At 36.7% G+C, this 72089-nt stretch overlaps 1 protein-coding gene across 1 annotated transcript; it reads left to right on the top strand.

The window, feature by feature from the left end:
• The first annotated feature begins 40252 nt into the window (after positions 1-40252).
• Positions 40253-62020, top strand: LOC132551538 (uncharacterized). Its single transcript, XM_060215690.1, has 2 exons — positions 40253-40646; positions 59262-62020. Exon 2 carries the CDS (start codon positions 59268-59270, stop codon positions 59859-59861), a length of 594 nt encoding a protein of 197 aa, XP_060071673.1. The 5' UTR covers positions 40253-40646; positions 59262-59267; the 3' UTR covers positions 59862-62020.
• The last annotated feature ends 10069 nt before the right edge of the window (positions 62021-72089 follow it).

Genomic DNA, 72089 nt, shown 5'->3' with positions numbered 1-72089 from the left:
AACTATCTTCATCATTAACATGGAAACAAAAGAATTGTAACACAATTTGGAATTATAAGTATATGTTTGTTAGGGTAACAGGGATATGGTACCACATTTGCTGTTATGAAGTTTAACAGGTTAGCTGACCCGTGTCTCTAACACACCATTTCACAAGCTTACCTGTTGTGGTGAAATTAGCCACCAGGAAATGGGTTCCCTATAACTACTGGGTTAAAATCAAGAGTGCACTTCAAATTTTACAATGCCAAATTTTGGGTTAAATTGTTGTAAAATGAAATGGAAAAAGTCAGTAACAGCCAAAGGTTTACAGGAGTAAGATGAGTGTCTTATGTTTGAATTTTGTCATAAAGCTAACAAAGCATGTAGATAAGGCAGAAAAAATTAACCAATCAACACTACAATGTCAGAAAAATAGTAAATTAAGCTTTATTTGTATCAATGCTGACAGCTTTCAAACTTTAACTAAAACATAAATTTAGATGTTTTCAACAGAAAGATATATGTTGAAGTATTTCTCACCCTCAAACAAAGTTATGTTCACCAGTTTATTTTAAGACATACATCAAGTATTTATGAAAAGATATATATTTACATTATGATGCAATATATGTTAACATCAAGTAACTATAATAAGATACATGTTAACATCAAGTATCTATAATAAGATACATGTTAACATCAAGTAACTATAATAAGGTATATGTTAACTTCAAGTATCTATAATAAGATACATGTTAACTTCAAGTAACTATAATAAGATACATGTTAACATCAAGTAACTATAATAAGGTATATGTTAACTTCAAGTATCTATAATAAGATACATGTTAACTTCAAGTAACTATAATAAGATACATGTTAACATCAAGTATCTATAATAAGATACATGTTAACTTCAAGTAACTATAATAAGGTATATGTTAACATCAAGTATCTATAATAAGATACATGTTAACTTCAAGTATCTATAATAAGATACATGTTAACTTCAAGTATCTATAATAAGATACATGTTAACATCCAGTATCTATAATAAGATATATGTTAACATCAAGTAACTATAATAAGATACATGTTAACTTCAAGTAACTATAATAAGATACATGTTAACATCCAGTATCTATAATAAGATATATGTTAACTTCAAGTATCTATAATAAGATACATGTTAACTTCAAGTAACTATAATAAGATACATGTTAACATCAAGTATCTATAATAAGGTATATGTTAACATCAAGTATCTATAATAAGATACATGTTAACTTCAAGTATCTATAATAAGATACATGTTAACTTCAAGTATCTATAATAAGATACATGTTAACATCAAGTAACTATAATAAGATACATGTTAACATCAAGTAACTATAATAAGATACCAGTTAACTTCAAGTAACTATAATAAGATACATGTTAACATCAAGTAACTATAATAAGATACATGTTAACTTCAAGTATCTATAATAAGATACATGTTAACATCAAGTAACTATAATAAGATACATGTTAACATCAAGTAACTATAATAAGATACATGTTAACTTCAAGTAACTATAATAAGATACATGTTAACTTCAAGTATCTATAATAAGATACATGTTAACTTCAAGTAACTATAATAAGATACATGTTAACATCAAGTAACCATAATAAGATACATGTTAACATCAAGTAACTATAATAAGATATATGTTTAATAGTCTTGCTCATCCTATGTTAGATTTTCTCACCTGGAAGAGAAATCTCAAAGTCCTTGGGAATGTTCTGTAGGTTGGGTTCTAGCATACTGACCCTACCAGTAGCAGTATGGACCTGACACTCGCAGAAGATCCGACTCATGTCGAGATGGGACATGTATACCTTCTCCTTCTGTAGGGGAAACACTACCTTAGTCAGAGCACTGCTGATCTTTCTCCAGTCCAGTACTACACCTGGAAGTGGATGAAGCTTCCTTAACTTCTCTAAAACCTCCTTTGATGTACTAAAGTGTAGTTTCTGACGACTTCGTCGAGTGGCAGGCGTTTTCCGTGGGACTTGACCTACATTACTTGGGTCACCATTTAGTGGGAGTTGTAGTTCAATGAATAAAACCTGTAATAATTGCAACATTGTAAGAAACTTAGGCTCACAAGAACACCCAACACAGTTCAATATACTAGACTCACAAGAACACCCAACACAGTTCAATATACTAGACTCACAAGAACACCCAACACAGTTCAATATACTAGACTCACAAGAACACCCAACACAGTTCAATATACTAGACTCACAAGAACACCCAACACAGTTCAATATACTAGACTCACAAGAACACCCAACACAGTTCAATATACTAGACTCACAAGAACACCCAACACAGTTCAATATACTAGACTCACAAGAACACCCAACACAGTTCAATATACTAGACTCACAAGAACACCCAACACAGTTCAATATACTAGACTCACAAGAACACCCAACACAGTTCAATATACTAGACTCACAAGAACACCCAACACAGTTCAATATACTAGACTCACAAGAACATCCAACACAGTTCAATATACAAGGCTCACAAGAACATACAGGCTCACAAGAACACCCAACACAGTTCAATATACTAGACTCACAAGAACACCCAACACAGTTCAATATACTTGGCTCACCAGAACATCCCACACAGTTCAATATACTAGGCTCACCAGAACATCCCACACAGTTCAATATACTAGGCTCACCAGAACATCCCACACAGTTCAATATACTAGGCTCACCAGAACACCCAACACAGTTCAATATACTAGGCTCACCAGAACATCCCACACAGTTCAATATACTAGGCTCACCAGAACATCCCACACAGTTCAATATACCAGGCTCACCAGAACATCCCACACAGTTCAATATACTAGGCTCACCAGAACATCCCACACAGTTCAATATACTAGGCTCACCAGAACATCCCACACAGTTCAATATACTAGGCTCACCAGAACATCTCACACAGTTCAATATACTAGGTTCATCAGAACATCCCACACAGTTCAATATACTAGGCTCACCAGAACATCCCACACAGTTCAATATACTAGGCTCACCAGAACATCCCACACAGTTCAATATACTAAGCTCACCAGAACATCCCACACAGTTCAATATACTAGGCTCACCAGAACATCCGACACAGTTCAATATACTAGGCTCTCCAGAACATCCAACACAGTTCAATATATACATAACTGTCCTGTTAGTGTAATAACACCCATCACATAACTCCCTTGTTATCAGTGTAATAACACCCATCACATAACTACCCTGTTATCAGTGTGATAACACCCATTACATAACTACCCTGTTGTGAGTGTAATAACATCCATCACATAACTACCCTGTTATCAGTGTAATAACACCCATCACATAACTATCCTGTTATCAGTGTAATTAACCCATTACATAACTACCCTGTCGTCAGTGTAATAACATCCATCACATAACTACCCTGTTATCAGTGTAATAACACCCATCACATAACTACCCTGTGGTCAGTGTAATTACACCCAACACATAACTACCCTGTTATAGGTTTAATTACACCCATCACATAACTACCCTGTGGTCAGTGTAATTACACCCATCACATAACTACCCTGTTATAGGTTTAATAACACCCATCACATAACTACCCTGTTGTCAGTGTAATTAACCCATTACATAACTACCCTGTTGTCAGTTTAATAACATCCATCACAGTGTTTCCATAGTTCCCATTGTGACATCATAGCTTCATCACATCGTATGAAATATAGCATCACCAAAGAAAAACATAAAGAGCCAGATTACCACCAGCTTAGATTTTGTATTGGGTGAATGAAATACTGTATTGCCTCTATGTACATGTTGAAAAAGTATCTAAGTTATGTGATAAACAGAATCTTCTATTCCATATGAACTTTATAAAGCTTTTGACCTAGACAGAAGCTCAGTAAAATGATCAATTTCATAGATCTTGAATTCCTGCAGGGTCCACTATATACAGAATATGATATTATGTAGTGTCCTCTATATACAGATTATGTTATTATGTACTGCCCTCTATATACAGACTATGTTATTATGTACTGCCCTCTATATACAGACTATGTTATTATGTACTGCCCTCTATATACAGACTATGTTATTATGTACTGCCCTCTATATACAGACTATGTTATTATGTACTGCACTCTATATACAGACTATGTTATTATGTAGTGCCCTCTATATACAGACTATGTTATTATGTACTGCCCTCTATATACAGACTATGTTATTATGTACTGCACTCTATATACAGACTATGTTATTATGTAGTGTCCTCTATATACAGACTGTTATTATGTACTGCCCTCTGTATACAGACTATGTTATTATGTACTGTCCTCTATATACAGACTATGTTATTATGTACTGTCCTCTATATACAGATAATGTTATTATGTACTGTCCTTTATATACAGACTATGTTATTATGTACTGCCCTCTATATACAAATATTGTTATTATATAGTGTCCTCTATGTACAGACTGTTATTATGTACCTCTATATACAGACTATGTTATTATGTACTGTCCTCCATATACAGACTATGTTATTATATAGTGTCCTCTATATACAGACTATGTTATTATGTAGTGTCCTCTATATACAGACTATGTTATTATGTAGTGCCCTCTATATACAAATATTGTTATTATATATTGTCCTCTATATAGAGACTGTTATTATATACTGTCCTCTATATACAGACTATGTTATTATGTAGTGTCCTATATATACAAATATTGTTATTATGTATGGCCCTCTATATACAGATTATGTTATTATGTAGTGTCCTATATATACAAATATTGTTATTATATAGTGTCCTCTATGTACAGACTGTTATTATGTACTGTCCTCTATATACAAACTATGCTATTATGTAGGGCCCTCTATATACAGACTATGTTATTATATAGGGCCTTCTATATACAGAATATGTTATTATGTAGGGCCCTCTATATACAGAATATGTTATTATGTACTGTCCTCTATATACAGACTATGTTATTATGTAGTGTCCTCTATATACAGACTATGTTATTATGTAGTGTCCTCTAGATACAGAATATGTTATTATGTAGTGTCCTCTATATACAGACTGTTATTATGTACTGTCTTCTATATACAGACTATGTTATTATGTAGGGCCCTCTATATAAAGACTATGTTATTATGTAGGGCCCTCTATATACAGAATATGTTATTATATAGGGCCTTCTATATACAGACTATGTTATTATGTAGGGCCCTCTATATACAGACTATGTTATTATGTAGGGCCCTCTATATACAGAATATGTTATTATGTACTGAAGAATTAAAGAATAATTTCAGCCTTGAATGTCACATCAATACTTGTCTTTGACCGCTGTGGCCCATGAAGGATCGACACAGTTACTGTTTGTATTTATTGTCCAGATGTTATGGTCACTTGGGCCATGTTCACCAATGGAGACATACTGAGTGACTACCATGTTACCTGAGCGATGTCCTCTGGACTGGTCAGTGAGAAGGGATGACCAGCTAACTGGTACGCCTGCTCCTCTAGTGATGTCAGTTTAGCGGTCATGATGTTCTGCTGGCTCTCACATTCTTTTTCACTGAAACCTGAAGTTAAAGTTATCAAATATTGTGTGTACAGAACTCTCACATTCTTTTTCACTGAAACCAGAAGTTAAAGCTATCAAATATTGTATGTACAGAACTCTCATTCCATTTCACTGAAACCTGAAGTTAAAGTTATCAAATATTGTGTGTACAGAACTCTCACATTCTTTTTCACAGAAACCTGAAGTTAAAGTTACCAAATATTGTATGTACAGAACTCTCATTCCATTTCACTGAAACCTGAAGTTAAAGCTATCAAATATTGTGTGCACAGAACTCTCTCATTCCATTTCAAAGAAACCTGAAGGCAAAGTTATCAAATATTGTGTGTACAAAACATTTTATATATTTCTAAAGTCAAAAGTCATTGTGTTTGAAGTATTCTACCAAATCTATATAACATATCACATTGGAAAACCAACGTGCCAATGGGAAACAACTAACCCAACATGCATCATCTCCTGCCACCAGTGCGTGACAAACCCATGCCCTAGAAGAAAGAGTTCTGAATGTTACTTCTGATGACAGCCAGCCTGTCAGTACATTATAATCATGACTATCCAGACACGGCCAGGTCTCCTTAAGAATTGTATTTGATAATAAAATGTTTTGTTAACCTACCAAAGCCATTGAGCTGCATTCGAGCCAGAGTGACAATGGAAGGCATCTCCACCCTCTCAAATGGCTGGTGGAGTCTTTCTTTAATTAGGCAGGCACGAAAGTAGTCCATTAGATGCAGGGTGAGGACTGCCTCTGTTGTAGCACGGTAACGGCCTGACCCGGGGTTCTGTGGGGTCATACCCAGACTACCAAAACCAACACCTCCGCCTATACCTGGAAGGAGGCAGAACTCATTCAATTCTATACACTGCATGTAAGTTCATCTTGATTTCATCATGGAAGACAAATTAAAGAGGAGAGAGACTCTGTACATTAGAGACACTTTCATGTAGAATGTGAGGAATTCAAGTGGATTTCTCTGATAACAGATCATCACACTGAACCACAAAAAGACTTGTAAAACAAATTGACAATATAAACTTCAGTTCAACGCTGAATTATGATAAGGGGGTGATTTTCTTGGTTTTTCAAAATGATCCCTAGGTGCTCGACACTTTGCTTCATGGATAAATATGGCTAAATAAATAAAAAAAAAAAACCTCTGAAACTAATGACTTTATAGTAACAGATAAGTTGTGAAGAGAATCTTGAGTACATGTTCTTAGGTGTTGACAACAAATGATATTACACAATAAAGTTGTATATTGTACACTGACCATCTAGGAGAACTGCCTCAGTGGGTAGTTGTATATTGTACACTGACCATCTAGGAGAACTACCTCAGTGGGTAGTTGTATATTGTACACTGACCATCTAGGAGAACTACCTCAGTGGGTAGTTGTATATTGTACACTGACCATCTAGGAGAACTACCTCAGTGGGTAGTTGTATATTGTACACTGACCATCTAGGAGAACTACCTCAGTGGGTAGATAGTTGTATATTGTACACTGACCATCTAGGAGAACTACCTCAGTGGGTAGTTGTATATTGTACACTGACCATCTAGGAGAACTACCTCAGTGGGTAGTTGTATATTGTACACTGACCATCTAGTAGTTGTATATTGTACACTGACCATCTAGGAGAGCTACCTCAGTGGGTAGATAGTTGTATATTGTACACTGACCATCTAGGAGAACTACCTCAGTGGGTAGTTGTATATTGTACACTGACCATCTAGGAGAACTACCTCAGTGGGTAGATAGTTGTATATTGTACACTGACCATCTAGGAGAGCTACCTCAGTGGGTAGATAGTTGTATATTGTACACTGACCATCTAGGAGAACTACCTCAGTGGGTAGATACCGGTAGTTGTATATTGTACACTGACCATCTAGGAGAACTACCTCTGTGGGTAGTTGTATATTGTACACTGACCATCTAGGAGAACTACCTCTGTGGGTAGATTTACATTGTACACTGACCATCTAGGAGAACTACCTCTGTGGGTAGTTGTATATTGTACACTGACCATCTAGGAGAACTACCTCAGTGGGTAGTTGTATATTGTACACTGACCATCTAGGAGAACTACCTCAGTGGGTAGTTGTATATTGTACACTGACCATCTAGGAGAACTACCTCAGTGGGTAGTTGTATATTGTACACTGACCATCTAGGAGAACTACCTCAGTGGGTAGATTTACATTGTACACTGACCATCTAGGAGAACTACCTCTGTGGGTAGTTGTATATTGTACACTGACCATCTAGGAGAACTACCTCAGTGGGTAGATAGTTGGTGACCATTCGGTGTAAATTCTTTTCTTTTGCTCCTGGGTCCATCAACCAGCTAGCAACTCTAGGGTCCTGAAATCGGCCCCGTGGGGCAATTCCACAGCTCCTTACTAGGACACAGTAGGATGATTTTACATCAAACATTGCCATATTGACCAGCTCTCGTCCACAGGTACCCTGTTCAAGAACTGACTGTAGCGCACGTCGTCTTGTCTCTATTGAGATACTGTTATCTAGAGGGGGTGGGGTGAGGCTATCATCAAGGTCACCTGAAAGGTCAACAGGAATGATCAACAGTGTGACAGAACAGATTTGATCAGTTTTTTTAATTCACAATTTTTTATCCTTGCATTAGTTTATATCTCACAATATGAATTATAGTGAGAGGAATGACATAGATATATAGACCTCACAGCCTCTGTGTTGACATCAAAGTTTCAGTTACATCACATGACTTAAAAACATAAAATTGTGAAAAATCCTGTCCTATCTTATCAACCAGAGATCACCAAAGTCCTCTGAAATTTTCCTCGGATGAATTAAAATTCAAGAAGAAAAAAAGTTATGAAGCCGAAAAATAGTCATGAGTCTCTCGGCCATGGTATAGTGTGATTTTATAAAAACAGAGTAAAAACAATTATTACATATGGATGACATTTTTGACCGAATTGTTGGTGCTCACATTCTGAGTGTTCCTTTGTTAGAGCGACATAGTAAGCATCCCTGTTCTCCCAACAGATAGCCACACCCACCATCACAAGCTCCTCCCCCTCTATCTCCATTCCATCCACTCTACCACTTGTCTCCCGTGAACCACCTGCAAATAGAATGACAGAAAGCTACAATGATCAGAAGTAAACTAAATCAACTTAATGTCAAAAAAATGTAAGCATAACCAACTGATTATTTAATCTTCTATGAGACAAGCATTTTCATTGGCCAAATTTTTTATGTAATCATAGTTTAGTTTAGTTTAGTTTATTACCAGTGCAGGATCGTTACGATCCTCTATACCGGTCTCAGTGATACAATGATAATGTTTATAATTATTGTCATTTGAGACGTCAGATCCAGGAACTACAGAATTTCTGCTTTATAATTATATACCAGGTCTTGATTTGCCCAGAGTTCATCTAATCTATTTTTGAAAGAGTTAACTGTTGGTGCCGATACAATATACTCCGGAAGATTGTTCCATATTTTGACCACACGCAAAGAAAAAGAATGTTTCCTGATGTCAAGTTTACAGCGCTGCATGTAAAGTTTTTTGGAGTGACCCCTAGTTCGCTGAATTTGAACTTTGTCGATCCACAATTTAAGGAAATCCGCAGCGTTACTATCACAAAAATTGTTCATAATCATCTTGTGACATAAAAAAAATGACACCAATTCATGTTTTCTCGTTACATTGGCCAACACTCTGGTGTAAGAAATTATCATAGAAAAGTCCATTAAAAATGTCAAAAACATTTTGATCTATGATTAAATCATGATAGAATAACTGTAACAATATCATAATAATAAAGTTATAATCCTTTTTATGTTATTAATCTATAAAACAAAAAGTAGAGTGTAATCTTGGCATAAACAACTTTGTGGCTTATGTAGAGTGTACTCTGTGTTTTGTGTTATGACTTCAAACTTATTTACGATAATCCTTAACACTAGAAATATATTTTGAGAAATATAGTTTTTCTTAAAAATTAAAAAAAACTTATCTTGCATCAAAATTTCATTTTTTTGAAAATCAATTTTTCCTTTCAATGATCAAGAATCATTATCGACAAATCAGTTATCTCCTCATATAGCAAACTTGTAGTATCAATTTAAATGATATTTTAAGTTAGGGGAGACAACAATACCACAGTGGACAATCAAGTGATGCGAATCCTACTTATGCAAAAGGCCAGCATAGACACTGAACTTCCACCATAACTTGACACAATGTAGAGTTTAGAAAGTGAACACCACTATCAATTTCTGTTCTAATTAGATACAATTAGACATCCTGATAAATGTGTCGACTGTTGATGTCACGTTCTGCTTACTATCACATTCCCCCCACTCTGACAAACAGAACATGATATTAAGGGGGTTTCTCTGTATTGATTTTTTCGTTATAGATTAACAACAGTTATTATCCAATTGAATTCCGAAATATTTTCAGGTATCTTTCATGAAAACCAAATTAAAACATCAGAATTATGGAGTGAATTAAATGATGAAGAGGCCTCAAAATTTAAAAATATCTTTGTCATGAAACTTACGAGCTAGAAAGTTGCCACCAATGCCTCCACCAACAACAGGCAGTGGTGGCCTCTTCTCACAGGCCACTGATATAGAGTAATAGGTCTTTGTAGACCACTCCTTGATGAACGTGTCAAACAGGCGCTGGTCAGAACATACATCCACAATGGTAAATCTGTCCTGGGTACTGGGTATACCACTTTCATTAGGGTCAATCACAGGCAGTCGTTCTTCATACTGCACGTTTTGGGGATCAATCACAGGCAATTGTTCCTCATACTGCACATTTTGGGGGTCAGACAGATTCTGGTCGTTATCTCTAACTAAATGATTATTAACAACACACATATTAAACAAACCGCTTTGATACTCCAGGGGTCACAATCACTTTTGCTCTCTACATCCCTGGAACGTCAAGGTAAAACTGAAGGACCCATGTGCGACACTTTGTGGACAATACGAAAAGACTAGTTTGATCCTTTGATGTATATAAAATGTATCTTTAGGTGACATAAATGACATATTGTAATGGCTTTAAATTTGGGTGTTTCTCCTTTGTAATCTTCAAAAGGAGCACATAAGCCTGTGATTGGTCGTTTTTTTCCCCCAGAACCAATCAAATTACTTCTGTCTTCAGTTTTCCTATGACATGTTCCCGTTGTGCAGAGAGCGACAGTGATGGTAATCCCTAGAGAATCAAGGATAAACACAACCCTATAATGGCACATAACCTTAGAATATATTTCGATGTACATATTAACGTCATGACTCTAATGATGCCAACTTTGATCAGTAAACACAACTTTGCTGACAATATGGTGTCTGATGACACAAAAATTCCAAGTATCGTAAATGGCATTGTTCTTGATCTCAAATTATATATTACCTTGTGTATTATACATGTGATGTGTACTCATGTACTGTACATATAGCAAACCTTCAATAACAAACTTTTATGATAGAAAACATGCATGTGAACTGATTATTAACAAATTACTTGTTTAAATAACAAAAATTGATGTCAGTAAGGTCGCTTTTTGAGTTTTAGGAGTTGCAATACCTTATATTACCAGGGTAATTAAATTCTGATTGTCCTCCTCATTTGTATTAAAGCATATATATGGTTGAAATCTGTTCAGGTGTAATCTCATATTTGCTATAACTGCATGATCTTGCCCATGGTCCCTAGAGGTGGCATTACATTCATCTATAGAAATTATAAACATCCTCTTCCAATAAACATGACTGAGGCCAAATTTAGTTGAAATCTGTTCAGCCATATAGGAGAAGGATTTTTCAGCATCTGATTGCACATGTTGACAAACAAAACAGAGAGACTACATACCATCATGATGCTTTTGGTAACATGACTAAAAAGTAGAACAAAAGAATGTCCTTTACAATATATTTCCTGACACCTGTTACACTGTAAAACCAACCTTTTAAACTGTTTGACTTCGTTGTTATGACACAGAGGTCAAGTTTCTGGTTGGCTTTCCCTCTTGGTCTGGTGATACCCTTTATTTTCACAGGAGTTGGTTTCCTCAGAGACATATGGGGAGACATACAGCTGGTTGCTGGGGGTGTTGGAGGTAAACAATCACTGCCCGTACTCACATTTTGTAATGAGTCTTCCTCACACCCAGTCAGTGCTGTTGTCCCTGGTTTCTTTGGTCGACCATCTTCGTGATTCTCCATACTCAAATGTTTCTGACGAGACACAGTCGTCATTCGTTTCTTGGCCTGACTATCTTCCCCATTCTCCATACTCCGACATTTCTGACGAGACACAGTCGTCACTCGTTTCTTGGCCTGACTATCTTCAACATTCTCTGTACTCCGACGTTTCTGACAAGACACAGTTGTATCTTGTTTCTTGGACCAACCATCTTCACCATTCTCCATACTCAGACGTTTCTGTTGAGACCTAGTTATTCTCCCACTATTAACATTATCTGTTATTTGACACATCCTGTTGTTCAGGACACTCGCACTCTCCGAGTGCTCTGCAAAAGTTGTAGATTTTCTGTTGTTTAAACTAAAAGACAGCGAGGCTGGTCCACACATACTGTTGAGGAATTCAAGGGTCCCTGGACTCAAATGTTTTTTGTTGTTGGCTGCTGACTGTGATTTTTTCTGGCGCCGTGTCGGAGCATTTGACACTTTCTTTTCACTTCTTAGTTCATCACTTATATCTCTGTCTGAATTACTCGAGTGTAAACTGACACCTTTTATAGAACACTGAGTTTTCAGAACAGACGTTGGTTTTGACATTGTATCAAATCTTGTGTTATTTTTACTGATATTAGTCAGCTCAGTTGTCTTTTTGTACTCATCAGACATGTCCGTCTCTGTATTTTCCTCTGTGTTAATGATATCTAAAGCTCTCTCTACCATAGAAATTGTAAGAGATTCATCCATTTCATTTTCCTGTTCACAAACCTTTACTTTTGAACTAGTTTGGCAGTTTACATGCTTGATGTCCCCCTTGTTGACCCCTGATTCTCTAGTGTCTTGGCTGGTATCCTTTACCCCTAATTTCAAAGATTTAGCTTCAAACTTGCCTAAGTTTGACTCCACAAGACTGGGTTGATAGTTGCTAACCTTTGACCCTCCATGTTTGGGGTCACAATTCTGATTGCTTTGCTCAACTTCTGAAGCCAGAGCTGCAGTACAGCTAAATGAATCACTCATTTCTAAAGCCAACACAAAGTCTTGTGTCAGCTGACTGTGTACTGGCTCAACTTTCCTCTGAACAGGTGCCGTAACTGGTGCTATATTTGCGGGAACAATGTGTAGATCACCGTAGGAACAATCAGCCATATCATTTCCTGTCAATTCAAATGTTCCCTCCTCAGAATAACCATATTGCCTGTCATCAAAGTTACTAGCAGCAATTAACTCCAGCGATACATCATGTACAGAGCTATCACCCTGAATACAATCATCAACAGTGGGGGCTTGTAAACAATCCATCAAATGGCCTTGTTTAGAAACCTTTTCTCTCCTGTTGTGTTCTTTAGTCCCACCAGTAGACCCACCAGTAGTCCCACCAGTAGTCCTACCAGTAGTCCCACCAGTAGTCCCACCAATAGTCCCACCTGCATTTCCACCAATAGTCCCACCAATAGTCCCACCAGTAGTCACACCAATAGTCCCACCAGCAGTCCCACCAGTAGTCCCACCAATAGTCCCACCAGTAGTCCCACCAATAGTCCCACCAATAGTCCCACCAGTAGTCCCACCAATAGTCCCACCAGTAGTCCCACCAATAGTCCCAACTGTAGTCCCACCTGTATTTCCACCAATAGTCCCACCAGTAGTCCCACCAGTAGTCCCAACTGTAGTCCCACCAATAGTCCCACCAGTGATCCCACAAATAGTTCCACCAGTAGTCCCACCAATAGTCCCACCAGTAGTCCCTCCAGTAGTCCCACCAGAAGCCTCACCAGTAGTCCCACCAATAGTTCCACCAGTAGTCCCACCAGTAGTCCCACCAATAGTCCCACCAGTAGTCCCACCAGTAGCCCCACCAGTAGTCCCACCAATAGTTCCACCAGTAGTCCCACCAGTAGTCCCACCAATAGTCCCAACTGTAGTCCCACCATTAGTCCCATCTGTAGTCCCACCAGTAGTCCCACCAGTAGCCCCACCAGTAGTCCCACCAATAGTCCCACCAGTAGTCCCACCAATAATCCTACCAGTAGTCCCACCAATAGTCCCACCAGTAGTCCCAACTGTAGTCCCACCAGTAGTCCCATCTGTTGTCCCACCAGTAGTCTCTATAGTCCTTTTCATGTTACTGTTGCCATGGAACTTCTCGTTCCTATCTGTCCTCCTAGCAGGTTCTATTCTTTCCATCATGTCACTGTCTGCTAAATCCTCGGAATAAAGTGGAGGAGAGGTCAAAGTGCTTCCTTTGTCAACAACTCTAGTTACTGGGGGTACTTTTTCATTTCTATGCTTTTCAAAAGCATGTCCTATCATAAGATTTGTCTGTGAGTCAAGTTCAAAACTATCAGCAAAGTCATTTTGTGTTCCAATCTCAATTCCATGATTGTGTGATTTCACGTCGAATGTTGTGTGTTCTTTACTGGCAGAGAACCGTGTTTCTTTTGGTTTGTTACCCGAAAAGATCAGTCCTTTCTCTTCTATTGATGGGACAGCACTCCTCTGTACCTGGAGCGGAACTGTAGCTGTCTGTACAGCTTCATCACTACTCTGTACCTGGAGTGGCACTCCAACTCTCTGTACAGCTCCATCACTACCCTGTACCTGGAGCGGAACTGTAGCTGTCTGTACAGCTTCATCACTACTCTGTACCAGGGGTGGCACTCCAACTCTCTGTACAGCTTCATCACTACTCTGTACCAGGGGTGGCACTCCAACTCTCTGTACAGCTTCATCACTACTCTGTACCAGGGGTGGCACTCCAACTCTCTGTACACTTTCATCACTACCCTTTGTTACTACATCACATGACTGTACTTTATTCATTATTTCACCATCTTTTCCTGTGAGGCCTAACAAACCAAAAGAATCATCAAATGTGAAACTCATATCTTCAATGATCTGGTCAAACTTAATGGGGCTGTTGAACAGTTTATCTGAACTGACATCTTGCTGTGTCTTATCACTGACATTCTGCTGTGTCTTATCACTGACATTCTGCTGTGTCTTATCACTGACATTCTGCTGTGTCTTATCACTGACATTCTGCTGTGTCTTATCACAAGTGTTCAAATCTTGTTTCCCACAATCCACCTCCTGGTGTGTCTTGCTGCACACACCCAGATGGGTATCAGCTTCTACTACAACCACAGTGTCTGGTGCTATCTTATTTACATACTTCTGCAAAATTCTATTTCTACATGGTGTCTTTGCTGAATACTGAATGTGAGTATTTTCCCCTATTGGAGGGGTAACTATGTTTTCAATTATGTTCTCTTGTCTGGAGTTGCCGAGCTTTGATTTGGTATCAATTACAGGTGTATGCAAATCTTTATCAGCATCTCTCATAGATCTCTCTATCACAGACTGACTAGAACTGTTAGAAATATGACTGACCTGATTACTTGTCAAGGAAAAACTGACATTTAGCACCACTGTTTTTATGGCACTGTCCTTCAAATGGTTTTGGATGGTAATAGGTTTTGACCTTGACCTTACCACAGCTTTACCAGGAGGACTGACTATGACCTCGTTTGGCTCCACCACTGACTTGTTCTGTAATGGAGACTTTGTCCCTGCAATGTCAAAGTTCACATCTGTTCGGTTGATGGACTGCCTAGATGTTGTCTTATGTCTGGATATCTTTCTGAATTGTCCAGGACCAATCAGAACAGAAGTATCACTATGATTTGATACATTCATAGTTCTTTGTGAATTTCTTGAATCATCATGGACTTGAACCCTTTCATCAGATGTTTTATCCATGTTTGTAGAATCTTCCTCTCTCTCATCTAGCCCTTTCGTCTCCACCCCCTGCTTGTCCCTCCACTGTATGCCGAGTCCCCCGAGTTCCTCCTGGATGAGACTCTTGGCCTCCTCTATGATGGCGAGTGCTGCCTCCTCCTCAGTGATGCCCTTCCTCCCAGTCAGCCAAATACAGCGAGATTTGCGCCGTTGTTCTGCCTCCCAGTCTGTCTCATTTTCCTGCTTCTTGTTGCTATGATTACAAGATTAATAATGAATTTTCACAAAAAATGATTCCATCAGAAAATTCCAATGATCATACAACGACTGCAAATTCTTCAGCTTGGTGAAAAAAATTAATATTCCGTACAATAAGGAAAACTTTCATGGAAACTTTTACTGTAATTGTCTAAGTCAAGCTTAATGAACAGACTGAATATGAAAACGCATTAATGACAAAATTGTGATATTTTACCTCTGAAATGGTGAAGAACTTTTCAGGACATTTTCGACGTCAGAAGGCAAAGCACAAGCTAAGGCAGCTACAGTGTGGAAGCCTGCGTTGAACAGGACGCGTGCTCTATGTCCATTTAGCAGTGTCAGTCGGACAAGATCACACAGTTCTCTCTGAACACCAAAGGTCAGACGATTTTGAAACTGTGAGAGTATGAGCTCAAGATTGTGCCATCCAAGTCTGGCACAGAATACTGTCACCATCCCTGTCAGATATCAAAACAAATTCTTTTGGAGAATAAATAAATGTTTTAACTATTGTCAGCTTTTTGGACAATATTGATAGAATCACCTTCAACATGCATCAGTACAAACACAGTGAGATGTACATACAGATAAGTAGGTTAATGACATTTTAGAAAGGACACCCCCCCCCCCCCCCCCCCCCACCCACCACCCTGTTGACCTCCCCGTTCCACCAAGCTTAATAGGCCACCCATATTTGCATGAAGGGCCATATGATAGGTTTCCCACTGTTTTTCTACACATTTTGTATATTGTCAACATTCACTCAATTGTTGATGAAAATATCAGGCAGTGCTGTAATATTCTGTAACGATGAAATGTCTATAAGATATTAAATGCCAGTGTACAGACAAATATAAGGAACTTTTTAAGTTGACCTTTGTGTAAAGTTTAACCAAATCTACAGAAAAATGAGATTGAGAGCAATGAAATGGTTTTGGGACCCCCAGATATATGACGAAGGACTAGGGTGGAGGACAGTTACATAAAGTTATGATGATTGCTGGCCAAACATCAACCTAGCCAACACATTTGGTGTAAGGGGAAGGAGAAACAAAGGGTTTATGATCAGTATGTTGATTACCAGCAAACGTAGCCGCACTCTGTTGAAGAGATTGTAGCTGTCCTTTGTTGCAGTTGTAATGACGAGCCACTTCATTAAGCGGCACTTCATGAACAAGGTCGTGGAGTATTAGAGCAGTATAGAAGCGCCGGTGGATGGCCACTGCTTGTGCTTGTGCTGCAGTCTTGGTAGGGAGACGTCCTTGCACTGCTCTGGCTAGGAAGCCCTCCTTGACTCCGACCAGTTCAGCGACTCGCTTCATGTCCGGCGGGAGCTTCTCCCACATGCAGTAAAACTGGTACCAGTCCATCTTATCTCCAAGATCCAGTGTGTAGATTGGTGTCACCTGACAAAGTTACCAGAGCTTTTCTTAGTCGTAATTTGATTGAAAACATGCTTTGTAATGCGTGTCTCAGCTTATCAGAACTTCTTACATAAATCTTACAATCCATATTCCATATCTTTGTCACAATTATTTCTGATACTAACCATGTAATGTCCAACACATGTCACTAAAGCTTCAATGAAATCTTCAGAAACATGAAGTCAAGCTACAAAAGTACAGTATACCTATAGTCAACTTTCACTTCGTTTCCATCTGATTTGACATTTTCAAGGATTACAAATGAAAAGATGTATTCTGATTGGTCAATACCGATTCCTATATCATTAGTGTAGTGATGTTTGAACAAAATAATGCACTTGATTTTCATTGCTATTCTTCTCCTGGTCAGCTAACAATTTTAATATAAAGTATCCAAACTGAATTAAGTCTTGTAAAATTGTCGTCATTACAACATCATATTACCGTGAACCTACCAGGTATATTATATGGAGCTCATTCTCTAACACAAAGCACTGTCTGGCCTTCCTCAGTTCAGCAAATACTGACAGTCCTTCATCTGGAGACATGGATGAGGCTAGGACTGCTGATCCAAGCTGGCTCGGACAGAATCTCGCCTCCTTCAAACCATCTGTCGCAAATAAAAGTTCCCACCTATATTCTGATATCACTTAACAAGACAGTAGGTAGGTCACACATTACTTCATCAAACAGTATGACAGTCACAAAGTAGGTCACACAGTAGGTTAGTCACACAATCAGTCTGTCCCATAGTTGGTCTGCCACACAGTGGGTCTGTCACACAGTGAGTCTGTCACACAGTAGGTCAGTCACACTGTGAATCAGTCACACAGTGAGTCTGTCACACAGTGTGTCTATCACACAGTAGGTCAATCACACAGTGGATCTGTCACACAGTGAGTCAGTCACACAGTGGGTCTGTCACACAGTAGGTCTGTCACACAGCAGGTCAGTCACACATTGGGTCTGTCACACAGTAGGTCAGTCACACAGTGGGTCTGTCACACTGTAGGTCTGTCACACAGTGAGTCTGTCACACAGTGAGTCTGTCACACTGTAGGTCTGTCACACAGTAGGTCAGTCACACAGTGAGTCTGTCACACAGTGAGTCTGTCACACAGTATATGTAGGTCTGACACATCTTGATTGTCTAAATACCTACCTGTTTCAGAAGACTTTTGCAGTGAGACAAATTCATTCTCTTGCAGGAAAGTGATACAGTCTTGTATGATAATGGAGGTTTGCTGGTCGTCTTGGGGAAGGGACGCAGCCAGCATGGTACAGGAGATATATGTCACCACATCCTTGGGGCATGTGGCTACTCCACTCACTACAATCTGTTTAACAGCAACATCAACACAATGTATATATTTTCCTCATTAAAACTTAACTCACAACTTAAAACCCAATCACCTCCCTTGGACAATAACATTAAACACTATTTTGAGAACATGTGGCAAATTCATTTACTTTAGCGTCTTACTGGTGTTTTTCTTTGTGTGTCAAACACAATGTCAAAAAATATATCATATTTGGGTTTACTTAGAATTTGTTCCATTGTTAAACACATTCCAGACCTGAAAAGCTGAATACAAAGTTTCATAAAAAGAAATTCATGTTAACTCTAGTTACCGTATTGCGAAGGGCCATAACTCTGCTAATAAGAACAAAATAAATCCCATTGGCAAACTTGTGAGAAATTTTATTAATAAAAGGCTACAGAATCAATGTCACAATCTGTGCATATTTACTCAAGATATTGCATTCATAAAAAAAAAAGTAAAACACGATGATGGACAAAAAATGATCACTATACTCACCTTGACTTATGGTCAGGTGACCTAAAAACAGTATTTACATCAGAATTTTTCCATCACCATTATTTAAGTGAATATCAAAATTACTCCCTGTGTAGCTATCTCTGGCTATAGATTCCATTAAATATCAAATGAAAAGAAAAAGAGATAAAAATAAAAAGGTGGGGTGTCATGGATGTTTGAGACAAATCCATCTGATTGTTAAATAAGCACAGGAATTAAACAGTAAGTACACATAATGTATTTTCTATAAATGCTGTGTTTGTACTTAAATAATGTCATTTCTTCTTCAGTGTTTGTATCACTAACATCAAATAACACAACATTGTGATTCACAACCATGTGTGTAAGGTTAATGAAGAGAAAGTATGGCCACATATTTATTCTAAATATATAAACATTATATGCTTAAGTATTTTGTAAATTAAAGTCTTCATGTCTCGTTAGCAAGAAGTGTAAGTTCAAACATCTATATCAATCAAATTGCTGTCAGGCTGTTTAGGATTTGTCCACTGTTTTAACAGAGACAGATCCGGTTGCAATCTTCTTCCTTCGATTCTCGCTGCTATAATTGTTGATTTGACGTTTCTGTCGCTAACTAACTGGCCATTTCATTTTTAAAATTTTTTTTTAGATAAATCAAATTTTTGTGATCTTTTTGGTACAGTCTCTTCGAAGGAATCAGTAAATCGCCACTATTGTTTTGAGTTTGTAACATACCAACAATTGAACACTCATGTAAGCCCATATTTAAACTGACTGACAGGATTTATTTCTGTATATCGGGACAAACTGAGACTATCAAACTTTTGTAATACAAAGATCTTTAGGTTACTTTTGGATTCCAGACGCTATATTAGCATAAAGTTATAGAAAGAAAAGTAACCATGAATATCAACATTCCATTAAGTTTTTATTTTACAATTACATAAAATAATTTCAATGGTGTAATGTCCTTTTAAAACTCAATTTGAGTAAAAACTTGAAAATCTAAAACTTCAACAGATTATGTCATTTTTATAAAAATCTGTTGGGCCATTTCTCAACTCCTCCACTCACCTCTAAAATGGCTCTTTTGAGGCTAGTGCTAAGCTGACCCTGGTTTTTTAACAGACAGCTATTAACAGGTGGTAAAGTGGAGCTGACCAGTGACGCAGCTTTCCCTCTCTCATTTCCTTTACACATCAGGATACTTTCTCCTAGAAAACAAAAAAAAATCTGCCCTTGAAATAGACTCAGTCTGGTGACCTTTATGGTGATATATATATATATTGTAATTCTGTCTACACTGTAATATTTCTAGTACAAGGAAATTTGTTTGAAGAATCATTTGTATAGTAAGTCTATTATAGCTTATATAGGAAAACATACATGGTCTAAATCTATTTCATTCTAGAGATGACTCTGAATTAGTCTCAGGCCAATACTGTACACAATGAAATACTTATAGACATAGACACAAAGATATCTCCGATAAGTCCCAAACCAACACTGTATACAATAAAATACTCATGGATACTTTTCATCAAGTATTCAACAATTTTCCAACAGACATAAGTAAAAAGGTCCTTTTAAATATAGATATGATTTGACAAAAATTTATTTTGAGACAACGAATGACTTTTCCCTTGCTTTACAGTTGAAGGGACTGAAAAATCACCTTGACTCAGCCAAAATTTCGACTCGATGAAATTCAGTCATCCAAAATAAAATTACAAAGATATAAAAGGAAAAAAATCGGGACTTGGAAATCATTTTGACTCAAAAGGAATTTTGACTCCAGTGATTTCGAAACATCAAGTTTCAACTGTAAATATAGAAAGGGTAAAAGCCTTTCTGAATACCATATAAACAAAAACATCACCCATAATTGCATTTTATTTTCAACATTTTGTATATATTGCCATGAAACAAAAAATTATATGCAAGGAACTTGAAAATTACTATCAATCAAAGATTTGTGAAAAGTGATGAGACTTTCTGTCGGCTGTGATATGGAAATGATTAATAATGTTGTCAGATGTATTTGTTTTGTTTGAGTGCAGAAAATAACAAAATTCCTGTCGTCTACCTTCAGTGTCTACACCTTTACGACCAGCCCTTCCAATCATCTGCTTGTATGTGAGGAAATCTATTGTTTTGCCAGTATGGATGACAGGCGACCTGACAATGACCCTCCTGGCTGGCAGGTTGACTCCTGAGGACAGGGTAGAGGTCGCCACAAGTACCTTAAGAATCCCCTGACGGAAGCCTCCCTCTACTATGTCTCTTTCATCAAATGTCAACCCTAAAATATCAGAGATATAAGCAAGGCATCATCTGAACTGATCATATGGTTCCAAGTAATACTGTGACAACAAGGACATCAACATCTCCAGCCCGTGTTCATTTGTAAAGTATATAAATTGAAAGTGAACAACATGGAAAACTGGAAAAGATATTTGCCAATCAGGTCACAGCAGCCTCATTAAATATGTGCAGAATTTGTTGATAATCAAATTTGATCAAGTGGTTAAGATAACAAGTCTCATCAGCATGTCTCATCATAGTTCATTTGTTCCTTTAAAGGATAACGTGTGGAAAGCATTCAGTTAGAGTGCCGAAAGATATCAGCCAATCAGGTCACACCAGTCTCATAAAATATACATAGAATTTGCCGATAATCAAACTTGAACAAGGAAGTAAAGTAATAAATATTAACTAATAAGTAGTTTAACCCCTCCCTAGAGGGGATGGTGGGACCATCCTATAATAGACAGTACGTTCCAGAGTATACCTACACGATGATGGGGCCATCCTATAATAGTCAGTATGTTCAAGAATATACCTACAAGATGGTGGGGCTATTCTATAATAGACAGTACGTTCTAGAGTATACCTACAAGATGGTGGGACCATCCTGTAATCGACAGTACGTTCCATAGTATACCTGCATGGTGATAGGCCACCCCGTAATAGACGGTACATCCCAGAGTGCTGTCCAGTCCTACAGGGGTACGACGTAGCTGCTCTACAACATCACGGAGGGCAGTCCTGTTCAGGGGCAAGGCATGGAATTCTGTACTGTTCTTTGCCGCTGGGCAAAAAAAATAAAATTATTCGCACAATTTTGATATATATAGGTATAATGAAACAAGCGGACCATGGGTGTCTGACTATATATTTCAGTACTACCTATAAATATCAAGTAAAACATCAGAATACATACCCATGTCATTCCTTAGTATTGTGTAAAACTCCCTGGCAATGCTTTCACATAACTTCTCACACCAGTTCTTGGATGGACAAAATATCAGGACAGAGTGACCATTGTTCAAAGTTTCCAGGCACAGTGGTATCACATGATCGTCATCGCCTTTGAAGGTCAAAGTCAGGTCAATGTCACGAAGTTTTGACAGGGAGGAGTCATAGATGGCTGTTCCTATCTTAATGGTCTCTGTGAGAGGTACAGGCCGGAAATCAGTGACAAACATTGCAGCATTTAGCCAGCCAGCGAGCAAGTGGAGGTTTGGTAGAGTGGCGCTCATCCCTACAATCTGTATCGGATTGTGTGCTACTTCAATCACGCTCCTATAGAATAAAACACATTAAGATTCTGACTATATCTAATAGGATTTTTAAAACCATATGACACTTAATCAACTTGTCTTGAAATTTTAACTTTTGCTCACCTATGCTCCCAAAAACAAAAATTCTAAGACTCATTTCATAACAATTCACCATCATATAAAAACAAATTGATGATACTTTTATCACATAACTCAGAGGAGTTACGTTTTGACAGTTTGAGGTAAAATTGTGGAGGAGAAAATCAAAAGAGGCAGTCATCTTGGTTCATCATTTTCAACTCATGATGAAACATCATTGTCCACATTATGACATTACAATCAATTTCTGAATGGCCCAGCCAATGAAAAATGCACCAGGGTATATTACCTAAGTGACATGTCCATTAAGTATGGCAAATTCAGGAGGATTATGTAATAAAACACATTTTGAGAAAACATTTAATTTGAACATAACCAATAATTATGAAATAAATGAAGGCTAGTAAGATACACCTGTTCTGAAAAAAACCAAGTTTGATTGAAATCCAGCCACATTTAGCAGAGTTATCGCACAGATACGAACTGACCAATCAGAAATCAATACATTATATCTTTTAATTAATAGTGCATCAAGGTCAACAAATGATGTCAGAAGTCAAAACCATGCTGAAAGATGGAAAGATACACCTGCAAACCAAATAAAATTGAAATCCATCGACATTTAGCAAAGTTATGGCATAGAAACTAAGGTGGGATGGACAAATGGACCGACGAGCTCCTCCTCATTAATATTCCCCTTTTTCATTGAAAAGCGATAGTAAATCAGTTCTCACAGACCACATCAAGATTAACAACCACATCCTACACTATCTTGACTGGAACAACTTGAGGGTGCTTGAAACAGAGGATAACGAAGCTAGGACAGATCAAAGAATCCACCTGGACTGAGTGACGGAGGAAGAAGCAGTGATGAATAGAGATGAGCAGAGATCATCTATTCATCAGTCGATGCATAAAAACATCATACTATACCTTAAATATAATTGGATATAAAACATTTACTTCTGATTGAATTTAGCTAAGTGTTTATTAATTCTGATTGGCTGTAGCTGAGTGTTTCTTAATTCTGATTGGCTGTAGCTGAGTGTTTCTTAATTCTGATTGGCTGAAGTTTAGTGGCTTTTCTTTTTATTGCTAATTTCCTTTTCCTGGCTGTTAGTAGCCAAGTGGTTCTTACTTCTGATTGGTTGTAGCAAAAGTACATGATCTATTTCTTAGTTCTGACTGGTTATAGACAAGTGTCTCTTACTTCTGATTGGCTGTTGCCCTGGTTTGCTCCTTTCTGATGACATAGCAGATCTTAGTCAGCAGTAATTCCAGCAGATAGCCTCGATGTGGATCTCCCACCAGGTGGAGTTCATCAACAACAATGATTCCTGATAACAAATTTAACATTTCGATTACTGTAAAAACCCAAATGATGCGAGTTTTTTTTTTTAGAAAATAATGGTCCAAAGTTAAGGTTGCACACAATAACATTGCTGTAGAATTTTCAATCCTTTTTCAAGAAAAAGAAGATTTTGAGAAGCTGCTATCATTGATTGTCAAAATTATCTTGTACTCAAAACTGACGCAAAAAGGATTTAACATTTTATTTATGAACAATTATAATAAATAAGATAATTACTGAATATTTTAATGCTAACTATCTGAGTCACTATCATGCAAAATCAGCTCATATTGTTTTACCCTGTGATTTTACCTTGTGTTTACCCTTGCATTTTTACCCTGTGTTTTATCCTTTATTTTTAACCTGTCTTTTTACCTTGTATTTTACTGTGTTTTACCCTGTGTTTTACCTTCTATTTTTACCCTGTGTTTTACCCTGTGTTTCAACCCTGTATTTTATCCTGTATTTTTACCATGTGTTCGACCTTTTGTTTTACCCTGTATTTTACCATTTGTTTTACTTGGTGTTGTATTTTACCTGGTGTTTTACCCTGTGTTTTACCCTGTATTTTACCCTGAATTTTTACCCATGTTTTACTCTGTATTTTAACCCTATATTTTACCCTGTTTTACCCTGTATTTTTAACCTATACCTTACCCTGTGTTTTACCCTATGTTTTACCCTGTATTTTTACTGTGTTTTTACCCTTTATTTCAGTACTAAAGCCTTATTGTTTTGGCAAATATTTATGGATTTTGACCAATATTGGACTAATTTCAGATCAATACAATATTTAATTAAGTTTGACAGAAAAGAAATTAAAGTTGGTGGACAGAAACCAGGAAATCATCTATTTTTTTAACATTCTGTAACTGTGGGAAATATTTACAGATTTTGACCAATATGAAACAAATCTGAGCTCTTACTGATACAAAATAATGTACCAAATATGGTGTTGAGAGCACTGTTCTACATATAGTACAGTCAACATAAACATTTTCTATGTCAGCAATGAAGTGATGATGGGGAATATTAATTTGACATGATAAACGTACCTAATTGGTCGAGAGAGTTGTCTTCTAGCATCCTGTTGATAAGGCCGTTACCCTTCTCTATCGTACACACAGCCACGTCAACACTGCTCAGGCCCCCAGGGGGAGAATGGCTACCCATAAACCCATTCACACGAATACCAGCATCCTGGTAAAGTTCCTAAATATAGACAAATGTAAATCAATTTTACATATAATTACCTGATGATGAATTGCTTACTTATAGTCTCCTGTAGATAAATGGTTTACTTACAATTTCCTGTAGATAAATGGTTTATTTATAATTTCCAGTAGATAAATGGTTTACTTACAATTTCCTGTAGATAAATGGTTTACTTACAATTTCCAGTAGATAAATGGTTTATTTATAATTTCCAGTAGATAAATGGTTTACTTATAATTTCCTGTAGATAAATGGTTTACTTATAATTTCCAGTAGATAAATGGTTTATTTATAATTTCCAGTAGATAAATGGTTTATTTATAATTTCCAGTAGATAAGTGGTTTACTTATAATTTCCTGTAGATAAATGGTTTACTTATAATTTCCAGTAGATAAATGGTTTATTTATAATTTCCAGTAGATAAATGGTTTATTTATAATTTCCAGTAGATAAATGGTTTACTTATAATTTCCTGTAGATAAATTGTTTACTTACAGTTTCCATTAATTAATTGTTTACTTATCATCTTTACCTGTAGATAAAACATCTTCTCCCTTGTAACAGACACAAATGGTAAAATGATGATAGCCTTTTTCTTTGTCTCCACAATACGCTTCAGCACCAGTAGCTCAGCCACCATGGTCTTCCCAGCACTGGTTGGGGCCGAGTACACAAGGTTACCTCCAGCTGAAACAACATTGTCTTGAGAAAACTAATCTAAACTCAATATCAATCTGCCAAAATTTGAAATTTCAGCTTAACACACAAATGCATTAGACCAAATAACAGTTGGTACTGATGTTCCACCATCATTCTCTTACCTATCTATGTTAATAGATTCTATGCTTAAAAGCTTTCTTTCTTGTATTTTTTTCAGTTTTTTCCCCCCAAAGAATTTTGAAAATTGACAGCAGTCTTTTTTATTTAGCAGAGGTATTGAAATAAATAATGATCATGCCCCACCAGCACCACTCTACTTAGAACTTGGGAACAAGGGAAGCCTATACATCAAGTGTAGGACATATCCCTCCAGAACTAATAGTGATTACAAATTGTCAAAATCCAAGATGGCTACCTGTTAGCCATTTTCTTTCACTGATCACAATAAAAACTGAATGAGCATAACTAGGGACAGAGTGGAACCTACATACACAGACAGATATATCTCTCCAGTGCTTCTCGAGACACAGCAATAAAAATGATTGTTCAGGGACAAACAGATGACATGACAGATAACCATGGATGAAGGACAATTTGAACAGCCTACAAGCTGATGATGATGGAATACAGCACCTATATAACAGATATTTGAGAAGTAATATTGATCAACCATTAACTTTAACCTGGTAAAATTTCACACATCACAATTATAAACACATTGGAGAAACATTATACATGACATTATCTGTACACAAACATAACCCTGGACACTCCAGGTACACAAACATAACCCTGGACACTCCAGGTACACAAACATTACCCAGGACACTCCAGGTACACAAACATAACCCTGGACACTCCAGGTACACAAACATAACCCTGGACACTCCAGGTACACAAACATTACCCAGGACACTCTAGGTACACAAACATTACACAGGACTCTTCAGGTACACAAACATTACCTAGGACACTCCAGGTACACAAACATTACCCAGGACACTCCAGGTACACAAACATTACCCAGGACACTCTAGGTACACAAACATTACACAGGACTCTTCAGGTACACAAACATTACCTAGGACACTCCAGGTACACAAACATAACCCTGGACACTCCAGGTACACAAACATTACCCAGGACACTCTAGGTACACAAACATTACACAGGACTCTTCAGGTACACAAACATTACCTAGGACACTCCAGGTACACAAACATTACCCAGGACACTCCAGGTACACAAACATTACCTAGGACACTCCAGGTACACAAACATTACCCAGGACACTCCAGGTACACAAACATTACCCAGGACACTCCAGGTACACAAACATTACACAGGACTCTTCAGGTACACAAACATTACCTAGGACACTCCAGGTACACAAACATTACCCAGGACACTTCAGGACACTCCAGGTACACAAACATTACCTAGGACACTCCAGGTACACAAACATTACCCAGGACACTCCAGGTACACAAACATTACCCAGGACACTCCAGGTACACAAACAATACCCAGGACACTTCGGGTACACAAACATAACCCTGGACACTTCAGGTACACAAACATTACCAGGACACTCCAGGTACACAAACATTACCAGGACACTTCAGGACACTCCAGGTACACAAACATTACCTAGGACACTCCAGGTACACAAACATTACCCAGGACACTTCAGGACACTCCAGGTACACAAACATTACCCAGGACACTTCAAGTACACAAACATTACCCAAGACATTTTCTGTACACAAACATTCGGCCTGCCAGTGAAACATGTTGTTGATGCCACGTCTATGGTATTGCTTCAGCACAGTGTCTGGCAGCCCCCAGTTAGCCAGGACCAATCTGTCTGTACTTCCACTGGAATCTTGTGTTTCTGGACCTGTAAACAGCAGTCAAAATGTAGGTTCCTTGTATAAGATCTAATTACCTCAAAATATACATTCCCTGCAGAATATATCATATGCCAGCATTTATGTAGTTTGGGCAAATTTTGAGATCTTATCAAATTATAAAATTGGATTAGAATCTGCTTTTGTACTATAAGGAAACTCAATACATTCAATACATATTTTAGATAGAGGATACTAATGATACATAAATTTTGTAGAATATTATCCGATTATAAAGAATATTACTATGGTATAGAGAATATTATCACAGCATACAAAATATCACAACTAAAATATTACCATAGTATACTGAATATTACCATACTATACTGAATATTACCATACTATACTGAATATTACCATACTATACTGTAACATTCTATACTGAATATTACCATACAAAACTGAATATTACTCTGAATATTACCATACTATACTGAATATTACCATACTATACTGAATATTACCATACTATACTGAAAATTACCATACTATACTGAATATTACCATATATTCTATACTGAATATTACCATACAAAACTAATACTGAATATTACCATACTATACTGAATATTACCATACTATACTGAATATTACCATACTACACTGAATATTACTCTGAATATTACCATAGTACTGAATATTACCATACTATACTGAATATTACCATACTATACTGAATATTACCATAGTATACTGAATATTACCATACTATACTGAATATTACCATACTATACTGAATATTACCATACTATACTATTACCATACTATACTGAATATTACCATACTATACTGAATATTACCATTACTGAATATTACAATATTACCATATATACTGAATATTACCATACTATACTGAATATTACCATACTATACTGAATATTACTCTGAATATTACCATACTATACTGAATATTACCATACTATACTGAATATTACCATACTATACTGAATATTACCAATATTACCATATACTGAATATTACCATACTATACTGAATATTACCATATAGTATACTGAATATTACCATACTATACTGAATATTACTCTGAATATTACCATACTATACTGAATATTACCATACTATACTGAATATTACCATAGTAAACATGTAAAGTTTTTAAAATGTTGGTGATATTGTGGTGAAATTTGAAATTCAAGAAAAAGTTTATCTACTTTATCAGATTGTAATTAAAGATGTCTGTCTACCACTTTGGCTTGGAAAATCTATGTACCTGTCATTTCCTTGCTGTGGCTCAATCTCTCATCCTTTTTGACTGTTGACAATCCTAACCCTGTGTTACTGGTTTGCTGGTTAACATCGACAGTTTTTGCTATGTCTGCAGTATGACCTTGCTCGGCCTTAGGTGACTGACTCTCCTTGACTAGTACAGAACCACTTGATGGTATGATGTTATTCCGACTTGACAACTGGCCATTGGATTTAGTCTCTGTCACTTCATCAGACTGAAGTCTATCCTTCTGCTCTGTTGTGTTGTCCACTTTACAAAGTTTGTCCTTAGTTCCATTCTTCTGATATAATTCTTTCTTTACTCTAGCTGTTCCAGCACACACCCCTTTCATTCTATTGTCATTACAAGATTTCCCAGGAGTTTCTTTCAGTTCTGACTTTTGGTTCTTGATTTTGACAGAAAAATTTTCTTTTTGAGGATAATGTTCAAGACTCGGAGATATTTCCAGCCCACACATTGGACTAGGAATAGTAAAGAGAGACTTGAAAAGCTGACTTTGAACTTGAGGGGTGGTACTATCAGAAACGCGGGGTCGTTTAGACACGCCACGCATGTGAGCAAGATTGGGTGTTGAAGCTTCCTTTGGGCTGTCCCAGGATAAATTAGGATCTTCGCTAACAGAAAATCTTTTCTGACATTTGCCTGACTGATTGTCTCTTCTGTTCGAGGTTGTGACAGGATTTGGAGTTATCTTCCTTTGTTTACTAGTTGTCTTCGATTTCCCTGAACACGTCTCTTGAGCTGCCTGTTGTTCCTTACCCACTGTTGGCTTTGCTTTAGGTGCAGCTGAAATCTTTCCAGGAGATTTACTAATGCCTTTTTCTTCTTTCTCTAACTGTTCCATGATGTTGACCATCTCTGTATCAAACTCCGAGCACAGAGATAAGGAAAATGATGCAGCTGCAGAGCCTTCCTGCTGAAACTCATGTCTGCCAACCTGAAAGGCAGCTATTCCATTAGAACAATAAACTCTTCCTTAACAAAGTATAGAATCATAATAATATTTTGATTAACATTGCCATCACCTTGAGTTTACCACAATTATTACAAAACAGTTACATCAAAGTTCTTAGGTTATTTCATATCAACGTTTAAATACTGATTCCATTAAAAAAACTGAAGCACAAACAAAGTCAGGTTTTACAATAAACTTGCTTGGGTGTAGATATTCCTACCTGCTTAGTCGTACCATTGGCATTTCTGGGGTCAGCTTTGGCTGAACTAGAAAGGAACAAATTTACAATCATATTTCTTAATGTTTATGTACACTACATGTATTTCTGGATAGTTTATATCTATATAAAACTCATATATAATATTTTATGTAATATATCAATTACTACATGTCTCCAATTTCTCAGCAATCTCTCAAAATTAAGTGAAAACAAAGTTTCAAAGTTGAAAATTCATGATGGCTGCCTGTCAGTCATATTATTCTTCTGAACAGTCCTATAATCAAAGCAGCACAACTAGGGACCAAGGAGAACATACGTATGAAATGAAATTGGTGAAAGGTTCATCCGGTACTTCTCAAGAAAGAGTGAAAAGAATTGTTTGAAAATAGGTGACTGACAACATATGACGGACAAGAGACCATGGACACATGGTGAAGATATAAGCTCTCCATTTGATAATGGTGGGCTTAAAATAAACATGAGTCTTACACTGAATTTCTTCCTCTGCGTGCAATGGGACGTGTATTAACTGGAAGTCTCCCAAGCCGTTTCCGTCCGACAACAAATCCATCTTCCCTCGTCCCCATTCTAACAACATGGCTCCTGATGATTTCTCAGATTCTGGCAGCAAGCTTTCCTCTTGGCATATACTGGTTTAATTATCATCATACAGCTTGTTGATTTCTCGCCTGATTCATCAAACTGTAAATACACAACGTTATTTTAATAAAAAAATACAAGGCATCAATTAGGGCATTAAAGTTCGACAGGTTTTATGTCCACTATTACATATTTTGATTCCTTGTCGGTGTGTGATGAGAAGTCCACCACAAGCAAGGAAGCTATTAACGCACTGAAAATGATTTTCTAAAAATAGTAAGTGACTTGACCCAACAGCCTTGAAACTCAACTTTTTTCGAGATATTTCTATGCTTTAAATGTTTGTGAAGTTTGATGAAAATCGTCATCGGTTTCGTCGATAGAGGACTAATGATAACAGAACTGATACATGTGTCTCCACACATTCTGTCCTTAAATATTAGATATAGGAACTTCTTGAAATAGTAACAAATTGTAACAAGTCTTGTTGAAAGAAGTGGTATATTTGTAATGTCGCGATGAATTACCCAGATCTGCCCAAATCTTTCTCATATTTACCTGGATCTTGCACACATGTACTAAAAATATTTTCATTTGTGATTATGACAGCTAAGAGCAATAATGTTTGGAAATTTGCAGTTGACTCCATTCCATCTATCTAAATTGGTAAGTAATCGTACCAAAATATTTGCTTAATTAATCAACTAATTTCCTGATTGTTATTGTTTTCTTCCAAAAGTTTTAAGTTAAACTCAACACAGCTCAGGTTACATGTAATCAGTTGATAATACCTTGGTATCCTAGTGATGGAAGGGAGACAACCACAAAAGCGAATGTCAAGTATTGAGTTATCCTGAATAGTAACTGATGAAATGTAGCTGCAGTGTTAATCAAGTGTAGTAGTTGAGAAATTTGGACAATATAGATTTGGGTGAAATGAAGATTTGAGCAAATTGTGTGTGCCCATTTTGTAATGGGAATATGAGTCATGAAAATTATTGTTTATCCAGTGAGTTCAAACCTTTAACCCTTTGATCTCTAGCTGGACACTCTCATGGATCTTAATCTTGATAATAGGGGAAGAAACCCAGAAATGTATGGAAAAGACAGACGGAGTAATTAAGTAATTCAGGGGAAAGTCTGACTGCATGAATCAAAGAGAGCAGTGATAGCAAGAGGAGTCGAGACAGAGGGTACACCTCAGTTATTTTTAGAAACAGATACAAAATCGAGCATTTTGAAAGCATTTATGATATTATTTGCATTACAAAATTACCATAAAAATTATTCTGTTTATGATAAGAACAAAATTGTACAAATTTATTAGTAAGGAAACAGGGAATTTTATGAAGAAAATCGGGAATTATTGTCCAATCGTATGATGGGTAATTTTTTTTTTTTTTTACTTTTCCAAGATTTTTCAGTACACGTACATAACACAGGACACACACACTGAAGTCATGAGGATGATGACAACATCATCATCATCATCATCATCATCATCATCATCATCATCATCATCATCATCATCATCATCATCATCTTCATCATCTTCATCATCATGATGGGTAATTTACTCCTAAATGGCAGCAAAATGAACCTAGATCAGGTTCTGATTTCTCCACTTTGACTATATATAGCTACAGTGACTTCACAAAGTCTCCAATCAACTCAAAAGACAACACAATTCAGATTCTAGTGCCAAGGAAACATCTCATTTTCCTTTTGCTTCTAACTTTGGAAAGATCAACGCCATCAAATCAGTAATATGAATGAGTAAAGAAAAATACCCTGCTGCCGACTAGGTTCAAACTAAGGACCCTTCGGTTTCTATGTACTCTATCGCTCAATTGAAGGGGGCTGGGAATCCTATCATAAAGAGCCAACCAGCTGTACTCCCATCATCTACAAATTCACTGGGCAGCTGTTTATGAATCACTATTGGTACATAATACGATTTAATACGAAAAATAATGGATACAGGTTGTAAACCTCTACATCCATATCCATGAATTATATATATATAAGTAATAATTTGTTTACTTTTGACGTACATTACATCTTAAACATTTAACAAATAATCAAATTTATGAATTAACTAGATAGCAGAGAATGTTATTTTTTCTTGTTTCCAATGACTGTTCAGTAACATTTGAAATTGTATAACATTATTTGCATCTATTACATATTGTGGTAAACTATTCCATTTGTCTACGACACGAAAACTGATCAAGCGTTAACTGATATCCAAATGGCATCATTTTAAAAATATTTTTGTAAATGTCTTCTTGTTTTACTATTGATATCTGGAACAAGGTCCTAGTGACTCGTTTATCATAAATGTTATCTAAAATATTGTAGACATTAATATTAATTATATCTGCTCGGTTTCTGCAACATTCCAAGGTTGATAGATTTAGGTTCCGTAAGCGTTCCGGTACATACCATAGTTTCCCGTTTAACGAACTGCAACCTGTTGTGTTGATCAGGTGTTAATCAGCCGCTAATTATATAAACTTCAACACTTTCTTTTGCCTCTTCCACTTGTTTTGAAATTGCCACCATTTTTAGTCTTGATCAAGGAGACGCTTAAAAACGTGGGCCGCTTTCACGTAGCTCGGCGGAGACGGCCCAGGTAGTACACATGTACCGGACGTTTGAAATATTACATATTAAGTTCAAAATGCACACTTTTGAAAAAACAATGAACTAACGATAGTTCGTTTCACTTTAATCTGCTTTGAGAATGAAACATCTATGGAAACAAGTGCTGATCCCGTTTTATGTAGAAATTATGAAAACTATAGTAACATGCCGGTACGGTTGTCCCTTATAAAATGCATGTACCGAATGTTCTGCTTCGAGCCACGGTTCAAGGATCCCGTTATGATTCTCTTGTAGGTATAGCCGGTCCAATCGTTTCAACCACTTTCGTGGAGCGACCTTAGACTTGCAATAGTCATATCAGCGATACTATGATGAAAACCTACCATTACGAGTTCCCTATCCCCTATTTATCAAACGTTCATGTTAAAACTAATGAAAACCTACCATAAGGAGTTCCCTGTCACCTATTTATCAAACGTCCCTGTTAAAACTAATGAAAACCTACCATTAGGAGTTCCCTGTCCCCCTATTTAATGAAAACCTACCATTAGGAGTTCCCTGTCCCCCTATTTAATGAAAACCTACCATTAGGAGTTCCCTGTCCCCCTATTTAATGAAAACCTACCATATGGAGTTCCCTGTCACCTATTTATCAAACGTTCTTGTTAAAACTAATGTAAACCTACCATTAGGAGTTCCCTGTCACCTATTTATCAAACGTTCATGTTAAAACTAATGTAAACCTACCATTAGGAGTTCCCTGTCACCTATTTATCAAACGTTCTTGTTAAAACTAATGTAAACCTACCATTAGGAGTTCCCTGTCACCTATTTATCAAACGTTCATGTTAAAACTAATGTAAACCTACCATTAGGAGTTCCCTGTCACCTATTTAATGAAAACCTACCATTAGGAGTTCCCTGTCCCCTATTTATCAAACGTTCATGTTAAAACTAATGTAAACCTACCATTAGGAGTTCCCTGTCACCTATTTAATGAAAACCTACCATAAGGAGTTCCCTGTCACCTATTTATCAAACGTTCATGTTAAAACTAATGAAAACCTACCATTAGGAGTTCCCTGTCCCCCTATTTAATGAAAACCTACCATAAGGAGTTCCCTGTCACCTATTTATCAAACGTTCATGTTAAAACTAATGTAAACCTACCATTAGGAGTTCCCTGTCACCTATTTATCAAACGTTCATGTTAAAACTAATGTAAACCTACCATTAGGAGTTCCCTGTCCCCCTATTTAATGAAAACCTACCATTAGGAGTTCCCTGTCCCCTATTTATCAAACGTTCATGTTAAAACTAATGAAAACCTACCATTAGGAGTTCCCTGTCCTCCTATTTAATGAAAACCTACCATTAGGAGTTCTCTGTCCCCTATTTAATGTAAACCTACCATTAGGAGTTCCCTGTCCCCTATTTATCAAACGTTCATGTTAAAACTAATGAAAACCTACCATTAGGAGTTCCCTGTCCTCCTATTTAATGAAAACCTACCATTAGGAGTTCTCTGTCCCCTATTTAATGTAAACCTACCATTAGGAGTTCCCTGTCCCCTATTTAATGTAAACCTACCATTAGGAGTTCCCTGTCCCCTATTTAATGTAAACCTACCATTAGGAGTTCTCTGTCCCCTATTTAATGAAAACCTACCATTAGGAGTTCTCTGTCCCCTATTTAATGTAAACCTACCATTAGGAGTTCCCTGTCCCCTATTTATTTTACGTCCCATGGTTACAATGGTAGTTGAAATATTTTGATGATATTCAAATTATTTAGACATAGAAGTAGTGATTCCTTAAGAGTTTCCAAAACTTCAACTTCTTAAACAACAAACAAACAACCAAATCAAACAAACTAACAAAAAAGAACAAACACAGAAATCAAAATATTGTTTCCTGTGTCCCAAATAAGAGCCGAACTATTAGATAATCTCTCACCCGGATCGTCACGCTCGTGTATACAGTATACTAGAAAAACCGTGATATTGGAAACAGGCCCTTGAATAAGACTATTATCCGGAAATGGAAAATTCACGATTAGGAAACCAAAATCATCACGCTTATCACAGTTTCGTTTCAGCAGACCGAGGTAAACAGCTGATCGGGTACATAGAAGATTCTGTTGATTCATTGATTTCTAGTGAATCTATACGATAGATATGATAAATTTGTCATCGTCAATATTTCTGAAAGTGAAATCTAAGGACTCTGCAAGGTGGCTGATAAGTTTTGATAAACTCTTCAATCAATTGAGTCATATGACAACAAATCGGCAAAGAGAGGAACCCAGTCTGTTCCTGTCAGGTATGCCAGTAGTTTGTTGCACAATCGACCAAGCTATTACCAATCAGATCCGTTTTAAAATGAAATTCAGAAAAAGGTACACGAGACCTACTGAGCGAACAGGCCAAAGCAAACACCACGATTGCAGGTAAAAGTACAGGGGAGAGGGAATGCAACTTTGTAAAAGACAGTTGAGGATGATATTAGATGTGAAAGAGTAATTGAAATACTAACTGTCCACTCAAACCATGTACGGGTAGAGAGGAAAACTGCTGGGTGTAATGCATAAGACAGGTACAAGCGGCCATTTATGAGAAGCTGAAAGATACGGTTGTACAAGAGATCATGAAAACGACAAACAGTGACACAAAGAAACTTTTTAATGGGTGGTCATCCCGGAAACCTTCCACCATCAATGATGTATAGCATGATAAAATTGACCAGCCATTTCTATGATGACCATAATGCTAGTCAAATGACATTTGATCAGCCAGTTGAAAAAAAAATTAGATTTTTCAAGTGATTAAGGTTTTGTGATTGCGCGCAAAGCCTTTTCTGAAAGTAAAATGAACAATGCCCTAGTCTTAAATAACGTGAAGAAATTTGTTTTGTTCTATGAGACAATCTTTGAATTGCATGCCTGACCGACCGAGCCTTTCTTCAATTGTCAAGCATATATTGATGACAGCTGTACTGCTTTATCAAGGTATAGAACACCTTCCACCGAGCAGCTCAGCCATGTGATGTAACTTTCAAGATGTATCTTACAAAGAACATATAGAAGCGATCAGATCAAAAGCCTCCACAAAGTCATACAAAACAACATGGGTGACTGAAGGAGTCAACACAGCATACAGAACAACATGGGTGACTGAAGGAGTCATTACAGTATACAGAACAACATGGGTGACTGAAGGAGTCATTACAGTATACAGAACAACATAGGTGACTGAAGGAGTCAACACAGCATACAGAACAACATGGGTGACTGAAGGAGTCATCACAGCATACAGAACAACATGGGTGACTGAAGGAGCCATCACAGCATACAGAACAACATGCGTGACTGAAGGAGTCAACACAGCATACAGAACAACATGGGTGACTGAAGGAGCCATCACAGCATACAGAACAACATGGGTGACTGAAGGAGCCAACACAGCATACAGAACAACATGGGTGACTGAAGGAGTCATCACAGCATACAGAACAACATGGGTGACTGAAGGAGCCAACACAGCATACAGAACAACATGGGTGACTGAAGGAGTCAACACAGCATACAGAACAACATGGGTGACTGAAGGAGTCATCACAGTATACAGAACAACATGGGTGACTGAAGGAGCCAACACAGCATACAGAACAACATGGGTGACTGAAGGAGTCAACACAGCATACAGAACAACATGGGTTACTGAAGGAGTCATCACAGTATACAGAACAACATGGGTGACTGAAGGAGCCAACACAGCATACAGAACAACATGGGTGACTGAAGGAGTCATCACAGCATACAGAACAACATGGGTGACTGAAGGAGTCATCACAGCATACAGAACAACATGGGTGACTGAAGGAGTCATTACAGTATACAGAACAACATGGGTGACTGAAGGAGCCATCAGAGTGATCAGATCAAACTTCATAGGGATATTCATTACCATGATAGTCAGTACGAGTTGGATAACATAAGTTTCGGTCAGTAATTCACAGAGTTATGTCGCCTCACTTCAGTGACCTATGCACCATCCGCTCGATATCTCCAGTAGTTACCAAGGGATACACTAGATCAAAAGATACCTCTTTCCTTCCGTTTCCCTCGGAAATCTGGTTTCTATTGTGTATAACACCATGGATAGAAGAAATTTTCAAAATGACATAAACATTCTCATAAAATGATCTGAAGGTTGGCAACTAAATTTCAAAAGTGACAAAAGTGAATAAGGCTAGGCACATTTACCGGAAATCATCAATACCATATGACAGTAAGGGAAGTGAACCACAAAGAAACATAAACGAACTAAAAAAACAACAAAAAACAAACAAAAACTTTGGTACATTAATCAAAAGATATCTCGTGTACAGAAAAAAGAGACATTCATTAACGTGTAAAAGGTATTGATTTAAGATGTGCTCTGTCAATATCGTCAAGGACAGAACCACAGCAAATGTACAACGGCAGGTAACACGGCTGATCAAATAAATCAGAAATAAAACAGGAGACAGAAAGACCTGGGATTATCATCACTAGAGTACAGGAGACAGAAAGATCTGGGATTATCATCACTAAAGTACAGGAGACAGAAAGATCTGGGATTATCATCACTAGAGTACAGGAGACAGAAAGATCTGGGACATCAGAGTACAGGAGACAGAAAGACCTGGGATTATCATCGCTAGAGTACAGGAGACAGAAAGACCTGGGATTATCATCGCTAGAGTACAGGAGACAGAAAGATCTGGGATTATCATCGCTAGAGTACAGGAGACAGAAAGATCTGGGATTATCATCACTAGAGTACAGGAGACAGAACGATCTCGGATTATCATCACTAGAGTACAGGAGACAGAAAGACCTGGGATTATCATCGCTAGAGTACAGGAGACAGAAAGACCTGGGATTATCATCACTAGAGTACAGGAGACAGAAAGATCTGGGATTATCATCACTAGAGTACAGGAGACAGAAAGACCTGGGATTATCATCGCTAGAGTACAGGAGACAAAAAGACCTGGGATTATCATCGCTAGAGTACAGGAGACAGAAAGACCTGGGATTATCATCGCTAGAGTACAGGAGACAGAAAGATCTGGGATTATCATCGCTAGAGTACAGGAGACAGAAAGATCTGGGATTATCATCGCTAGAGTACAGGAGACAGAAAGACCTGGGATTATCATCGCTAGAGTACAGGAGACAGAACGATCTCGGATTATCATCACTAGAGTACAGGAGACAGAACGACCTGGGATTATCATTACTAGATTACAGGAGACAAAACGACCTGGGATTATCATCACTAGAGTACAGGAGACAGAAAGATCTGGGATTATCATCACTAGAGTACAGGAGACAGAACGACCTGGGATTATCATTACTAGATTACAGGAGACAAAACGACCTGGGATTATCATCACTAGAGTACAGGAGACAGAAAGATCTGGGATTATCATCACTAGAGTACAGGAGACAGAAAGATCTGGGATTATCGATCACCCTTTTGTTATTAAAGAAGAGGAGTCTGGTAACCCATTAATACATTAATTGTAACGAGTTTGGATCGGAGACACGATAGTCACGCTTACAAACTTAGATGCCTATTTGTTTATTTGTATAATCATCTGCCCACCCCCAGCCCTCCACACACACACCACCGCCACTACAAGCCATCACAAACATACCTTCATACCCTAAAACAAATACAGAACAAATATACAGAAAAAAAATCAAAATGATGTCATGATTTTGATATTCAATGTGATGTTGATAACATTGAAATAATATTTTTATTTTTTGATCGTATTTTTTTTACTCTAGCATTTCAATTACAATATATAAAAAGATAATAAAAAACGTGGGAATAGGGGGTGGAGGGTGAAGGGGTGGGGGTTGGGGGTGGAGGGTGCAGGAATGGGGGTTGGGGTGGAGGGTGAAGGGGATGGGGGTGGTGGGTGAATGGGGTGGAGGGTGAAGTGGGTGGGGGTGGGGTGGGAGTAGACGGTGAAGGGGTGGAGGGTGAAGGGGATGGGGGTGGTGGGTGAATAGGGTGGAGGGTGAAGTGGGTGGAGGGTGAAAGGGGTGGGGTGGGGTGGGGGTGGGATGGAAGTAGACGGTGAAGGGGGCGGGGTTGGGGGTGGAGGGGGAAGGGTGAAGGGGTGGGGGTGGAGGGTGAAGGGGGTGGGGGTAGGGGTGGAGGGTGAAGGGGGGTAGAGGGTGAAGGGGGTAGAGGGTGAAGGAGGTGGGGGTGGTGTGGGGGTGGAGGATGAAGGGGGTAGTGGTTGTTTATGACGATGTATGCAGTTTTGAATACCGTAATTTGTTTTGTTTATTACAATATGATGACTTGATGTAAACTTTTGACAACTTTCCAGGTCGGTGATCCAGCCACACCACAAGAACAACACAGTGTCTAGTACCTGGGGCGAGGTTAGGTCGTGCGGTACACGCAAGTAAATGTAACGGCTCTCCCCTCAACGTCCAAAACAAACTACATTCTCCCATAGCCATCAGTACCTGACGGGAGCACGTGCAGTATATTTGTGACGTCACGAAATCGGGTTCTGTGCCTGAAATCTGATCCTAACGAAATGACTACCGCGCATACTTAGATGCGCAACCCTGTTCCTATCTTGTGTATTGGGTAAATGTAGATCAAATTGAAAACAGCTGAAAGCAAAGATTTTCCATCGCGCAGTGTGATAATTATCGGCAGCACGAGAGTCTACAGTGCTGAGCAGGGAAATCAACGTATTTCTGATTGTTCCGTAAAGTCGTTCGGAGGAGCACTGCGGTTAATATGTGGGATGTTCGGACATACCTTTGTGTACTCCCTGTAAGTGCCTAGCACATTGGTTTTGCAGATGTAGAACGCGCTTCGTCTATCTATCTGCCCGACAGAGGTCGTGTGTGTTTTCGCAACAACGTAGTTTCTGTTCGAGGGAGGGGAAGTGTAGTGTGGAGGATTTACCTATAAATTGTTCCTTATACTTACAAATATAACGACCTTGGAATACAAGGTGAGGACAAGTACGTCATCCGAAGGTCAGCAAAGAGACAGGTAGGGATATCGTATCACTGATGTTATGTCACAAACAAATCTGTCTTCAGTCTTAAGTATTTTATTTGTATTTTGATCTATCGTATGTCATGAAATTGTTGTTTCCTTTTTTTCATACAGAAATAAATATTCCAGGATAGGTTTGTAACTTCGAGATCGTCTTGAAGGCCACATTTGATCACGTGATAATGTTGACCAATGAAACAACAGCTAAAACATGGAGCATTGCACAATATCTCGATAGTGTAATCTGTATTTTCATCAGCAATCATTAGCTAATGAGGGCAAATTTAACAGGATTGAGGCAATAAAAACTGTCAACGATTTGACGACAATATCAAAATTATAGATAACGGTTTATGAGTTAGATATAAATATACATTCACATTGCGTTTATCTTTGTCACAAAGGTGCATTAGTTACGACAGTCGTGTCGTAACAGTCGTGTCTCTATGTCGGTCTGGTTTATAAATAGCAGTCGTGTCTCTGTATCGGTCTGGTTTATAAATAGCAGTCGTGTCTCTGTATCGGTCTGGTTTATACATCACAGTCATGTCTCTGTATCGGTCTGGTTTATACATCACAGTCGTGTCTCTGTGTCGGTCTGGTTTATAAATGACAGTCGTGTCTCTGTATCGGTCTGGTTTATAAATAGCAGTCGTGTCTCTGTATCGGTCTGGTTTATATATCACAGTCGTGTCTCTGTATCGGTCTGGTTTATCAATAGCAGTCGTGTCTCTGTATCGGTCTGGTTTATACATCACAGTCGTGTCTCTGTATCGGTCTGATTTATACATCACAGTCGTGTTTCTGTATCTGTGTGGTTTACACATCACTGTCGTGTCTCTGTTCGGTCTGGTTTATAAATAACAGTCCTGTCTCTGAATCGGTCTGGTTTATACATCACAATCGTGTGTCTGTATCGGTCTGGTTTATACATCACTGTCGTGTCTCTGTATCAATCTGGTTTATACATCACAATCGTGTCTCTGTATCGGTCTGGTTTATACATCACAGTCGTGTGTCTGTATCGGTCTGGTATATACATCACTGTCATGTCTCTGTATCGGTCTGGTTTATACATCACAGTCGTGTCTCTGTAACGGTGTGGTTTATAAATAGCAGTCCTGTCTCTGAATCGGTCTGGTTTATACATCACAGTCGTGTCTCTGTATCGGTCTGGTTTATCAATAGCAGTCGTGTCTCCGTGTCGGTCTGGTTTATACATCACAGTCGTGTCTCTGTATCGGTCTGGTTTTTACGTCACAGTCGTGTCTCTGTATCGGTCTGGTTTATACATCACAGCGTGTCTCTGTATCGGTCTGGTTTATACATCACAGTCGTGTCTCTGTATCGGTCTGGTTTATACATCACAATCGTGTCTCTGTATCGGTCTGGTTTATACATCACAGTCCTGTCTCTGTATCGGTCTGGTTTATACATCACAGTCATGTCTCTGTATCGGTCTGGTTTATACATCACAGTCGTGTCTCTGTGTCGGTCTGGTTTATAAATAACAGTCGTGTCTCTGTATCGGTCTGGTTTATAAATAGCAGTCGTGTCTCTGTATCGGTCTGGTTTATACATCACAGTCGTGTCTCTGTATCGGTCTGGTTTATCAATAGCAGTCGTGTCTCTGTATCGGTCTGCTTTATACATCACAGTCGTGTCTCTGTATCGGTCTGGTTTATACATCACAATCGTGTGTCTGTATCGGTCTGGTTTATACATCACAGTCCTGTCTCTGTATCGGTCTGGTTTATACATCACAGTTGTGTGTCTGTATCGGTCTGGTTTATACACCACTGTCGTGTCTCTGTATCGGTCTGGTATATACATCACAGTCGTGTCTCTGTATCGGTCTGGTTTATAAATGGCAGTCGTGTCTCTGTATCGGTCTGGTTTATACATCACAGTCGTGTCTCTGTATCGGTCTGGTTTATACATCACAGTCGTGCCTCTGTATCGATCTGGTTTATACATCACTGTCGTGTCTCTGTATCGGTCTAGTTTCGGTCTGGTTTATACATCTAGTCGTTTCTCTGTATTGGTCTGGTTTATAAATAGCTGTCGTGTGTCTGTATCGGTCTGGTATATACATCACAGTCATGTCTCTGTATCGGTCTGGTTTATAAATAGCTGTCGTGTGTCTGTATCGGTCTGGTATATACATCAATGCCATATCTCTGTATCGGTCTGGTTTATAAATAGCTGTCGTGTGTCTGTATCGGTCTGGTATATACATCACAGTCATGTCTCTGTATCGGTCTGGTTTATAAATAGCTGTCGTGTGTCTGTATCGGTCTGGTATATACATCACTGTCATGTCTCTGTATCGGTCTGGTTTATAAATAGCAGTCGTGTCTCTGTATCGGTCTGGTTTATACATCACAGTCGTGTCTCTGTATCGGTCTGGTTTATACATCACAGTCGTGTCTCTGTATACACCTGGTTTATACATCACAGTCCTGTTTCTGTATCGGTCTGTTTTATACATCACAGTCGTGCCTCTGTATCGGTCTGGTTTATTAATAGCAGTCGTGTTTCTGTATCTGTGTGGTTTATACATCACTGTCGTGTCTCTGTATCGGTCTGGTTTATACATCACTGTCGTGTCTCTGTATTGGTCTTGTTTATAAATAACAGTCCTGTCTCTGAATCGGTCTGGTTTATACATCACAGTCGTGTCTCTGTATCGATCTGGTTTATCAATAGCAGTCGTGTCTCTGTATCGGTCTGGTTTATACATCACAGTCGTGTCTCTGTATCGGTCTGGTTTATACATCACAGTCGTGTCTCTGTATCTGTGTGGTTTATACATCACTGTCGTGTCTCCGTATCGGTCTGGTTTATAAATAACAGACGTGTCTCCGTATCGGTCTGGTTTATTCATCACAGTCGTGTCTCTGTATCGGTCTGGTTTATACATCACAGTCGTGTCTCTGTATCGATCTGGTTTATACATCACAGTCGTGTCTCTGTATCGGTCTGGTTTATACATCACATTCGTGTCTCTGTATCGGTCTGGTTTATACATCACAGTCGTGTCTCTGTATCGGTCTGGTTTATACATCACAGTCATGTCTCTGTATCGGTCTGGTTTATACATCACAGTCATGTCTCTGTATCGATCTGGTTAATACATCACAGTCGTGTCTCTGTATCGGTCTGGTTTTATATATCTAGTCGTGTCTCTGTATTGGTCTGGTTTATAAATAGCTGTCGTGTGTCTGTATCGGTCTGGTATATACATCACCGTCATGTCTCTGTATCGGTCTGGTTTATAGATAGCTGTCGTGTGTCTGTATCGGTCTGGTTTCGGTCTGGTTTATACATCACAGTCGTGTCTGTATCGGTCTGGTTTCGGTGTGGTTTATACATCACAGTCGTGTCTCTGTATCGGTCTGGTTTCGGTCTGGCTTATACATCTAGTCGTTTCTCTGTATTGGTCTGGTTTATAAATAGCAGTCATTTGTCTGTATCGGTCTGGTATATACACCACAGTCATGTCTCTGTATCGGTCTGGTTTATAGATAGCAGTCGTGTGTCTGTATCGGTCTGGTATATACATCACAGTCATGTCTCTGTATCGGTCTGGTTCATAAATAGCAGTCGTGTCTCCGTATCGGTCTGGTATATACTTCACAGTCGTGTCTCCGTATCGGTCTGGTTTATACATCACAGTCGTGTCTCTGTATCGGTCTGGTTTATATATCTAGTCGTTCCTCTGTATTGGTCTGGTTTATATATAGCAGTCGTGTGTCTGTATCGGTCTGGTATATACATCACCGTCATGTCTCTGTATCGGTCTGGTTTATACATCACAGTCGTGTCTCCGTATCGGTCTGGTTTATACATCACAGTCGTGTCTCTGTATCGGTCTGGTTTATATATCTAGTCGTTTCTCTGTATTGGTCTGGTTTATATATAGCAGTCGTGTGTCTGTATCGGTCTGGTATATACATCACCGTCATGTCTCTGTATCGATCTGGTATATACATGACAGTCATGTCTCTGTATCGGTCTGGTTTATAAATAGCAGTCGTGTCTCCGTATCGGTCTGGTATATACATCACAGTCATGTCTCTGTATCGGTCTGGTTTATAAATAGCAGTCGTGTCTCCGTATCGGTCTGGTATATACATCACAGTCGTGTCTCCGTATCGGTCTGGTTTATACATCACAGTCGTGTCTCTGTATCGGTCTGGTTTTTACGTCACAGTCGTGTCTCTGTATCGGTCTGGTTTATACATCACAGTCGTGTCTGTATCGGTCTGGTTTATACATCACAGACGTGTCTCCGTATCGGTCTGGTTTATTCATCACAGTCGTGTCTCTGTATCGGTCTGGTTTATACATCACAGTCGTGTCTCTGTATCGGTCTGGTTTATACATCACAGTCGTGTCTCTGTATCGGTCTGGTTTATACATCACAATCATGTCTCTGTATCGGTCTGGTTTATACATCACAGTCCTGTCTCTGTATCGGTCTGGTTTATACATCACAGTTGTGTGTCTGTATCGGTCTGGTTTATACACCACTGTCGTGTCTCTGTATCGGTCTGGTTTATAAATAGCAGTCCTGTCTCTGTCCCGGTCTTGTCAATTTACAAAATAGTGTGACGAGATGATAAACAGATAATAGATGTTCTCCCAAGTTGGGTGTTTTATCACGAAGATGGACAAGCTCTCTTGGAGAGTCTTGTGAGGTTTCCTAGCTGCTGTTATACAGTGACCACGGTTAATCCACTGAATGCTTTATGACAGACTTGTGACGTAAGGGATGACTACCTGTTCTTTGGTCTTCTTCTTTTCTTTGGTGTTTTGTCAAGATTGTCACAGAAGAAACAAGACAGAAAGCAAGAACAGAAACAGATATAGCGTCATGAAATCATGACTGATTGATAACAAAATAGATGAAAGCAAAGAGACTAAGATGACGTCAGGAACACATGGAATCCCAAGAAGGGAAACCATTCTAGACCAGAGCGAAAACTTTCCAATCCTTGCAAAAATAAATCGGCTTTACATATCGTTTCAAAATCATATTATTGACTGGCTAAATTCCGAGATTGTCGACAAGGAAAGTGATTTTTCCGAATGCAGGTCAGGGATGCCATCTGGATACACCGTATCGGACCAGAAATAAACAGGGAGGATGGGTACACAGACTCTGGCACATCTAGGACCAAGTGTTAAACAAAGCGTAGCGGAATTGACTACCAACTTGTGTATTTTATTTCTCTAATCTGTTTACCATCTCGTCACATTGTGTTCTTCTTAACTGTACATAGGGTGTAGGATTATAGTAAAGCTAGTACGAAGGATATGGTGACATTTTAGTCATAGAAACGTCACACTCTAAACTTTTTAAGCCCCCAGATCGAAATGTCGAGTACATACTGTTTTTGTGCTGAATTTTTCATGTTAGCTTTTACGTTGCCAATAAATATTGCACAGTAAGAGGTAGTGCTATCATAATTGGCATGTGTATTCCTTGTGACAAGACTTTTCCGGTGGTACCAAGTGTTTTAACTATTTGACCTTGACCGTGACCTTTGACTTACATTTGTAATGAAATAAAAAAAAAATACAACAATGAAGGCATATGTGTTTCACAAAGCAATAAGCACATGCCTTACACTGTACAGTTTTAATGTTCCACTTCAGACTTTTGTTGTAATCGGGAGTGTTTCATAAACACATCTTATCTTCTATAGTCAACCCGAAAAAAAGGTCATGAAAGTGATTCTGTACATGTGTGCAAACATGTGTGACTTTGTTTGATAAAAGATAAATAAAATCCACGGCTGTCTATCTATCATATAGCGAGTAAATGATGGAACCACAATAATCTTTCCGGTTTTCACGAGACAATTTTTAATGCATAATGCATAAGTGTTACGTGTAAATTGTTCATAAAATATATATCAAAAGTTACAACATAGAATTGTAAAGAAGTTTTCGTTTTAACTCTTTGTATCTCCTGTGGACATTTATCTTCAATATCAAAGTATTTAAAAAAAAATCTCTTGTTAATGACTTGAAAAAACTGACTAGTATATGTTATTGTACATGTATTTATATAGACGATTAAGTATGTAAGTGTTCACGCTCATCGCACCTCACTGCTGTACCATGACTGTACCACAGCCCTTACTTCTACAGTTGTGCTATGACTGTACCACAGCCCTTACTTCTACAGTTGTACCATGACTGTACCACAGCCCTTACTTCTACAGTTGTAACATGACTGTACCACAGCCCTTATTTCTACAGTTGTACCATGACTGTACCACAGCCCTTACTTCTACAGTTGTAACATGACTGTACCACAGCCCTTACTTCTACAGTTGTACCATGACTGTACCACAGCCCTTATTTCTACAGTTGTACCATGACTGTACCACAGCCCTTACTTCTACAGTTGTAACATGACTGTACCACAGCCCTTATTTCTACAGTTGTACCATGACTGTACCACAGCCCTTACTTCTACAGTTGTAACATGACTGTACCACAGCCCTTATTTCTACAGTTGTACCATGACTGTACCACAGCCCTTACTTCTACAGTTGTACCATGACTGTACCACAGCCCTTACTTCTACAGTTGTACCATGACTGTGCCACAGCCCTTACTTCTACAGTTGTACCATGACTGTACCACAGCCCTTACTTCTACAGTTGTGCTATGACTGTGCCATAGCCCTTACTTCTACAGTTGTACCATGACTGTGCCACAGCCCTTACTTCTACAGTTGTAACAGGACTGTACCACAGCCCTTATTTCTACAGTTGTACCATGACTGTACCACAGCCCTTACTTCTACAGTTGTACCATGACTGTACCACAGCCCTTACTTCTACAGTTGTAACAGGACTGTACCACAGCCCTTACTTCTACAGTTGTACTATGACTGTACCACAGCTTTTACTTCTACAGTTGAAACATGACTGTACCATCGCCAAGCGAGTTAAAAAGATGGTGTTTGTTTTCACGAATGGGCCTGTCATGTTGATGAATTGTCGTCTGCAGGAGCGGGTTTCTTTTAAAGTCGGTTAATTATATAACACGAATGTCCCCTATAGCAGACTAATCATCAGAGGTGTATTCCGTACAGGTGTCGACACTAAGTGCGTTTTCCCGTCTGTTGATTATATAAAGTGCATTTGTACGTATCTTGTCTTTGCAAATGAGAATAAATTAGTAACATACTCGCCAGTCCGTTATCGTGATTGTGATGTCCAGACCTTTATACATCCTACAGAAATGTCACACATGTCTTCACAATGATATCGACTCTCGTTTGACGATAAGTCAAGGTTCACATCAGTTACTGTCGCCAAAAAAGGACGTCATTCGTTTGATTGATTAAATAAGGTCAATAATTCAATATCTAACATACTTATTTTCAAATTAAGATAAATTATTCAAAACAGATACACTGAAAATATTTTCATTAAGAGAGGCTGAAAGAATGGTCTTATCTAGTTATACTGCAGGTCTTTTCTAGTTATACTGAAGGTCTTATCTATTTATACTGAAGTAATGTTATTATCTAGTTATACTGAAGGTGATGTTATTATCTAGTTATACTGAAGTGATGTTATTATCTATACTTATACTGAAGTAATGTTATTATCTAGTTATACTGAAGTAATGTTATGATCTAGTTATACTGAAGTGATGTTATTATCTAGTTATACTGAAGTAATGTTATTATCTAGTGATACTGAAGTAAGGGGATGATGCATAATAAGTAATATTTCCCTCATCCTTGGGAGAATTCTTCTGAAAATAAGGAAAGTTTCTCCTTAATATAGCGGAAGATTCCCTCACTATTTATCAAGATTCCCTCACTATTGGAAAAATCCTTCAACTGTTAGAAAAGATTCCTTCACTATTTGGACAAATTCCCTTCACTACCAAGAAAAATTCTCCTCATTATTCGGGAAAATTCCCTTCACAACAGGAAATATTCCCCTCATCCTTTGGAGAATTCTAATGACCATAAGGAAAGCTTCCCCTTAATATAGCTGAAGATTCCCCTTACTATGTGGGACGATTTTTGTCACTATTAGTCAAGATTCCCTCACTATTGGAAAAATCCTTTAACTATGAGGGAAGATTCTTCTCACTGTGTGGAAAGACTTTCTCACTACTGAGAAAGATTCTCCTCGCTATCAAACAAGATTCACATCACTTGTTGGCAAAATTCTCCTTATTTGAAAAAATCCCCTCCCTGTTGGGAAAACCCCCCTCACTATTAGGAGAAATTACCTTCTCTGTTAGGAAAGATTCCCCTCGCTATTAGTAAAGATCCCCTCCCTGTTGGGAAAATCCCCCTCACTATTAGGAGAAATTGCCTTCTCTGTTAGGAAAGATTCCCCTCACTATTAAGAAATATTCCCCTCGCTATTAGTAAAGATTCCCTTCACAATAAGAAAGATTCCCTCGCTATTAGGCAAGATTCCTCCTATTAGTTCGAAATATTCCGCTCACTATCTGATACATACAGTTAAGAAACTCCCCTCGCTATTTGGAAAGATTCCAATCACTTTTAGGTTCACCTCACTATTCGGAAAAAATTCGGAAATATGGCTGTTCATTCCCTGGAAAGGCTCCGAATCATTTGCCGGCAGACTCTTAAAATATTCCCTGTCAAGAAAGATTTACACGTTACGCAAAGAGATTACCCGCCACCATTAAGAAAGTCTAGTCCTTCTCTCTTTGAATGTTTTCATGCCAACTTAAGGATAATTTCCTAACCCCCCCCCCCCCCCTACTAAAACCTAAAACAAATTAAGATAAAAATTAATAAAAACAAACAAAATTGTGAATATTTTGAGATGATTTTGTTAATGCAGCGGGATGGTTGAAGGAAAATGAAAGTAAAATTATGCAGTTGAGCATTAAATAGGCAGATAAGGAGTATTAATAGCTAAAGTAGTATACTGCCAGTTTACTATCCAATTCTGTTAATATTACAGCGTGCTGTGCATAAACCACATGTAATAGCGAGGTTAACGAAAGGGTCACGTCAAATCAATTACTGGAACAGCAGCAGACAGCCGTTCAGAACGCATGCTCTGTTTCCGACGCGTGCCGTGTGTATGTTCGCTTCACAAGAGTTTTCAAGGCCATCACGAAAAACGATATCACAAAACCAGTATGTTATCACAGTCGTATCACTTAGTACGATTATATAATTAAATAATCACAGCTGACAGATGTATGGTGTCTATATTTCGCATTAAATAAAGTTGTTTCAGCGCTGTTAACAGTATATCGCTTTTTTTATACACGTTCGCTTACTCCCAAGTTACGCGATACACCCGAGTTTTGTTATTTACGTGAATCGCAGAGCGAGACAACGATGTAAGTGATTGACTTGTTGTCGTTTCACACGTCCGCAGTACACAAATAACAAAGATGGTCACCTAATAAATCGAGTCACCCAAAAATCGATATACAGAAGCTCAATTCCATGGTTTCTCACAAAAATATTGGGCACGAGCTGCATACGAGGCGGTCCGTGCTCAGCGAAAGAAGAGTTACCAAAGTTATCTTCATGTTGTATAATTCACTTCCGGATCCGGTCCTGAAACGTAAACACAGATATGTTTTTCTGACGTTACCAAGTAACAGTAGCATGGAGTGCTATCCAATGCATTGCTTTAACCACTTATACGACTTAGCTGTCCTGATCGTCAAATCTGGGTGGAAAATGGGACTTTGGATTGGCCGAAATATACTATCCACACCTGTGGTTTAACATCACACTCGACAACAAACTCAGGCACAAATTCTCGTAAGGCAGGAGTAACGTGACTATTCGTGGATGGACGATGAACATACCACGAGAATACCCCTCGACGAAACGATTGCTGAGGTACATGGGAAAAAAGACAGGAAAATGGCATCACAGGGCGATTGGTTCAGTTTTCAAGTCAAAACGATAAAGCAGTTTGACTTAGCGTTAGCGAAGATATGCAGGTGTACCTGTCGCGGACATGAAGCGAAGTGCTCGGTTTGAGAAGACAAAACGTTTGAAGAGGATCGAAGAAAGAATGGTGGGGGATACGAAAGTCACATTACTTCAGTTGAGCCTGGTGGCACTACGTATCTTCACTACAACTACAATTTCATGAAGTAGAACTCACGCTGTGTGAGAAAACAAGGAGGAATCCATTCTGTTCGAGATTAATGTAGTGATGACATCACATGAATGCCAACATCCTAAGACTCTCCGTGAAAATGGTGTAAAATCAGCTGTAATTATAATAGATGCAACATAATTCGATCAGTGTTATCTGTATCAAACCAGAAACAAGGTTTTGAAACAAGTAAGGAAGTTTAATTTGACGTTATCAACAATCAAATCTGCAGCGATGTTGTGTTGGTGTCTTTCAGAATTTATACTTTATGGTTTGAAGGGTATCTGTTGTGTTGGTGTCTTGGAGAGTTTATACTGTATGGTTTGAAGGGTATCTGTTGCGTTGGTGTCTTGGAGAGTTTATACTGTATGGTTTGAAGTGTATCTGTTGCGTTGGTGTCTTGGAGAGTTTATACTGTATGGTTTGAAGGGTTTCTGTTGTGTTGGTGTCTTGGAGAGTTTATACTGTATGGTTTGAAGGGTATCTGTTGTGTTGGTGTCTTGGAGAGTTTATACTGTATGGTTTGAAGGGTATCTGTTGCATTGGTGTCTTGGAGAGTTTATACTGTATGGTTTGAAGGGTTTCTGTTGTGTTTGGTGTCTTGGAGAGTTTATACTCTATGGTTTGAGGGGTTTCTGTTGTGTTGGTGTCTTGGAGAGATTATACTGAATGGTTTGAAGGGTATCTGTTGTGTTTGGTGTCTTGGAGAGATTATACTGAATGGTTTGAAGGGTATCTGTTGTGTTTGGTGTCTTGGAGAGTTTATACTCTATGGTTTGAGGGGTTTCTGTTGTGTTGGTGTCTTGGAGAGTTTATACTGTATGGTTTGAAGGGTATCTGTTGTGTTGGTGTCTTGGAGAGATTATACTGAATGGTTTGAAGGGTATCTGTTGTGTTGGAGTCTTGGAGACTTTATACTGTATGGTTTGAAGGGTCTCTGTTGTGTTGGTGTCTTGGAGAGATTATACTGAATGGTTTGAAGGGTATTTGTTGTGTTTGGTGTCTTGGAGAGTTTATACTCTATGGTTTGAGGGGTTTCTGTTGTGTTGGTGTCTTGGAGAGTTTATACTGTATGGTTTGAAGGGTATCTGTTGTGTTTCTTTTCTTAGAGTGTTTATACTTTATGGTTTGAAGGGTATCTGTTGTGTTGGTGTCTTGGAGAGATTATACTCTATGGTTTGAAGGGTATCTGTTGTGTTGGTGTCTTTGAGAAATTATACTGTATGGTTTGAATGGTATCTGTTGTGTTAGTTGTCTTGGAGAGTTTATATTGTATGGTTTGAAGGGTATCTGTTGTGTTGGTTATATTGGTAAAGTATGTTTTCATCGCAGACTTGTATATAACATATTCCCTTTTCCCTTGAAAGGAGTTTTAATTTCTAATTTTAATAATCTATTTTTGTCATCGCTGATAACTTCTATCTCAAACTGCCAGAACGATGGGACCGACATATATTAACAAATCAAGCTAACCAACATGTGTATTCATTAATTAAGTCATATCACGTGACCGTATTTTGTTACAAGTATTGGTTTTGATTTATCACAAAGTGCTGAGTTATGAACAGTTAAACTGTCTCGTAAATCAAACAGAATAACATCAGTCTTGCCAGTATCATATATATACATGTATATTATTCTACACCATATATCTGTGTAATAACAAGGCTGTTTCGGGGCCTAAAAACGGTGATGTGTGTCGACAGCGGCCTACATAAATACTTATCTTTTACAATATCTTTAACGTATTACTGAGGATATTGTCCGTACAAGTTGATATCTCGTACGTATTGTCTACTACCTTAAAGCATCTTGTACAAAAAACACATTAATGAATAGCACCTTTTTGTTACAACTTAAGACTGAGATACAGTACAACAATGAATTAAACTGTAACACACAGCTTTTTCGTCCTTCTAGGATTCGTCAATGGTGCTTTTAAGGGTCTAGATTTTTAAGCAGCTGAGGAAAATCGAAGGAAATGTGGGTTTATATTATGATGGATGTTACCTCGTCGCTCTCACTTTATACTTTTGAGGTAACAATGTTAGAAAAAATATCAAAATTCAAAGTAAAGAGAATATAACTCTCCCATTTGTAAGTAAACGATAATTTTGCTTATCACAAAACGACACTTCAGCTCCTATTGGGCACTATTATGATATTCAAAATGCAAAGACCAGAAAACGAAGTGATATGAAAGGTTTTATTTTGACTGAGTTTAGACGGAGGAAAAAAACATGTTTGTATTTTTTGTGGGGGAACGTAACTGTGAACTTCCAGAGACCTTACGTCAGTGGAAGAAATCCTTATACGCTGCGACTTCGTTTGTCTCCCATCATAATTCAATATAAAATGAATTCCAGCATAAAAACTTGGATTTTTGTCTTTCCATATACTTTGGTATTTGCATTTATACTTTTAAGTTAAAAACGGGCGATTTTTATGACGTTTTCAAGAAATTTTGCTTGTGGACTACATTCTGTTGCGGCGTAGTTGATGGCGTAATTCGGTTAATAGCGTCGTCTGTTTCAACGCTTTCTGGTTGCTAAGGTACTTCTTTTAGATTATATTTGAAATATACAACAAAGCGTTTGGTCTTCGCCCGATATGTAAATAATTCAGTTAGTAGCGGTAATCAAAAGTACGGCGAACCACCTTTACTGTCAGACAAGAGGTGTAAGATCGCCCTCCTTTGTCAGGCTCCTTATTTAATATGCAAATAACGCCATAACATTTATTTCTAAGGCTTCCGGAAATCATTAATTGGCGTGTGTGAAGGACACTGCGGTCATCTGTCATTCCTAAACACCATGAATTTACTGGCGGTTTGTCTGTATGTCTCTTATCAACCATACTGATCGTCTTTTGAGGTACACATGTCTGTCTGTCCGTCCCTTATCAACCATACTGATCGTCTTTTGAGGTACACATGTCTGTCTGTCCGTCCCTTATCAACCATACTGATCGTCTTTTGGGTACATATGTCTGTCTGTCGTCCCTTATCAACTATACTGATTGTTTTGTAAAGAACACATGTTTGCACATCCATTATCAACCATACTGATCGACCTGTGAGGTACAGATATATCTGTCTGTTTGATCCTTATCAATAACACAAATCGTCCTGTGAGGTATACATATTATACTTATCTTTCTGTGAGGTACACATGTCTGTCTGTTCTTTCCTTATCAACAATTCTGATCATCTTGTGAGGGACTCATGTCTATTTGCATTTCCTTTATCAACAAGACTGGTCGTCTTGTGAGGTACTTTGGCCTGTCTGTCTGTCCGTCCCTTATCAACCATACTGCTCGTCTTGTGAGCCTTACATATTGTCTGTCTGTACTTCCTTTGCCTTACTGATCACGCTATGAGCCACACCTATTGTTCGTCTGCACGTCCGTTATAATCTATACTGATTGGCCTGTGAGCCACACCTATTGTTCGTCTGCACGTCCGATATAATCTATACTGATTGGCCTGTGAGCCACACCTATTGTTTGTACGTCCGTTATAATCTATACTGATTGGCCTGTGAGCCACATATATGGTTTGTCTGTACCTCATTTGCCTTACTGATCGGCCTGTGAGCCCAACTATTGTTTGTCTGTACGTCCGTTATAATCTATACTGATCGGCCTGTGAGCCACACCTATTGTTTGTCTGTACGTCCGTTATAATCTATACTGATCGGCCTGTGAGCCCAACTATTGTTTGTCTGTACGTCCGTTATAATCTATACTGATCGGCCTGTGAGCCACACCTATTGTTTGTCTGTACGTCCGTTATAATCTATACTTATCGGCCTGTGAGCCACACCTATTGTTTGTCTGTACGTCCGTTATAATCTATACTGATTGCAATGTGAGTCACACCCATTTTCTGTCTGTACGTCCTTTGCCTTACTGATCGCCCTGTGTGGTTTATATGTTTAACGGACGATGAACTCGTGCCAAAATGACTGGCGTATGTTTATCAGATAATTAGCCAGTCTTTAAACCATTTTGCGGTCTGGATTACGTTGTTTGATCTAGAACTTGTATTCTCTATGTATTGAACATATATAAACAGAAACAACTGATTTTTCTCTCTAGGTCGTTAAATGAAGAGGTTTCTCCTGCTACCTCCTTTACATACTGGTTCAACAGTATCCCATGGTTTAATCCTTCGTAACAAAAAGCAGTGTGCTGGGATTTCCACTGGTGGTGGTATAGTGAATCACTCACCTCTGTAATAGACGGTAACAAATGTCCTCTATGTTAGTCTGAACTAGTTAACAGAACTACAACAGAAGAATGGCTCCATTGTAAGTTTTGACTAGAGATAGGATAATCTCCGTCTTTCCTCCCCAGAATCTTGCTACGCACTCGCCAATAAGATTTTATCAAAACAACATATCACGTGGTTTTTTGTTGTTGTTTTGTTTATCTAAGTTTTACCGCCGTAGGATCGATTCATATGATCATAGCGGTCTGTTGTACGTTACCACTATACATACATGTAGTACCAATATTGATGTAAATCATCAGTAGAAGTGTTTTCATGGAAACGGTCACGAGGCGTGAAAGCTAAACTTTGTGGCGAAACTATTAAAACACGTGGAGAATTAAACGGAATCTATCTTTTCATTCCACGTACGAATTTAAAAAGGTTATATACATGCAAAGTAACCATCCGTAGATATCATAAACCAGCACCAAATCCGGAATGGAACACGTGGCATAGAATTGTTTTACGAATAAAATACCAAACCTTATGAAATATGGCAAATTGTTTAGTTTGGGTACAACTATGTTTTGAACAATCTCAAACCGTCTCATGTACGGTGTTTGAGAGTACAGTTCATGTATGGTACTGAGCCACTGAGCTGTTCCATTTCATATGTCGTTCAAATTTAGGGTATTCGTGGACAGCGCCTTTATCGGATGTCAGTCAGGTTTTGAGAGAGTTCCATTTTGAAAAGGCAGTGATTACCCTTATCGTCTGTATCTGGGTGTCATTCAATATATTTCGTAACTTCGTAAATCTTTCTCTAATATATCGGTGACTGCGTTCGTTGAAAATAAGGCAAGTCAGACCGTAATTTTTGGGGTCGAAATTTTGACCAAAATGACGCTGATTGGCGAATTCCATCCTCTTATGGTTAGTACAATGTCATGTTTGTTATCGGTGAAAGGAAGTGTCAGCAAATATTAGGAAACCCTGACTTTGGTTTACGTATTAAAATTAATTTGTTGAAGTTTCATTTCGAATTCAACATCTGATTATATATAAGACAAAGGTCTCGTTGTAAGGATGACGGGCACGTCCCAGTAAATCAGTCATGTACAAGCAAAATTACGTGGATTGATGTCCCTAGACCAAACCACAAGGGAACACAACAAACGCTTGTTGGACTAGATTCTAACGATCATTAGATAAATAAATCATGTTTTTATCCTTCGAAAATTCCAAAAACGCAGAAACATCACCAAATCAAAAATTCCTCCAGCCAATAGGAGAATAAGAAAAACAACGACAGGCAATGAATTTAATCTATTATGGGGTCTGTTGATTTATGCCGCTCCATATTAAATTACCGTTCCTTTTTGGTTGCCCCATCATCACTGCTATCGCTCCAGTTTGGGAACCATTCCATCTTCGATAGCGTTCCAGTTTTGATATTTCTCTGTTTCCATTTCTCTTTCATGTTTTTTTTCAGTGATAGAGAAACCCGTTGTAGGAATTTGGAGTAGATATTTAAGAAAAAATTCACCAACTCTTATAACTATAGATAAAGATACGACAATAATTACCTAGCAATATGTCTGCCGTTTACGAAATTTTAATTGATTTGGCCTCCTTTTGATTTATAATGGCATTCATAGATATATAATTGCCATATCATTTTTGTAAGATAAATACCATGTACCAGACTTTGTAGAGTTCACATGTAATACTGCAATGTTAGAAAGCAATTACTTGACTTATTGTTGTACTATGTACTTGATGACGTTTCACTAATTCACTGAAGTATCCCCACTTCCTACAGAAATAATTTATCGACTGCTTAGTTGTCCTAACACAAGTATTAGCTCACGTGTGTGTGCAGGTACGGAGCAGAGCACACGTGTTTAGAATTATCCGCTAGGAAACCATACAAAAGTACGTTGGATCTGTTCCAAATGTTTGAGTACGAGGCCAACATCCTCTGTAATAAAGCCCAGCAAGACGTTTGTATACAGGTTGTACCACACATCACAACAGTGCAATGCTGTTAATGCTGTAGATCAATTTTTGTTACAGAAACAATAAACTATCAACCGTTAAATTTCTGGGTCAAGAACTTGGAACTAAAAACCGTTCAACTTCTGGATCAAATACGCGGAACTAAAACAGTTTTTTTTCAAGTACAAGTAACTAAAGAATAAAAAAAGCTCGATATCTGGATCAAGTATACGGAACTATAGCTCGTTAAAATTCTGGATCACGTACACGGAACTATAACTCATTAAAGTTCTGGATCACGTACACGGAATTATTACTCAATTAACTTCTTAATCAGATGATATTATGAAAGCATATTTATACAAAAAACAACAATATGCCCCGGTTGCGACAAAATTCTGAAGTGAGACCTTAACATTTTACTATATAAGGCATATGCTAATTGCACGTACACTTTGTGAAAGGTCACGGCCAAGGTCACTTGGTCAAAACTTTTTGTATCATTGGAAGGGTCTTGTCACAAGGAACAAGCATGCCAAAATGAAATCCCTACCTCTTACGGTGCAATAGTTATGGAACAGGTTAAAGTTTACAACAGACAAACAAACAAATAGACAGCACAAAAAATACGCCCCCGATCTTTCGATCCGGGGGCACAAAGGAACATGTCTAGAACGGAAACTGTTTCGCCTGTACGCATCTGTTTTGTAAATCAATTTTCTTTGTGTTCTATTGGGATTAATTATTTATGAACGATGCAACGTTATAACAATGATCACTTGTTTACCAGTCAATAGGGCCAGACGTAAGGTATAAAAAGAGTACATTTAATCACCCAAAGTCTTCTCGTTAAGAGGGCAATTTAACAGATGGACACTTCAGGAAAAGGTTAATTACACAGAGAGATACTTCAGGGCAACGCTAATTAAAAAGAGGGACACTTCAGGGAAACGTTAATTACATAGAGGAACACTTCAGGGAAACCCAAATTACAAAGAGGAACACTTCAGGGAAAGGTTAATTACATAAAGGGACACTTCCGGAAAAGATTAATTACATAGAGGGACACTTCAGGGAAACGTTAATTACATAAAGGGACACTTCCGGAAAAGATTAATTACATAGAGGGACACTTCAGGGAAACGTTAATTACATAGAGGAACACTTCAGGGAAAGGTTAATTACAAAGAGGGATATTTCAGAGAAAGGTTAATAACTGAGGAATACTTCAGGGAGATGTAAATTACACATAGAGGAACACTTCAAGGAAAGGTTAATTACAAAGAGGGATATTTCAGGGAAAGGTTAATAACAGAGGATACTTCAAGGAAAGGTTAATTGCATAGAGGGACACCTCAGGGAAAGGTTATTACAAAGAGAGACACTTCAGGGAAACGCTAATTACATAGAGGGACACTTAAGGGAAACGTTAATTACATAGAGGAACACTTCAGGGAAACGCTAATTACATAGAGGAACACTTTAGGGAAACGCAAATTACACAGAAGGACACTTCAGGGAAACGTTAATCACATAGAGGAACACTTCAGGGAAACGCAAATTACAAAGAGAGACACTTCAGGCAAACGTTAATTACATAAAGGAACACTTCAGGGAAACGTTAATTACATAGAGGAACACTTCAGGGAAACGCAAATTACAAAGAGGGACACTTCAGGGAAACGTTAATTACATAGAGGAACACTTCAGGGAAACGTTAATTACATAGAGGGACACTTCAGGGAAACGCTAATTACAACAAGGGACACTTCAGGGAAACGCTAATTACATAGAGATACTTCAGGGAGAGATTATTTTCATTGAGGCAGACTGCAGGGAGAGTTACACAGAGGGAGTTTTTCATTGTGGTCAAGAAAGTTAAGACAGAGTGACACCACTGGACATAAACTATAATAAATGGTTCCGTTAAGGACCATTAAAGTTTGAAAAATAATTATTGTTTCTGTTCACGATGTGATTTTATGACCATTAGTCAAAATTAATTGAAACAACAAAGAAAGAAAAGGCGCCAAATCGTCATAAGATATTCCATTTTCCATTGCAGTATTAAACTCATTCAACGATGGTTATTTTTAAAAATCACTGTTTGCGTCCAAACCGCTGGTTTTGGATACTTCCCTTCCTGACGTTACACTATAGAATAATTATTGTTATTTTTCATAATGTGATTTTATTACCATGAATTGAAATTAATTGATACAACAATTTTTTTGTCTATTTCAGGTCGGCATGTCATCGCCACGGGTGCACGATCCACTCTTCCATTTCGAGACCCATTTCCCAGAACGACTTTCAAGACTCCATCTAAATCCTGAATTTGGCCCAGTATCACCACACAGAAAGAACAAACGTTCGCGAGCATCTCGCCAAGGCGTGAGATATAAAACCCAACCTGTCACTTTTGACGAAATAACTGAAGTTGACGAGGAAATTACACCCAACACAGAAGCTGAGAACACAATCGACCAACTACAGGCCTTCTCGCGCTCTATGGATGGACTGCTTCCAAAACTACCAGGGAAAAAGAAGAACAACAACAATAACGATGACACTACTTCCGGTAAAACATTTAGCCAATCAACAGTCGCGACACAAACCGCAGCAAATGAAAATCGTTTGCAAGGAAATGACATTACCGCTACAAATGATAAGGAAGATAAAGAAAATTGCCCTGAATCGAAGCTTGACCCGAGTGGGCTGACCGCACTGCCACCAACAGGCCTACCAACGGGTAAACACGATGGACGCCGGCAAAAAATGACGGCGAAAGCAAAAAGACGTCAGATGATGGAGGCTGGAAAAGATGGGACGAAAGAGTCGTGAACACAAATAGCGGTCCACTGTTGGATTAGATAAGAGAGTATTTTCGTGTTTACGTAATGCCATAATAAGGCCTTGAGGTACTCTATCTCAGTGAATAATATACTATGTCGTTATTTTTTTTTTTCGTTGGTATGTAATTTAAATGCTAACGCTGGCCTGGTTATGCCGGGCGTGTCAAATTGACAGTTTTGAAACATGTGTTATCGGAACATCTATGCTTATGTCTGGCGGATAATTTGCACTGTTTTATATTCGACACTTTGCATCCTTTACTGAAAATTGCCAGTATTGCTGTAAGTCAGTGGATTATTCTTTATAAAGGCTGATTTTACTGTTGTGTTAGTAGAAAATTAGTTATGTACATTTGTACCTTTTCAGTGTAGACAACCCATCACTTAAATGAGTTCATATATTTTGGTGCTAGATATTCCACAAACAGGTTCCGGTTTTTCAAAGGTTGGATAGAAATAACAAGAAGATTGCTGAATAAAGATATCTTAAATAAAGATAAAAAAAAACATTATTACCGTTTCACGGCTATGTGAAGAGACATGTCAGATTGATATACTGTGTGTGGTAGTTTTGTCTAACCAACCTTTGATCATCCTTAGCCAGGCCGCTTAGTTTGATTTGTTGTACGTTGTTTTCATCAGGTTTTGTATAAAGAAGTTTCTCCTGTATTTGGTATCAGGGATGTGCTATGGATTTCACTGACACTAAAGTAGACATTTACAAGTGAAGAATCGTCTTGTCAAGGTTTTTTTAAGACAAGAGTACAGATGTTATGCCAGCAGTTACCTAGAATGGACCTCTATCCTGATATATTTTCATGGTTACAGTTGACAAATTAAATCATTTAAGAATATTCCTCCAGAAAACACAGATATCCTTATATCTATTTGGCATGCACAGGGTTAGATTAGGGTTTTTTTTTTCAAACCATTGACCTCTATTTAATGTCACATAAGTAAAATATGTTAAACATCTTTAAGAATTGTCCTGGTTAATCCCGGAAGACCCAGGGAAATGGTCCCGGCAAGAGTTATAATTCCTTTACAAAATTCACATTTTAAAAGAAAATGGTCGTAATTTGTTTTTTTTACATCATGAAGACTGGTATTGTATATTCTTTTTAATGTACATGGGTACTTTGAACAAGGAATCTGAAACACGTGCTGATTATTGTGGCTTTAAAAAAAATCCATGTAAGCAATGACGGTCTTTTCGGAGCCTCTTTTGTCTGTATCAATCTACAAAATGCATCTTTCTGCATTCTCCGTCTGTTGATGTGATTATATATATCCATAGTGTATAGGACTAAACTGAAATTTCTCATTTATCTTTTGTCCGGCGTCGTCCGCCATCAAACATTTTCGACTTGATCGAATCTAAGGACTGCACGGCCCAGGATGAAGTAAGATTACAGATTATACTGTCCCTAACACGTAGGAACTTGTGAGACAGGGCCAAAAAGTGTCAAAGTCACTGAAATGAAAAGTAAAGACAAAGATATGGTAGAATTAAATACACTTCATGGATGGAAGAACTGTAATGTGATTTTTGTGGATTTATATGACTTCAGACTACCGCATTTCGCCCGTCGGGAGGGGGATTTTGAGGAAGTTCTGTTTTGATTTTCATTGTAAAATACTTGAATTAGAATGTTCTAGATACCTATAAATGGCAGTAGTACAGGTTTTTGACGATTCCAGCTGAAAATAATATAATTATAACCCTTCTCTCATCTAATTTTCTTGCTATCAACACTGTTTTCATTTGATGACATGCATAATTTGGTTCAAAATTATCTTATTTTGTTAACATTATGATTCTGTAATGGAACTCTGAGCTATATCACAAGTAGAGCTAAGAAAACGAGGCGTTTGTGTGGAATTGAATTAGAAATGACCTGGTTGTACAGTCTTGTATATATCATCTCTTGTTTACTCGTTTGGACATCTTATTAGTTTTAATCGGTTTCTATTCTAATCAAATGTTATCAGTTACAGTTTAAGGAATCAGTTTTATGTTAAAGTTTTATGTTTTCACTGCATTCTCTGCATAATATTCATTGCATTGAGTATTTTCGTTTCGTCTTTGGCTTGAAAAATGTCGATGGAACTTGTAACTTAAGAAGTAAATAAAAGGGTAATTCAAAATGTGTTCCTAGTTTTCTTCTCCATAATAATCAATCTCTGCACACGATTCGGTAAGGTCATCAATTAAGATAATTACTGACGTCATCAATAAAGATAGTTACTGACGTCATGAATATAGTTGCTGACGTCATAGATGAAGATAGTTACTGACATCATAAATAAAGATAATTTTTGACATCATAATAATAAAGATAATTTCTGACGTCGTTAATATAGCTATTGACGTCATAAGTATATTGTATGTATGCAAAGTTTCTGACATCATATATAATGTCATTTACAGGTATGTTACACGTGATAGTTGCTGACGTCATACAGAAGGCAGTGGCATGACGTGTCATTCTTAAAGAGAGTCACCGACACGTCATACATATGGATATTTATTGACACATCATATAGCCATTTATAAGAAGTCATACATAAGGATAGTTACAGTTGAAAGCACGTAACACAAAGGGATATACATCAAACAGAAATGGAGTCACTACCGCTGCATCCATGAAGTCAAACACAAGAAGTTAAAGAAGCCACATATATGAAGATAGTTATTGACAAGTCAAACACCAGGAGGTAAAAACGCTACATACATGAAGATAGTTACTGACACGTCAAACACAAGGAGTTAAAAACGCTACATACATGAAGATAGTTACTGACACGTCAAACACAAGGAGTTAAAAACGTTACATACATGAAGATAGTTACTGACACGTCAAACACAAGGAGGTAAAAACGCTACATACATGAAGTTAGTTACTGACACGTCAAACACAAGGAGTTAAAAACGCTACATACATGAAGATAGTTACTGACACGTCAAACACAAGGAGTTAAAAACGCTACATACATGAAGATAGTTACTGACACGTCAAACACAAGGAGTTAAAAACGCTACATACATGAAGATAGTTACTGACACGTCAAACACAAGGAGTTAAAAACGCTACATACATGAAGATAGTTACTGACAAGTCAAACACAAGGAGTTAAAAACGTTACATACATGAAGATAGTTACTGACACGTCAAACACCAGGAGGTAAAAACGCTAAATGTATGTATACATGAAGATAGTTACTGACAAGTCAAATACAAGGAGTTAGAAACGTTACATACATGAAGATAGTTACTGACAAGTCAAATACAAGGAGTTAAAAACGTTACATACATGAAGATAGTTACTGACAAGTCAAATACAAGGAGTTAAAAACGTTACATACATGAAGATAGTTACTGACAAGTCAAATACAAGGAGTTAAAAACGTTACATACATGAAGATAGTTACTGACAAGTCAAATACAAGGAGTTAAAAACGTTACATACATGAAGATAGTTACTGACAAGTCAAATACAAGGAGTTAAAAACGTTACATACATGAAGATAGTTACTGACAAGTCAAATACAAGGAGTTAAAAACGTTACATACATGAAGATAGTTACTGACAAGTCAAATACAAGGAGTTAAAAACGTTACATACATGAAGATAGTTACTGACAAGTCAAATACAAGGAGTTAAAAACGTTACATACATGAAGATAGTTACTGACAAGTCAAATACAAGGAGTTAAAAACGTTACATACATGAAGATAGTTACTGACACGTCAAACACAAGGAGGTAAAAACGTTACATACATGAAGATAGTTACTGACACGTCAAACACCAGGAGTTAAAAACGTTACATACATGAAGATAGTTACTGACAAGTCAAATACAAGGAGGTAAAAACGTTACATACATGAAGATAGTTACTGACAAGTCAAATACAAGGAGGTAAAAACGTTACATACATGAAGATAGTTACTGACAAGTCAAATACAAGGAGTTAAAAACGTTACATACATGAAGATAGTTACTGACACGTCAAACACCAGGAGGTAAAAACGTTACATACATGAAGATAGTTACTGACAAGTCAAATACAAGGAGTTAAAAACGTTACATACATGAAGATAGTTACTGACAAGTCAAATACAAGGAGTTAAAAACGTTACATACATGAAGATAGTTACTGACACGTCAAACACCAGGAGGTAAAAACGCTACATGTATGTATACATGAAGATAGTTACTGACAAGTCAAATACAAGGAGTTAAAAACGTTACATACATGAAGATAGTTACTGACAAGTCAAATACAAGGAGTTAAAAACGTTACATACATGAAGATAGTTACTGACAAGTCAAATACAAGGAGTTAAAAACGTTACATACATGAAGATAGTTACTGACAAGTCAAATACAAGGAGGTAAAAACGTTACATCTCTAAAAAGTGTTTAGTTAATTTCTCAGCAAAGTGTTTAGTTTATATCTCATCAAAGGGTTTAGTATATGTTTAGTTTATACATAATTAGTATATATCTTAGTGTTTAGACAGTATATCTTTAGCAAAGTCCGATGAGGTATTAACATAAAGACATGTACTTCTTTTAATGAAGAATTTAGGAAATAGAGGACATTTGTGTCACATTAAACTAAATATCTAAATGGCATATACAAATCCTCATACGTTATTTATTTCTCCTAGAGATCCAGGTAGACTATATAAGACATTAAAATATTAAAAGATGTCATTGAGAATCTCATTATATTTATCATACATACTTATGTTCCTAATCTGCATTCTTTTTTAATGAGAGATAATTTCTGTGGCTCCAGTCTTAGTAGCTCTGACCATCCATCAATGGTAAGTTTAGAAACGACGAGGCCGTGTGGACACCCAGTCCTGACGAGAAAACGATTTTCTTTCCGCCGTTGTCGGCTAAGATGGATACGTATCTGGCTAACTGTTGACAACAACACTGGGTAATTACCAAAGGAAGCCTTTATCCAACCAAGATAAAACTCGGCATCCACACAGCAAATTGAATAAGAGGAAATGAAATAGGTGTCAGCTGGCTGGATTGGTGAGAAACATACAGTAACCCTCGACAAGTATGAACAGGCGTTAGTAACAAACCATTGATCAAGAAATGTGTTCGCTGCTTTCATCATGGAATGAGATGTCTTAAAGTTTTGATTTTTTTACGACGAAGTCATTTTTCTGGCATGTTTTTATCATCGTATGGTAGTGCCTGTATCTCTTACATTACATTCAAACTATATCCTCCATTTCTGTACCAGACGAAGTTGGGGAGACATATTGCTATTTTACACCTTCCGTCATTCTTTTTGTCATTATGATTTATGTAAACATTTCATGAAGGTTATGTCTTCGTCTAGTTGGCAATTATATCCCTATGAATACAAGTTGAAAGCGGTTCAATAATAATTCTATTTTATATAATTACTTATATGGTTATTGCTGGTGGTAGATGCGTTAACATGTAACTTTTTACATTCACATCTTCTTGCCAAGAACCGCTGAGCCGATTCAAACCAAACAAAGTCACTGGCATTAATACCTGAAAGCGCAAAATTTTGTGGTCCCCATCCTCAGTGGTCTTAAACATCTCTCTTCGGAGACATAAGTATTAAATACTTTATATGGATTTTAAAGCTGTGATATTTACACATTTACACTGTCAAAGGCGGTGGTTTAAACCCAGAATTGACATTGCGTTCTTGTCATCATACCTGTAAAGTTTGGCGGTGGGGGGATGGGGGAGAATGAGGTTATCTTTTTATATAACAATACATTTCAGGGTTTCGAAATAACCTATAGGTTCTATACACCAAAAGGGGTTTATGTTTTTTATCACTGGGTAATTTTTTTCATGTGCAACCCTGCTTAATCGTCATATAAAAGTGATGGTAGCACAAAACTTTTCAGTGGATAACAAAAATATGGGGTTTTTCGTACCGGAATGAAAACAGCTGACTGCTCATTTGGTAATTCAAGAACTAATTGACAACGATCGCGTAATGCTTACAACTTCAGATGTAGAATACAGGATAAAGTGGAATACAAAATGGAATTTCTGTTGTAAATGAAACTCAGGGTGCTAATTAATGAAATATTTGTAGGGAGTAGGTTTCACGAGCCATGTGCAGTAATATAACCTCAGATGAAAGTTTTGATATGATCTAAACAGAGGAAAAAGCTAAGAAACTCAAAATTGCTATTGAAGTAGAAAAGATCGAAATTATAGCGGTATAATCAAAACTTGAAAAGAACTTACTTCCTCGTCCATCAACGTTTAAGACAGTATGGAAAATAAGCTTAGTTTACCTGGTGCTTTCAAGCTTTTATTGATATCGAGAAATGTCAAATTTTCTGACCAGTAATTGAAAAAAATTGAACTTAAATAAAATTAACCGGGTAAGCAATAAATTAAAAGAATAGTAGTATGTTATCGCTTTTTCTGAAAAACATTTCGTTCGATAATTCTCAAATTTCATTTGCAGGTCACTTTCTACCAGCTTTTGCATAGCTATTTTGAGATTGGTTGAAAAAAACAACAAGATGGCCGACAGGCAGATTTCGTGCTTCTTGATAGTCATAGTTTGTTATAGTTATTTGTGTAGAAGTACTGGATGGATCTTTCTCAAATTACATATGAAGGTTCCACTTGGTCAGCTGTTGTGCCTTTTGATTTAGGGTCTGATTAGGAAGACGAAATGGCTGCTTATGCTTATTCAAAATTATTATTTTACCAGGGAAATACTGCATGGATCTTTCAAAGAATTTATATTCTTAGTATGTAGATTCCTTTGGTACCTGGTTTTGCCCTTTTCATTTCGAGACTGATAAGAAAAACGAAATGACCGACAAGTGACCACCTTTGATTGATCTACAGTACAGTCTATATTACCTACAGTGTAGTTTTATATTATCTACAGTACAGTTTTATATTATCTACAGTACAGTATATATTATCTACAGTACAGTATATATTATCTACAGTACAGTCTATATTATCTACAGTACAGTTTTATATTATCTACAGTACAGTTTTATATTATATACAGTACAGTTTTATATTATACAGTACAGTACAGTTTTATATTATCTACAGTACAGTTTATATTATCTACAGTACATTATATATTATCTACAGTACATTATATATTATCTAGAGTACATTATATATTATCTACAGTACAGTTTATATTATCTACACAGTACACAGTACAGTTTATATTATCTACAGTACAGTTTTATATTATCTACAGTACAGTCTATATTATCTACAGTACAGTCTATATTATCTACAGTACAGTTTTATATTATCTACAGTACAGTCTATATTATCTACAGTACAGTTTATATTATCTACAGTACAGTTTTATATATTATACAGTACAGTACAGTTATATATATTATATTATCTACAGTACAGTTATATTATCTACAGTACAGTTTATATTATCTACAGTACAGTTTATATTATCTACAGTACAGTTTATATTATCTACAGTACAGTTTTATATTATCTACAGTACAGTTTATATTATCTACAGTACAGTTATTATCTATATACAGTTTATATTATCTACAGTTTATATTATCTACAGTACAGTTTATATTATCTACAGTACAGTTTATATTATCTACAGTACAGTTTATATTATCTACAGTACAGTTTATATTATCTACAGTACAGTTTATATTATCTACAGTACAGTATTATCTACAGTACAGTTTTATATTACAGTCTCTACAGTACAGTTTATATATATCTACAGTATATTATCAGTTTTATATTATCTACAGTACAGTTTATATTATCTACAGTACAGTTTATATTATCTACAGTACAGTTTATATATTATCTACAGTACAGTTTTATATTATCTACAGTACAGTTTATATTATCTACAGTACAGTTTATATTATCTACAGTACAGTTTATATTATTATCTACAGTACAGTTTATATTATCTACAGTACAGTTTATATTATCTACAGTACAGTTTTATCTATATATATCTACAGTACAGTTTATATTATCAGTACAGTTTATATTATCTATACAGTTATATTATCTACAGTACAGTTTATATTATCTACAGTACAGTTTATATTATCTACAGTACAGTTTATATTATCTACAGTACAGTTTTATTATCTATATTATATTATCTAGTACAGTTTTATATTATCTACAGTACAGTACAGTTTATATTATCTACAGTACAGTTTATATTATCTACAGTATATTATCTACAGTACAGTTTTATATTATACAGTATATTATCAGTACAGTTTATATTATCTACAGTACAGTTTATATTATCTACAGTACAGTTTTTATATTATCTACAGTACAGTTTATATTATCTACAGTACAGTATATATTATCTACAGTACAGTTGATATTATCTACAGTACAGTTTATATTATCTACAGTACAGTTTATATTATCTACAGTACAGTTTATATTATCTACAGTACAGTTTATATTATCTACAGTACAGTTTATATTATCTACAGTACAGTACAGTTTATATTATCTACAGTACAGTCTATATTATCTACAGTACAGTTTTATATTATCTACAGTACAGTTTTATATTATATACAGTACAGTTTTATATTATCTACAGTACAGTTTGTATTATCTACAGTACAGTTTATATTATCTACAGTACAGTTTTTTATTATCTACAGTACAGTTTATATTATCTACAGTACAGTTTATATTATCTACAGTACAGTTTTATATTATCTACAGTACAGTTTATATTATCTACAGTACAGTTTTATATTATCAGTACAGTTTATATTATCTACAGTACAGTTTATATTATCTACAGTACAGTTTTATATTATCTATATTATATTATCTACAGTACAGTTTATATTATACAGTATATTATCAGTACAGTTTATATTATCTACAGTACAGTTTATATTATCTACAGTACAGTCTATATTATCAGTACAGTTTTATATTATCTACAGTACAGTTTTATATTATATACAGTACAGTTTATATTATATATCAGTACAGTTTTATATTATATCTACAGTACAGTTTATATTATCTACAGTACAGTTTATATTATCTACAGTACAGTTTATATTATCTACAGTACAGTTTATATTATCTACAGTACAGTTTTATATTATCTACAGTACAGTTTATATTATCTACAGTACAGTTATATATATATTATCTACAGTACAGTTTATATTATCTACAGTACAGTACAGTTTATATTATCTACAGTACAGTATATTATCAGTACAGTTTATATTATCTACACAGTACAGTTTTATATTATCTACAGTACAGTATATTATCAGTACAGTTTATATTATCTACAGTACAGTTTATATTATCTACAGTACAGTTTTATATTATCTACAGTACCGTTTATATTATCTACAGTACAGTTTTATTATCTACAGTACAGTTTTATATTATCTACAGTACAGTTTATATTATCTACAGTACAGTTTATATTATCTACAGTACAGTTTATATTATCTACAGTACAGTTTTATATTATCTACAGTACAGTTTATATTATCTACAGTACAGTTTTATATTATCTACAGTACAGTTTATATTATCTACAGTACAGTTATATTTATATTATCTACAGTACAGTTTATATTATCTACAGTACAGTATTATATTTATATTATCTACAGTACAGTTTATATTATCTACAGTACAGTTTATATTATCTACAGTACAGTTTATATTATCTACAGTACAGTTTATATTATCTACAGTACAGTTTTATATTATCTACAGTACAGTTTATATTATCTACAGTACAGTTTTATATTATCTACAGTACAGTTTATATTATCTACAGTACAGTTTATATTATCTACAGTACAGTTTTATTATCAGTACAGTTTATATTATCTACAGTACAGTTTATATTATCTACAGTACAGTTTATATTATCTACAGTACAGTTTTATATTATCTACAGTACAGTTTTATATTATCTACAGTACAGTTTTATATTATATACAGTACAGTTTATATTATCTACAGTACAGTTTTATATTATCTACAGTACAGTTTTATATTATCAGTACAGTATATTATCAGTTTTATATTATCTACAGTACAGTTTATATTATTATCTATATTATCAGTACAGTTTTATATTATCTACAGTACAGTTTTATATTATCTACAGTACAGTTTATATTATCTACAGTACAGTCTATATTATCTACAGTACAGTTTTATATTATCTACAGTACAGTCTATATTATCTACAGTATAGTTTTATATTATCTACAGTACAGTTTATATTATCTACAGTACAGTTTATATTATCTACAGTACAGTTTATATTATCTACAGTACAGTTTATATTATCTACAGTACAGTTTTATATTATCTACAGTACAGTTTATATTATCTACAGTACAGTTTATATTATTATACAGTTTATATTATCTACAGTACAGTTTATATTATCTACAGTACAGTTTTATATTATCTACAGTACAGTTTATATTATCTACAGTACAGTTTATATTATCTACAGTACAGTTTTATATTATATACAGTACAGTTTATATTATATACAGTACAGTTTATATTATCTACAGTACAGTTTTATATTATCTAGTACAGTATATTATCAGTTTTTATATTATATACAGTTTTTATTATCACAGTACAGTTTATATTATCTACAGTACAGTTTTATATTATCTACAGTACAGTTTTATATTATCTACAGTACAGTCCATATTATCTACAGTACAGTTTATATTATCTACAGTACAGTTTTATATTATCTACAGTACAGTTTATATTATCTACGTACCGTTGATATTATCTACAGTACAGTTTATATTATCTACAGTACAGTTTATATTATCTACAGTACAGTTTATATATTATCTACAGTACAGTTTCTACAGTATATTATATTACAGTACAGTTTATATATTATACAGTACAGTACAGTTTATATTATCTACAGTACAGTTTATATTATCTATATTATCAGTACAGTTTATATTATCTACAGTACAGTTTATATATATCTACAGTACAGTTTATATTATCTACAGTACAGTTTATATTATCTACAGTACAGTTTATATTATCTACAGTACAGTTTATATTATCTACAGTACAGTTTATATTATCTACAGTACAGTTTATATTATCTACAGTACAGTTTTATATATTATACTACAGTACAGTTTATATTATCTACAGTACAGTTTTATATTATCTACAGTACAGTTTATATTATCTACAGTACAGTTTATATTATCTACAGTACAGTTTATATTATCTACAGTACAGTCTATATTATCTACAGTACAGTCTATATTATCTACAGTACAGTTTATATTATCTACAGTACAGTCTATATTATCTACAGTACAGTTTATATTATATACAGTACAGTTTATATTATCTACAGTACAGTTTTATATTATCTACAGTACAGTTTATATTATCTACAGTACAGTTTATATTATCTACATATTACAGTTTTATATTATCTACAGTACAGTTTATATATTACAGTACAGTTTTATATTATCTACAGTACAGTTTTATATTATCTACAGTACAGTTTATATTATCTACAGTACAGTTTATATTATCTATACAGTATATTATCAGTACAGTTTATATTATCTACAGTACAGTTTATATTATCTACAGTACAGTTTTATATTATACAGTATATTATCAGTACAGTTTATATTATCTACAGTACAGTTTATATTATCTACAGTACAGTTTTATATTATATACAGTACAGTTTTTATTATCTACAGTACAGTTTATATTATCTACAGTACAGTTTTATATTATCTACAGTACAGTTTATATTATCTACAGTACAGTTTATATTATCTACAGTACAGTTTATATTATCTACAGTACAGTTATATATTATCTACAGTACAGTTTATATTATCTACAGTACAGTTTATATTATCTACAGTACAGTTTATATTATCTACAGTACAGTTTTATATTATATTATCTACAGTACAGTTTATATTACATATTATATACAGTACAGTTTATATTATCTACAGTACAGTTTATATTATCTACAGTACAGTTTATATTATCTACAGTACAGTTATATATTATCAGTACAGTTTATATTATCTACAGTACAGTTTATATTATCTATATTATATTATCTACAGTACAGTTTATATTATT

This window comes from Ylistrum balloti, unplaced genomic scaffold, assembly GCF_031769215.1.
Source record: "Ylistrum balloti isolate Yb309-2 unplaced genomic scaffold, AGI_CSIRO_Ybal_v1 Utg370204, whole genome shotgun sequence".
Lineage (NCBI taxonomy): Eukaryota > Metazoa > Mollusca > Bivalvia > Pectinida > Pectinidae > Ylistrum > Ylistrum balloti.
Note: the sequence above shows the minus strand (reverse complement) of the source record. Positions and strands in the feature narration are given on the sequence as shown.

Coding starts and splice junctions, on each gene's coding strand:
- LOC132551538 (XM_060215690.1), top strand. CDS start 59,268: ATGTCATCGCCACGGGTGCACGATCCACTCTTCCATTTCGAGACCCAT.